The sequence below is a fragment of the Eucalyptus grandis genome, chromosome 8 (genome assembly GCF_016545825.1).
Source record: "Eucalyptus grandis isolate ANBG69807.140 chromosome 8, ASM1654582v1, whole genome shotgun sequence".
NCBI lineage: Eukaryota > Viridiplantae > Streptophyta > Magnoliopsida > Myrtales > Myrtaceae > Eucalyptus > Eucalyptus grandis.
Window position 1 is genome coordinate 3,926,136 of NC_052619.1, and position 60,948 is coordinate 3,987,083.

Consider the following 60,948-nt stretch of genomic DNA (forward strand, 5'->3'; position numbering starts at 1 on the left):
TCAAATAAGGACTTAAAGTGAATCTATTTTCTCAAATAAGGACCAAAAGTGAACTTTGTGTTAAATAAGGATCCGAAGTGGATCAATTGTTTCAAATAAGAACCCGAAGTGAATTTTATATCAAATAAAGACTCAAAGTGATCAAGTTAATCTCTATTGAGGATGTTAGCTCGCCAACAAACATTTTCTGAAGATTAAAATAGGGGCAATTTTATTAGAAATTTGTGATTGGAAAAAATGAAAAATTCTAAATTAATTAAGTTTAGGTTATTCATTTAGATGTTTATGTTTTCTTCTTTCTTCTCCCCCGTTGCTCCTCAACCAAATCGCTGCCCGGTCATCATCATGACTCGATTCTCGTCGCTCCTCGCCTTGCTCAACCAACGGAGAATTTGCATCTCCGCAAACAAAGAAAGAAGAATTCAATTTTGTTTTTGTTTTTGAATCGTGCCTCAACTGGCAGAGAATTTGGGTCTTCGACTTTGCGAATGATAGGTACAAGGAATGGGGAGAACTTCGGTCTTTGACTTTGTAGATGATGGGTATAAGGAACGTGGGAGACCATAGAAAATCTAGGGTTTTTCTGTTTATGTTTTAGGATTTGTTAATTTTCTCTAGATTTTTTTGGACAAAATTGCCCAAACTCTAGTCATCGGAAATGTCACATGTTTGATAGCTGGCAAATATTTGGCTGACTAGCAAGCTTAGGTCCTTATTCGGAATTGATTCAATCACTTTGGTTCATTATTTAAGATAATGGGTCCACTTTAGGTCTTTATTTGACACAAAGTTTATTTCGGATCCTTATTGAGAAAATTGGTCCACTTCGGATCTTTATTTAAATTTTTCCCTAAAAAGTCAATAGAAGGTCAGGGATGGAGTTTTTGAGTTCAAATTTTTCAAAACCTTTAATATTCCTTTGGATCAAATCAACATGTCTAATCTCAGGCTAAATCCCCACATTTACGTAAGGGAGAGTGTTACAATATTTAAACAGTAAATTACATTTTCCTCTATCAATTAACAAATTATCTGTAAAATGTGATATGTGTGCATTTGAAAACGAAATGGACCGCGTTCATGAACTCCCAGCTTTTTCATAGCTCTGTTTACTACACCAGCCGAACCTACATCGGAGGGTTTGGTAGAACGAATCTTTCTAGCTGCCACTTCAAGCAGAGGAGCACCCCAAACGCAATCGCCTTTCTTGCCTCATAAATTCATTCTCAAATAAGACTGTCCGACGCGATCTTGCGTGATCTTTGTACCCCAGAAAAAGGCAAAAGACGGGGGACGGAATCTTTGGCCACAGTCGCAGGATTCAAGTGGACGCAACCACTGGACTGCTTTTGCAGTCTACAAAAAGCTTTCGCGAAGAAGAACGAAGACAAAGCACACGGCTGTCTCTAGTGATTCTCCAATCGAAACTCCTCGTACTCTTTTGCCATAATACAACATACTGAGGTTTTCTTGGAAACCTCAAGACTCGAATGGATTATTCTCAAAATCAATCTCAATCTCATGGCCACATAGTTATGCTACCTTTCATGGCACATGGCCATCTCATCCCCTTCCTCGCCCTAGCCCGCCGCATCCGCCACCTAACCCCCTTCGTCGTCACTCTTGCCACTACTCCTCTGAACCTCCGGTACCTCCGCTCCACCATGTCCCCGGACAACGACGACTCCAGAATCCACCTCTATGAGCTCCCATTCTGCAGCTCCGACCATGGCTTGCCCCCCGACACCGAGAACACCGAGAACTTGCCACCTGATCGGATTCCGGCGCTTTGCCATTCATCTGTGTCCCTCACTGCTCCTGTAGAGCGCCTCATCTCCGACATAACCACCGAAGATGGCCGGCCACCTCTTTGCGTGATCTCGGACGTGTTCTTCGGGTGGTCCGTGGACGCCGTCAGGAGGCTTGGGACGAAGAGCATCACCTTCACCGCAGGCGGCGCATATGGCACTCTGGCCTACAACTCCCTCTGGCTTCACCTCCCACACCGCTCGACTGATGTTGAGGAGTTCTCGGTGCCTGGATTTCCCGAACGGTGTCGGTTCCACCGCTCTCAGCTCCACCGGTTCATTCGAGAGGCAGACCCTACGGATGAGTGGTCCAAGTTCTTCCAGGTTCAGCTAAAGCTCTCTTTGGCCTCAGATGGTTGGTTTTGCAATTCAGTTGAGGAAATTGAGCCTCTTGGGTTTGATCTCTTGAGGAAGTACTTGAAGCTCCCTGTTTGGGCCATTGGTCCTTTAGTCCCTTCTCACATGCTTCAAAACTCATCACCGGTCTCCCCCAAATCAAGAATAAATTCCCTCCAAAAGCATACAGGAAAAGTTCCTGGAGTGTCCCTAGAGAAATGCCTGGACTTCCTCAATTCACATAGGCCAAACTCTGTTTTGTACATTTCCTTTGGTTCACAAAACACTATAAGTCCTAGCCGGATGATGCAACTAGCCATTGGATTGGAATCCAGTGGAAAGCCTTTCATTTGGGTCATTAGGCCGCCGCTTGGTTTCAACATTAAAGGTGAGTTCCGATCCGAGTGGTTGCCGCCGGGATTCAAAGACCGAGTGACCAGGAGCAAGCAGGGATTGCTAGTGTGGAATTGGGCACCTCAACTGGATATCCTCTCGCACGACTCAACAGGGGCATTCCTAAGCCACTGCGGGTGGAACTCGGTCATGGAGAGCTTGAGCCAAGGGGTACCCATCCTAGGGTGGCCAATGGCGGCCGAGCAGGCGTACAACGCCAAGATGATGGTCGAGGAGATGGGGTTGTGTGTGGAGCTTACGCGCGGGGTCGAGAGCCAGATCGATGCCGAGGAAGTGAAGCGGATGATAGAATTGGTGATGGAAGAGGAGGGAAAAGGAGGGGAGATGAGGAAGAGGGCTAATGCAGTGATGGGACAGATGAGGGAAGCGGTGAAAGAAGGGGGTGATGATGAGAAGGGGTCTAGTGTCAAGGCCATGGATGAATTCGTGAGGACCATTTTGGGTGACTCCATGAACGGTTCATCCTCATCCCCCTGAGTCGATCATCGCTAAAAAAGAATCGTCAAATCTTGAGATAAAGCCACAAATTCCAGTCACTTGGCACATGTTAACCACTTGGATAGATTCCACGGGTCACAGTCATGTCCTCAAGCGATAAACAGAAGAATTGGGATTATGCTCCTTGTTCTTGAGTACACTGCTTTTTATTCAGGTACAATGTAGCTTTCTATACTTAATGTGTTTGACAATATTTACGAAATTTTGAGATGTGACAATTTCAATATTTCTTGTCATCAAAATTCATATCTAAAACGGCTGTCGGAGGTTCAAAAATAGTGTCGGCGAAGAAAAGATGCTAGGCCGAAGGATTTTCCCATGTTGTCATCAGATCTGATAGACGCAACGGATTTCTATTCACATATCCACCATCAAATACATACGGACTGCGACACCCACCTAAAATGCTAAAGCTTTTAATGCTCAACTGCTACTCATTTTCTGAACCTAATTCAGAGCAAACATAGTGATCCAAAATGAAATACGCATCAATATACGAATATTTAACCAATCTGTCCAAAACTAATCTGAGGATATTATGTCAAATGCAACAATTGAGAAAAAAGGACACCATATATGCCATGAATTCTGTGCGATACTAACTCAAGTGGCACAACTTCTTTACTATCAATTGAGTGTTAAAAAAAAAAAATTCGATCATAGTACCTTCAGCGATTTTTTTTACCGAAAAATCTAATGTGATAATATTTTTAAACAAACTTCTAACATGGCTTGCCAACAATGTGAATTCAACAAAATTAGTGCTAGATGACGTCGTTTGGACCATATGTTTACATCAAATTAATGTATTGGCAAATTTAACTATGCTCTTCAAAATTAGTCCTAAAGCTTTTGCTTCGTCTTGCGCAAAAAATGCAACTAGAGTTCCGTTAACTCAATGAACTTTCCTTGAATGGAAAGTCTAGGTTACATTTTTATATGGCTCGACGCCATGTTTAAAAAGGATCGAGAGTTTTCTCTTCTTTTTTTTAAAGAAAAAGATTAAAAATCATAGAGATAGGGTGGCACTGAAGGGAGGGTTGGCCAGCCCTCGCGGTCGCAAGAGTCGGCCAACCCTCGCTCACCTCACAAACCAAGATGAGTGTACTAAATCAAAAGGTGAGAAAAACAATTCTCATAGACATAGGCTTAACATGTCTATTCTTTCTACAAAGGTAAAGATTCGACTTATCAATGTTGAATTAGATGCTGTAAGAAGATAATTTTATATCAACATCCATCCATAGGCCTTTGATAGGAGAAAATTATCCACAAAAAATCCTAAACTCATTGCACTTGTAATAATTCAATTATAAATCTTTCAACTGTGCCAATTTTTTCTTTTATCAAAAAAGGTTCCATTTATTACCAAAATGATACATGAAATAATTCATAGGAAATCTCAAAAGACACCATTACAAGATAAGCCCTTATAGCTCCAAAAAAAAAAAACCATAAACCATAAATGAAGGTATATCATTAAAGCATTATTAATAGAGATAATCACATGTTTGTCCTTTAAGAATAGAATTATGACTGCATCCAAACAAAAGGATTGACGTTAGATCACTAAATCACATATCATCATCAGTGATAAGCGTACGTGAGATCTCCATCTATAGTTACAGCTCCGCCTTTTAACGGTGTGCACCTAAGTTTGGCATCCCCAACGCTATCATTGTACAAAGACAACATAAACATCTTAAACAAGTTCAAATCTAACACCTGATAAGGTGATCCTTCAGCAAGTGCAGGATGCCTAAACTTGCAACAAAAACACGTTGAACAAGCACAAATCTAAAACCATAGTAGTTGTGAACGCCATTTAGACCGGACGTAGAGTAATTATTCATTAAAACTCATAAATCTAAAGAGAAAAGCTCCCAAATCTAAGTGGGGAGAGCAAAGCTCCCAAATCTAAATTTAGATCGGGAGAGTAAGGAAATAAAAGGAAAAGCAAACTGGGAAAGGGAGGGAGAGATCCAGGTCAAATCCCTCCCTCCCACCAAAAGTTAATAAAAAAATATTGATGTAAATGTCGGTCATACTACATAACATGGTCAATCACACCATGTACAAGTTTTACAAATTTTTATTTTCTTTTTATTTTTCCTTCTTCCTACACTAATTGCCGAGCCTCGGCAACAATTGGCAACTAGCCATGGGCAAGCTCGAGCTTTGCCAACAAACCTAGCCGATGTGAGGCTGGTGAGGCTCGAGCTCACCCAATCCCCTCGGCAACCCTTACTTGTGGCCAGTCATCAAGGCCCGGCAATTGGTGGAGGAAGAAGGACAATGAAAAAAAAAGAATTAAAAAATTAGTTTTCAAATTGTTCATGTCAATATCGGTCATGCCACATAAGACGGTCAGCATTCACCTTAGTAATTTTCGATCAAAATTGGCCGAAAAGACTAAATTGGCAAATAGTCAAAAAGTTTAGGATTCAATTGATACAATTGAAATGATTTTTACTGAATTGGTATAAGCACAATAAGTCCAGCACATTTCATGAGTTAATTTTCCTGGCTTTTATGGTAGATCAAACTTTATAAAACATTGTTTTCTATGATCTATCTCAGAGAATATTTCGTCTCAAATTATAAATACTTGAATGTGCTTGTTTTCTTCCCTTTTTGTAGGTTAATTGCAGTAGATAAATTTCCTTTCTCCTTTTATGTGGTTGGGATTTTTCCAATAAATACATACTCTTTTACACAAGTAGTATTTATTAAGTGATAGTGCATAGAGACCATATATCATAATTTTTCTTTATCGAAAGAAAATTGTATTCATTGCTCAAAATGATATATAAGAAGTACATAGACTTTCATGGCAAAGCAAACTGAAGCAAAGCGGAGACCAAAATATTATAAAACAAAGCCAAATCTAGAAAACTAGGATGATCAACAAAGCATCATTAGGGTTAAGCACACATTCATTCCATAAGAACGGACCTGTCGAGCAAGGTAATTGGTGACCAATCACTAAATCCTGTATCATCATTATTAATGAGCACACATCGAAAATTCATCCTCCAATAACTTTGATGCTGCTAGTTGGTGGTGCGTGCTTAGGTTTAGCTTTCTCTACACTATCGCCATACGGAGATAACCAAAATAGGTTGAATAAACACATATCAATCTTTCGGAAGAGCAAATCTTCGTAGTTCAATGAGATGCTAGAGCTCTTGTGATCACCATTGAAACTAAAAGCAGATGACCTGCACACAAATAGAGCACGGGGATATTGAATCCCCGAAGGCATTATTAAACTTCCAAATCTAAATCGGGAAAGAAGAACTCTTAGGCCTTGAACAAGATTAGAAGAGTTCCAATGCTCGAATTTAGAACTATATCGAGAGAAGAGAGCAATCTGATATTGATTGGGAGAGAAGAAAAAAAGAAGAAAAGAAGAAAAGAATAAGAAAGTTCAAATAAAAACAACATATGGAAGGGAGGGTGAAACTAGCTCAAAACCTCTCCATGGCTGAAGGTTGAAGAATACCATGGAAGAGGAGAGAGAGAGAGAGAGAGAGAGAGAGAGAGAGAGAGAGAGAGAGAGACTTTTCGACTTCTAATCTTCCATTGAAGAGTTGTACAACATATTATCATCAAAACCACAAGTTAAAATAGATCTTCTTGTGGAAATGGATCTTTGAATCGCCACTAAATGGTATCAAGTTTGGTAATATCAACACAAACGGTTTGCATATGTGAAAAGAAAAGAGGATCTCCAGACAAGTGTCACGGTCCATGAATCATCTTGTACTCGTGACCTTGTGAGTGGTGCTTGGGGTTACCAAGTGAAGAGTGAGGGGGCAGAGGGGACGAACACAACTAGTTCGTGAGAGTGGTGTCAAAACGATTGGTGCTAGGAGTTCTAGGATAGAATAATTATATCACTTAGGAGCTCTGAAGGCGGGGTAGGCCTCCCGTGCACAAATTGATCGGGAGCTGATGCCGCTCTCTTAATGAGATCATGGCAAGCCGAAACCAATTGTTGAACCTAAATGGATCTGTTGTCTCACTCGATGGACTAGACGCCCGAGCGACACTGGGCTTGGTAGGATCTCGTACGAAGAAGCATTCACCATATTGTTTGTGGAACAACTACAGAAGAAAGGCTGGCCTGGTGAATTCTGCTCGCCAAGTGCCCACGGATCGTTCCAAGGCCAAGGAAACTCTCGGCCCATAACACATGGTATCAGAGCAGGATTCCCTCTAGTAAGTGAGTGAGTAAGAGAATTGGACTCCTCGCTCCAACGTAAGTCGAACTGATAAGTACTAGTGGGACCGGTCCTAGTGGGCGAAAAGTTAATGGCCAAGGCAAAAGATGCTCAAACGAAGTTGTGCTCTTTCTGCTAGGATGACAAGGGTGCTAGGACGAGTCGGTTTCTTGCCGAGTAGATAGTGAGTCAGAGAAGAACTGGATTCTCACTAAATAGGGAAACGTTCCTGGATTGATCGGTGAATTCGAAGAAGAGGTCTACTACCACGTTTTCAACAAAGAAAGAACCTCCATTTGGTTTGCTGGGGTCAAAGAAGCTGAGTAGGCAAAGATGGTGCTGCCAAAAGATACTGTTGGCGAAAAATGCCACACTTGCCAGAAAGCGCAGGTGACCGAGAATGGCCGAGCAGCTAAGATCAAAAGAGGCTACTGATGAAGCAAAACCTGTTTTGTTGGGTGAGCATGACTATTCGATGTGAAATCCCAAAAGTGGCACATCAATGGTTAATGGACGCAAGGAAGTGATAGAGCAAATCACAACAAGGGCGTTGTGAATTGAGTGGGGGAGAATGTCACGGTCTGTAAATCCTCCCATACTCGTGACCTTGTGAGTGGTGTTTGGGGTTATTGGGTGAAGAGTGAGGAGGCAGAAAGGACTAACACAACTGGTCCGTGGGAGTGGCGTCAGAACGGTTGGTGCTAAGAGTTCTAGGATAGAAGGATTATATTACTTGGGAGCTCTAAAGGCAGGGTAGGCCTCCTATGCACAAACTGGTTGGGAGCTAATGCTGCTCTCCTGACGAGGCCATGGTAGGCCGAAACCAGTTGTTGAACCTAACTAGATCTGTTGTCTCACTCAATGGACTAGACACCCGAGCGACGTTGGGCTTGGCAGGATCTCGTACGAAGAAGCATTCACCGTATTGTTCATGGAACAGCTACAGAAGAAAAGCTGGCCTGGCGAATTCCGCTCACCAGGCGCCCATGGGTCATTCCAAGGCCAAGGAAACTCTCGGCCCGTGACACAAGAATGGAAGATGTTAGGAGATGATGAATTCTTGAATTCAAATATTTTTGAGACATTTTATTTGCCCTTGGATCAAATTCTCACACCTAATCTGAACTAAATCACAAACTTAAAAGAATGGAGAATTTTAATTGTGTTGAGATAATAAATCACATCTTCATCCGATAATGAATAGAATCTATAACAAATGATTTGTGGGTATTTCAGACAATATGGGACTGCATTCATCACCCACTAAAAATCTAGCATATCATTTTTTAAACGTAACTTTGTAATTCGTCAAAGGTCATATTGAATTAAGTGTTGGAAAATTAAATCAATAGACCCTTATTGAGACTACGAAGGCTAGAAACACTTGCTCAAGCGATTAAAATATGTCCAAAATCCACTTAAATATCTTAACAAGCTGTTATCAAGTACACTATTGCATCATTGTCCACAAATAAAATTACAACCTAACCTAGAATTCAACACTTACCATCGGACGATGACAATGTTTTTATCTTCAAATGGTCGTCGGCTCTTTCGCAGCTCGATCTACCACACCCGTCAAATCCAGGCGAGACTTCTGGGTAGAAATTGAGTTATCTCGGGCAGCGTGTTCATGTTTATCGCAACCAACCGAAAAGGTAAAGAGCAAGCAGAAGGAGAAGAAGAGCGCCTCAACTGGTTAACTCCAAAACAAAACGGGAAAGGCAGAATCCGCACGCTAGAGCAGTGCACGTGATTTTTTTTCCCTGAAAAAGGGTTAAGTTAGGACCCAACGCTTCATGGTGGACACACATTGGACTTTTGCGGTCATTAAAAAGCTTTCGCAGAAGGAATAAAACCAAGCACAACCACAAAACACCATACTCCCTACCCTTTTTTTTTAATAGGACCAAACTCCCTACCTTGAACCACTGAATCTTCTCTCTTTTAGATAGGGGTGAGCATATCATATTGCCCGAATTAGGAATCGCTTGGATCTAACCGGACCCAATCCGATCCGATTCCCGAAGACATCAGTCCGGTTCCTGATTCTATAAAAATAGAAGTGGTGATTTCGATCCAGTTCCCGATTCTCAAAGCCAGATCAACTCTTTTGTTTAATATATATTTTTTAATTTTTAAAAATAGCAATAAACCCTAAAATTATAATGATTATAGTATTTTTAAATTTTTTAACTTTTTTGGCCAATTGGCTGATTCCCAGTCCTAAGATTGTCCAATCTAGTCCCCGGTCTAAAGAATGAGAATCAATCCTCCCGGTCCAGTTCTCAGTTCCTAAGTGGAATCGGATTGTGTCAGGAATCGATCACCCCAACTTTTTGAGCATATAAGAACAACATACCGAGTAGAGGTTCTCTTGATACCAACCGGACCCAATGGATGATTCGAAATCTCAACCTTGTGGCCACATATCATGGCACATGGCCATCTCATCCCCTTCCTCACCCTTGCCTGCCGCATCCACTGCCATACCCCCTTCGCCGTCACTCTCGGCACCACCCCTCTCAACCTCCGGTACCTCCGCTCCGCCATTCCCCCGACGACGACGACTCTAGAATCCGCCTCCACGAGCTCCTGTTCAGCAGCTCCGACCACGGCTTGCCACCCAACACCGAGAACACCGAGAACTTGCCTCTCAGTCAGAGCAAGATGCTTTTCCACTCATCTGCGTCCTTCGCTGCTCCCGTAGAGCGCCTCATCTCCAACATAACCTCCGAAGAGGGCCAGCCACCTCTTTGCGTGATCTCATACGTGTTCTTCGAGTGGTCCGTGGTCGTCGCTAGGCGGCTTGGGACGAAGAGCATCACCTTCACCACGTGCGGCGCATACGGCACTATGGCCTACGTATCCCTCTGGCTTCACCTCCCGCACCGCTCCACCGATGCTAAGGAGTTCTCAGTGCTTGGGTTTCCTGAACGGTGCAAGTTCCGCCGCTCTGATCGCCACCAGTTCATCCGAGAGGCATGTTAAAGGAACAAGATCATTTTCATCTCACCCTTTTACTATAAAGTCAGTTGGTGACTTCGAGAAAGGAAAAGATAGATCAAGTATGCGAAAGACAGAAACAAGCTGATGATTAACAATGAAAAGCTTGTGATGAAGACTGACATGAGCTGATGCAGAAGACATTGATTGCTAAGCTAGCAGACTAATCAATGGTGAAGAACATGTGATGAAGAAGACACGGATCGCCAAGTTGGCTTAGTTAACAAGTTGTTATTCTATTGTAAACAGTTAGCTAAGTTTGGTAGTTCAGTTTTTTCTGTTACTGGAAAAGTCAGCTTCTCTCATTTGTTATATATAGAGAGAAATAAAACTCTGGAGGGTAATGAGTGTCAAGCTTGACTATGATATGCACATACAATGATACAGAGTAGAGAGAACAGAGGAGGAAGAACAGAGGATTTGTATTGATTGTTGTAGTTGATACTTTGTACAAAAATGAGCTTCTGATATAGAGAAATATAGAACATTTCTTGTACAAATTTTACTTCTTCTGAGTCTATTCTTCATCATCATCATCTAATTCTATTCTTCATCATCATCATCTAATTCTATTCTTCATCATCTGCATCTTCATTTTCTCATGGTATCAAAGCAGGTTCTACTGTATTTGATGAAAAGATTCATTCAGCAGTAGGTCGTTACATCAAGATGGAAGATCTGAGCACCAGCAACTTTCAGTATCACGGTAATCGTATTAGAATTCATAGTATTACTGTTATCTTCTTCTTCAAGCTGAAGGATTGTAACAATGGCGATCAGAACACCAAAGTATCCCTTTCCAATATATGTGAACATCTCGAATTTTGTCACAATCAAACTTGCCGAAGACAACTTCCTGTTGTGGCAAGTTCAAATTCAGAGATTTCTAAAATGTCAAGAGCTTTTTGGTTTTGTTAATGGTGATATCCCTTCACCTCCTTGAATGCTGCAAAGTGAGGTTGAAGGCTGTGAATCTGAACTTGTCAATCCAGATTATACTAACTGGACAAGAATTGATCAATTGATATCGTCTTGGATTAGTGGGGTTGTCACTGAGAATATTTTGAGCTTAATAATTGGATTAGAAACATTGTTTGAAGTATGGCAAACACTTCTAAAACGATTTACACAGAAGTCAATTGCTAGGGAATTTGAACTGAGAGGGAAACTACAATCATGTCAGAAGCATGATCAAACCCTCTCTGTTTATCTCAAAGAATATAAGTCCATATGTGATCAGTTGAATGCAATAGGCAAACCTATGGATGAAATAACCAAAATGTTTGGTGTATTGGAAGGTTTAGGCCCTGAATATGAAAATTTTCGAACCACCATATACTGTTTAAAGCCTCAACCTAATTATGATGAGGTTATTGCACAATTAGAAAGGTTTGAATCAAGGCTGAAGACCTATTCCAGGAATCAATTCAATCCTAATTTGGCCTATTTTGGGCAGAGACAATCTCATATACAACTTAAAAAAAATACTAATGGAGAACACATCTCTCAAACTTCTGGATTTATACCTCAAAGAGGAAGTTACAGAGGAGGCCGAAGCTATGGTCGTGGTAGAACTATTAATCATAGAGGTCGAGGCTTTGGTTATACTGAAAGAAATAAGACTTATAGAACAGATGCTTTAATCCAAGGACAAGGAGATCAACATCTCAGACAGAGAAATACTTTCTCTGCAACTAATCAGGGATTTCGATCCTATGCCACTTATTCTCAAAGGTACCAAAACACCAAAACTTATCCTTCTGTAAACTCTAATAAGAACTTACAGGATGAGAAAGAAACATGCAATATTCGACTGGAATGTCAAATATGTAAACGATATGGACATGATGCTCTTCGTTGCTGGTATCGTTTTGACAACTCTTATCAAGCAGAAAACATTCCAGCAGTATTAACATCAATGCATATTGAAGATTCAACAAGAAGTGAATGGTATCCTGATACTGGTGCTATAGCCCACATTAGTGCCAATCTTGGTATGCTTCATACCCTTTCTAAATATCAAGGATATGATACTATTATGATTGGCAATGGATCATGTTTACCTGTTACATACATTGGTGATACTTGGCTGAATACAAAGGGTAATACATTACCTCTCAATGATGTTCTGATTGTTCTAGAAATAAAGAAGAATCTTCTTTTAGTATCTAAGCTTACAGATGACTATCCTTGCTCGTTTATCTTTGACAAAACTGGTGTTTATGTAAAGGACAACAATACCAAAGTAACAGTGAAGCTTGGAAGGAAAACTAGAGGGCTCTATCAAGTAGATACACAGACCACAGAAGCTTTTTTCACTCAGAGGCAAAGGAATATGGACGAAGACATATGGCACCAGAGATTGGCTCACACAAATTCACAGATAGTGAAACATCTGCAGATACAGAAGTTGATCCACTACAACTCAACATCTAAGAATGTATGCAACAGCTGTCAAATAGCAAAAAGTACAGCTCCATCTTTTTCTTTGTCGGATTCTACATCATTTTCTTGCTCCTCTGCCACTCATTTTCTTAATTCGGAGCAAAAGTAGTGGTCCACCATCCCTCCAAATCTAATCTAGCAATATCTAGGAAATTATGTCGAATGCAGGAAGTGGGGAAAAAAGACACCACAAGTATCATATGCGCTCGCTGAAAAGGAATCGTCCAATCATAAAGACAAAGCTATAAATTCGAGTCACTTGGCACATGTTAACCACTAAGAATAGATTCCATAGGTCACAATCATTTCCTCGAGCGATAAAACAAAAGAATTGGAATTATGCTCCTCCTTCTTGAGTACACGGCCTTATATACAGGTACAATGTGACCTCTACACTTAACGTGTCTAACGATATTTATAAAATTTTGAGGTGCGACGATTTTGTATATCATGTCGTCAAAATTTATATCTAAAATCCCCGTCAGAAGTTCAAAAATAGTGTCGGCGAACAACAAACACTAAACCGAAGGATTTTCATATCTTGTCATCAGACCCGGCAGATGGCATGGATTTGTAATTCACATATCCACCATAAAGTACATTCCGACTACAAGACCCACCTAAAATGCTAGAGCTTTTAATGCTTAACTGCTACTTATTTTTGAAACCTAATTCGAAGCAAACATAGTGATCCAAAATTAAATATGCGTCGATTATATAACCAGACAATAATCTGTCCAAAACTAATTCGAAGGATATTATGTCAAATGCAAGAATTGAGAAAAAGGACACCATATATGCCACGGATTTCATATGATACTCACTCAATGCCACAACTTTCTTTGTCATCATTTGAGTGTCAAAAAAAAAAAAATCAATCACAGTGCCATCAACGATTTTTGGAGCCGGAAAATCTAATGTGATAATATTGTAATACAAACTCCCGACATGGCCAACGATGTGAAGTCAACAAAGTTACTGCCAGATGACGTGGTTTGGCCCATATATTTGCCCCAAATTAATGAATTGGGCCAAAATTAACTATGCTCTTCAAATAACTTCTTAAGATTTTACTTCGTCATTGGAGTCCTAAGACTTGAGGGGTAAAAAAACGCACCTAGAGGATTCCGTCAACTCAATGAGCTTTCCTTGAAAGGAAAGTCTAGGAAGGAAAGTCTAGGTTACATTTTTATATGGCTTGATGCCATTTATAAAAAGCATCAAGGAAAAACAAAAGAAAATATTACAAATTAGAGAGAAAGTGGGGCGCTGAACAATAGGACTAATCGGTTCCTAGTCCAATCCGGTTCCGAAGTGGAACCGAGAATTGGACCGACTAACCGGTCAAGTTCGGTCTCGTGGAATTGGTAAATTTGCTGTTTTTGGTCAAAAATAAAATGAAAACTGAGAGAAATTAGGAGGAATTAGGGTTTGTTTCTTAAGAAATATATAATTAACCGGTCCAATCTAATCAGTCTGATCAGTCCAATTCCCACTTTGGAACCAAGAACCAGATCGTCAGGCCACCAGTTCCAAAAGTGGGAACTAGGAACCGAATTGCCCTCTTTGGGAATCACCCAAAATCGGCCGGTCCGGTCTAGTCCAGTCCAAGCAGTTCCTAGTTCGGGTGGTTCCAGTCCAGGTGGTTCTTGTTGCACACTCTTACTGAACAAGGGTCGGGTAGTCCTCTTGTGGCCATCACGACGGCCAACACTTGCTCGCCTTACAAACCAAGATGAGTGTACTAAATCAAAAGGTAGGTAAAACAATTCTCATGAACATAGACTTAACATGTCTACTCATTCTATAGAGGTAGAGATTCAACTTATTAATGTTGAATTAGATCCTATAAAAAGATAATTTTATATCACCACTCATTTATAAGCTTCCGATGGGAAAAATTATCAAAAAAGTCCTAAATTCATTGCACTTGTACTAATTCAGTCATCAATCTTTCAATTGTGGAGCAAGGGCTAGCTTTTAAACAAGCGAAGAAAGGCCTCACCAAAGACTTCATGCACAAAGGAGGAAGCACATGAGCAATTGAGCTAAGAGGCAACGAATAGGACACAAGGACACCTGGCGTGCCAAAACTTGGCATAAAGGGACACTTAAGTGCCAAAAGTTAGGAAAGTGATATTTAAGTGCCAAAATCGAAGCAAAATGGATTAGTTAGGTGCCAATGGCGAGAAAATCCGGCCAAAATGCTGACGTGGCGATTTTTCGACAAGCCTAATGCAAAATGACGTCATTTTGCATGCTAATGTGGCTAGTTAATGCCAAAATGATGTCGTTTTACTACTGACATAATAAATAATTAATATAAAAATTTTAAATTTTAAATTAAAACCAAATTTAAAAAAAAAAAGAAAAAAAGTAGGGAGGATGAAGATGGACAGAGGCAATGGCTAAGGGCCCGCCATTGTTGGGAAGGTGTGGGGAGGGTTAGCTGAGGTCGCCAAGCCCTAGTCGGGGGCCAGCGACCCCAACTAACCGGCAGCAAGGGCACCCCAACGGGCGGCGGCCCTTAGCCCGGCCGAGTGAGGGCTGGCGACCCTCCCTCACCGCCAGATCGGCCGGGGTCGCCAACCCCAACCCCAAGGCTTAGCGACCTTGGCTAACCCTCCCCCACCTTCCTAGTGACGATGAGGCGAGAGTGGCGGTGAGGGCTAAGCCCTCGGCCGCCGCCTCTATTCATCTTCCTCCTATTTACTTTTTTTTTAATGAGTTTAAATTTAATTTAATTAATTTTCATATTAAAATTCGAATTGTGCCAAAACGACGTCGTTTTTGTGTTTATTTGTTGAGTCAGCCTTCCTAGCGAGCCATGTAAGCGAGAAAAATCAATAAAAAATTGCCACATGAGATTTCCGGCAGAATTTGTCGGATGTGTCACTCAAGTGTTCTATTTTTCAAAAAAAAAAAATAGCACTTAAGTGTAACTTTCCTAATTTTTGGCACTTAACTTTCCTATTGTGCCAAGTTTTGGCACTTTGGGTGTTTTTTTGCCCAACAAATAGTGATGCAAGTCTTCATCAAAGCTCACATGCTAAGGGCTAAAGTTCTTAAACCTTTCCTGCGAAAACCAAAGCATCAAAGGAATAATATAGACGTCCCCCTATCAGATGATTCTAAAAATATGACTTTTCGGCCAATTATATATTATATAAAAGGCCTGTTCACACTCGTCGGGAGAAAGTGTACCCATGTCCTTAGTAATAGGAGTATTGGACCCATATTATTCCCCATCGGTGATCATTTATTACCAAAACGATAATAGGAAATCCAAAAGTCACTATTACAAATCAAGCCCTTAGAGCTCCGAAACAAACCAAAATCCAAAGATGAAGGCATATCATCAGAATATTGTTGGTAGAGATAATCACATTTGTCCTTTAAGAATAGAACTGCAACTGCATCCAAATGAAAGGATCGATAGTTGATCATTGAATCACACATCATCATCATCAGTGATAAGCATAAGTCAAGATCTTCATATGTAGTTACAACTTTGCCTTTCAATAGTGTGCACTTAAGTTCGGCATCCCCAACACCATCATTGTACGGAGACAACATAGACATCTCGAATAAGCTCAAATCTGAAACTTGGTAGAGCGATCTCTTTAGCAAGTGCGAGACACCAAAACTTTTAATAAAAACACATTGAACAAGCATAGACCTGACATAGTAGCAATTATGAGCATCATTGAAACTAGAGGCGGAATAATTATTCATCAAAACTAATAAATCTAGAATTAGATCGCAGAGAAGAGCTCTCAAATCTAAATCTAGATCCAAAGAATAAGGAAGGAAATAAAAGGAAAGCAAATTGGAGAGGGGAGAGAGAGAGATCTAGTTCAAATTCCTCCCTGCAAAAGTTGGTCAGAAATTGTTAATGTAGATGTCGGTTGTCCTATATGGTACAATCAACGTCTACGTGTATAATTTTACAATTTTTTTTAAATTAAATTTTTATTTCTTTTTTCCTTTTCCTTCTTTCGTGCTAATCGTCGAACCTTGGCAACTACCGGCAACCGGCCGCAGACAAGCTTGAGCTCGCCGGTGAACCTAGCTAATGTGAGGCCAATGAGGCTCGAGCTCACCCAATCCCCTCATTGGGCCATGCTTGTGGCCAACCATCGAGGCCCGAACATCGGTGGAGGAAGGTGGAGGAAGAAGGAAAATGAAAATGAAAGAATTAAAAAAAATTATCTAAAAAAAAAAAATTGTCCACATCAATGCCGGCTATGCCATGTAGGATGACTGGCATTTACGTTAGTGATTTCCGATCAAAATTGGCCAAAAAGACTAAATTGAAAAATTGTTAAAAAGTCGATGCCTCAATTTACATAATTGAAATGTTTTTAATTGAATTGGTATAAATACAATAGGTCCAACACATTTCATGGATTAATTTGCCTGGTTTTTATGGTAGTTCAAACTTTATAAAACTTTGTTTTCTATGATCTATCTCCGAGAATATTTGGTCTCAAATTATACATGCTTGAATGGGCCCAATTTCTTTCCTTTTGTGTGTTCATTGCAGTAGAAAAATTTGCTTTCTCCCTTTTATGTGGTTATGATTTTTCCAATAAATACGTACTCTTTTGACAAATAGTATTTATCAAGTGACATGTGCATGGTGACCACATATCATCATTTTTTTTTTTGTCAAAAGTAAATTGTATTCATTGCTCAAAAGGATACATAAGAAGTACATAAACTTTCATGATAAAGCAAATCGAAGTAGAGTAAAGCCCAGAATATTACAAAACAAAGCCAAATCTAGAAAACAATGAAGATCAATAGAGCATCAATAGGGTTAAGCACACATTCATTCCATAACAACGGATTCGTCAAGTAAAATAATCAGTGACCGATCACTTAATCTTGTATCATGATCAGTGATGAGCACACACTGAAAATTCATTTTCTAACAACTTCAATGTTGCTAGTTGGCAAACCATGCCTAGGTTCAACTTCCCATACACCATTGCCATACAAAGATAACTAGAATAGGTTTAATAAACACAGATATATCTTTTACAAGAGCAAATCTTTGTAGGTCAGCAAGACGCCACAGCTCGTATGATCATCATAGAAATTGGAAGTGGATGACCAGTACATAAACAAACCCAAAGGATATTGAATCCTTGAAAGCATTATTAAACTCTCATATTTAATTAGAAAAGAAGAACTCCTCAATCTAGAACAAGATTAGAAGAGTTTAAACTCTCATATCTAGAACTAAACCAAGAGAAGAGAGCTCTCTGATATTCTTGAGAAAGAAGGAAAAATAAATAAATAAATAAATAAAATGAACAAGAAACTTCAAATAAAATCAAGAACAAATGGAAAGGAGGGTGAAATTAGCTCAAAACCTCTCCGTGGCTAAAGGTTGAAGGGGACAATGGAGAGAGAAGAGAGAGGAGAGAAAAAGACTTTTCAGCTTCCAATCTTTCAATTTAAAAGTCGTACTGCATATAATCATTCAAACCATAAGTTTTCGATAAAATAGGTCTCCTTGTGGAGATAGATCCTTGAATCGCCACTAAATGGTATGAAGTTTAGTCATATCAACACAAATGGTTTGCATATATGAAAGAGAAAAGAGGATCTCCGAGCAAGGATGGAAGACATTAGGAGAGGATGCAATTCTTGTATTCAAATATTTTTCAGACATTTTATTTACCCTCAGATCAAATTCTTACGCTTAAATTGAGTCAAATCTCAAACTCTGCACAAGGGAGGATTTTAATATGTTGAGATAGTAAATCATATCTTCATCTAACAATGAATAGAATTTGTACAAAGTGAAATATGAATATTTCAGACAATATGGGACTACTTTCATCACCCACTAAAAATCTAACATGTTAGTTTGTCAAAATAACTCTGTAATTCGTCTAAGGTCAAATTGAATGAAGTAATTAAGTGTTGAAAATTAAACATTTAGGCCTTTGTTTAGGTTAAGAAGGTTAGTAACACCGACTCAAGCGATTAAAAAATGTCCAAAATCCACTTAAACATCTTAACAAGCTGTTATCAAGTACACTATTGCATCGTTGTCGACACTTACCATCGGACAATGTCAATCCTTTTGTCTTCAAATGGTCGTTGGCTCTTTCGCAGCTCCATCTACTCCACCCGTCAAATCCAGGCGAGACTTCCGGCTAGATATTGAGTTATTTCGGGCGGCGTGTTCATGTTTATATCACAACCGCCGAAAAGATAAAAGAGCAAGCAGAAGAGCACCTCGTCTGGTTAACTCCAAAACAAAGGCAGAATCCACACGCAAAGGGCAGCGCAATGGCCTGTTATGCTACAGTTCATCCGTGAGCAAACGTGTCCGTCGCACGTGATATTTTGTACCCAGAAACAGGGAAAACTTAGGACAGAGTGCTTTGGCCATGGTGGTGGTGTGGCTCAAGTGGACGCCCCACATTGGTCTTTTGCAGTCTTTATAAAAGCTTTTGCAGAAGGAACAAAACCAAGCGCAACCACAAAATACCAAACAAACTCCCTATCTTAAACCGCTCAAGATTTGCCCTTTTTGAGCATATAACAACGACATACTGAGTAGAGGTTCTCTGGAACAAACCGGACCCAATGGATGATTCGAAATCTCAATCCCATGGCCACATAGTGATGCTCCCTTTCATGGCACATGGCCATCTCATCCCCTTCCTCGCCCTCGCCCGCCGCATCCGCCGCCAAACCCCCTTCGCCGTCACTCTCGCCGCCACCCCTCTCAACCTCTGGTACCTCCGCTCCACCATGTCCCCTGACGACGACGACTCCGGAATCCGATTCCACGAGCTCCCATTCCGCAGCTCCGACCACGGCTTGCCCCCCGACACCGAGAACACTGAGAACTTGCCGCTCAGTCAGATCGGCATGCTTTTCCGCTCGTCTGTGTCCCTTGCTACCCCCGTAGAGCGCCTCATCTCCGACATAACGGCCGAAGAGGGCAGGCCACCGCTTTGCGTGATCTCGGATGTGCTCTTCGGGTGGTCTGTGGACATCGCCAGGAGGCTTGGGACGAAGAGCATCACCTTCACCACGGGCGGCGCATACGGCACTCTGGCCTACGTCTCCATCTGGGTTCACCTCCCACACCGCTCGACTGATACTGAGGAGTTCTCGGTGCCTGGATTCCCCGAACGGTGCCGGTTCCACCGCTCTCAGCTCCACCGATTCATTCGAGAGGTGGAGCCTACGGATGAGTGGTCCAAGTTCTTCCAGGTTCAGATCAAGCTCACTTTAGCCTCGGATGGTTGGTTATGCAACTCGGTAGAGGAAATTGAGCCTCTTGGGTTCGATCTCTCGAGGAAGTACTTGAAGCTTCCTGTTTGGGCCATTGGTCCACTAATCCCCTCTCGCATGCTCCGAAAATCATCACCAATCTCTCCCTAACTCTAGATCAAAATCCCTCCAAAAGCATACGGGAAAAGCTTTTGGAGTGTCCCCAGAGAAATGCCTAGACTTCCTCAGTTCACATAGTCCAAACTCTGTTTTGTACATTTCCTTTGGTTCACAAAACACTATAAGTCCTAGCCAGATGATGCAGTTAGCCATTGGTTTGGAATCAAGTGGCAAGCCTTTCCTTTGGGTCATTAGGCCGCCCCTCGGTTTTGATACCAAGGGTGAGTTCCGACCCGAGTGGTTGCCACTGGGTTTCGAGGACCGAGTGACCGGGAGCAACCAAGGATTGCTAGTGCGGAATTGGGCACCACAATTAGATATCCTCTCGCACGGCTCGACGGGAGCATTCCTAAGCCACTGCGGATGGAACTCGATCATGGAGAGCCTGAGCCAGGGGGTGCCCATCTTGGGGTGGCCGATGGCAGCCGAGCAGGCGCACAACGCCAAGATGATGGTGGAGGAGATGGGGGTGTGCATCGAGCTTGCGTGCGGGGTCGAGAGCCGGATCGAAGCCGAGGAAGTGAAGCGGGTGATCGAAATGGTGATGGAAGGGGAAGGAGAAGGAGGGGAGATGAGGAAGAGGGCCAATGCAGTGATGGGACAAATGAGGGAAGCTGTGAAGGAAGGCAGTGATGATGACAAGGGGTCTAGCCTCAAGGCCTTGGATGATTTCGTGAGGACCATCCTAGGTGATTCTACAAATCGTACATTCTCATTCCTTTAAGTCAAGCATGGCTCGAAAAGTGTCGGCAAATTTTATGACAGCTAGAAATTCGATGAACTCCACAAATGTTAATCGACTCAAATAGTTTCGTGGGTCGTGGCTATGTCCTCAAGCAATTGAACCGTTCTTTCTGTTTAATGCAGCACTTTTTATTTGCGTACAATCTAACTTCTATGCTTATAGTATTGTCTTGAAAGATTCTGCCTGTGTTAATTAAGAAAACATTATGTGCGTCCAATCCCTGCATCATGTGTCTGATGATATTCACGAAGTTTTGAGATGGGACAATTTCAAATGTCGTCCTTGTCTGAGGATTTCAAAGGGAGCGTATGCGAACATGAAACCCTAGGCAAAAACCTTCTTGTCTTGTCTTTCACAATTTTGTCACGTAACAAACTCGGACTGCAAACAAAGAATGATTGGCTAGGCAAGGGCTGGCGAGGGCATTGTGGCCCTCGTCGGCCACAAGGGAGGGTCTCACCCTTGGCAGATTTGGCGAGGGGCACGATGCCCTCACCAGCCCTCACGTGTGGCCAATCGCCAGCAATGGCCGATATTAGCCACAATCCAAAGAAAGGAGAAAAAAGGAAAAATAAGAAAAATTAAAATATATATATAAAAATACAAAAGTATTAATAACAAATCATATTAAAATGTCTATGTCAACACCCACGATACTACATAGGATCACCAACATCCACGTTACTGATTGCCAATCTAAATTGTCAGATAAACTTAATTAGTATTAATGTAAATATATTTATGATTAAATCGATCCAATTAAAATATTTAAAATTTAGATATCAATGCAATAAGTTTATGACTTTTTTTTTATACTTTTCCCTTGCAACTTTTGATGGGCGGCTGCCACTCGGCTGCCACTCATTTTCTCAAAAAATAATTCGGAGTGGACAGGCCCGACATAATAATAGTCCTTAAGATTACATCTACTTTGATCCAGAAAATTATGTCAAATGCAATGAAATCCACGAAATTTTATATTATCAATTGGCGCCACATCAGAAAAGGACAGGAAACTTTAGAAAAAGAAAAGACTAAAAGTCAGGGAGATTAATATTTCAAAATCACAACCCACGCATAGGGCCGTTCAAAGTGCAATGAACTATTCCACCAAAAAAAAAAAAGCCCACAGGACTTTATTTCCTACGTCTTTTTTCAAACTTCATTTTGCCTTCCATCATGAATGTTTGAACGTGCCTGCTTCCTTTCTTGTGTATATTCATAGCAGTAGAGAAATTGTTTTGCTAATGATACGTCTGCGTGGTGATTGTATATCTCCACTTAAATGCATAAAAGAAAGAAGCACGCATCTCTAGCGTACCAGTCATGACAGCAAGAAGCTCTATTTTTCTCATTCGTTTGTATAAAAGGAAAAAAAAAAAAATCATAAACGCTTGATTCCTGCACGATATACTTTTGATGAGAAGAGTTACACAAATTCCAATAAATTTTTCTCGAGGGCTAAGGTATCTTGAAATGAACCCAATCGGGACATAAGTCGGGTCGATAAAATAGGCCAAGAAATGGATCTTTCCATCGCCAACTGAATGGTATAATCACGAATTAATTGTATCAATATTGATGCTTCATCTGTTAAAGAGAATAGAGGATCCAGTGAAGAGGATGGCGGACACCATGACAGGAAAATGGAGTTTTTTTTTTTTTTTTTGGTAAAGAACAGGAAAATGGAGTTTTGTACACCCAGAAGTTGCTAAAACACATTTATGTTGAGGTTTTCTCAGAAACAACAAATTAACAGGATGCAAAATGGATGATTTTTAATCTCAATTCTAATGCCATGGCCACCTAGAGTTTTTTTTTATAATCATTCTATCTCGGGAACAATTTCTACTCAAAAATAATTTTTGAAAATACTATTCCCTTGTTAAGGTTCTGAGCATTTGAAGGCATTTGATAATTGTTTAAAATTTCAATTTTCGAAATAGAAATGCATTTTGGTATGACTATCATTTTTATTTTTTTTGAAATTAAGATTTTCTTTGAATATTTTAATAATTTTATTACACTTTTTTTCTTTTTCTTATCCTTTTTCTCTATTTTTCTTTTTCTTTCTCTTCTTCTTCCTCTACTTCCTCACCCAGCCACCAGTGGGGGTCAACCTCACCCAACTATTAGCAAGGTTGACCTCGCCAAGGTCACCAGACCTCGTCTAGCTAGTCGTCAACCATTGCCATGGCCAGCGACTGACCAACTTGAGAAAGAAGAAGAGAAAGAAAGAAAAAGAGAAAAAAAAAATGGTTTGGGCTCAATTCTGAAGTCATTCTCAGGAATAAAAATGCAACTTTTTTTAACTTCTTAATTATGTTTCAAATCCTTTCTCGAGAACAAATTTATTCTCGAGAACATAAATGTTATCAAATAGATTTTGTTCTTTTTTTTTTAATTTAGGGGAACAAAAGAATATAATTAGATACTACTTGGCACGTTACCAAACAGGCCCCTAGTGATATTACCTTTTAGGGCCCATGGCCTCCTCATCCCCTTCCTTGCCCCTACCAGCCAAATCCGCTGTCCAAACCCCCTCACCACCTCCCCACTCAACCTCACAGATCAAAGAATAGGTTGTAACACCAGATATTATGTATTCCTCAGGGAAACCCTATACCTCAAACTAGTTCCTTTTACCTAGCTAAAGCCCTAATATCTTGTTACTGTACAAGACTTCAAATTGGGAGGGTGATCCTCCTGGTAAACTAACCGTACCCTAAACCGACATAGGTGAACAAGCCTTCTTTTCGAGGAGAATAAGGGATTGGTATATAGAATATCTGCGTGCTGAAATTTGGCTTTTGTTTCGTCTTTTCATTTAATTAGCCTAAAAGTTCAAGAGTAGGACCGAACCGCTCCCCCTTTCAAATTGGTTCCTGGTCCTAGTCAGAGACCGCTGTGTTCACGCCAGCGATCCAATCCTTTTCCTTAATCCCCTATATCTTCGAGTTAGGCTCTCGATTAGCCTCTTCTATTTAATAACACAAATTGCCTTCAGACCAAGGGCGAACAGTCCTCGTTTACGGCATGGACTCATTCTTAAAACCAGCATTCTTAAGATTAAAGAATCGAGCGGAAAAGGGGGAAAAACTCCTCGTTCTTGGTTCTCCTATAGCTGATTTGATCTATTGATGAGACAACTATACATTCTTGATCCGTTAGAAAGAAAAGAAATCGATATGTATATGATGGAGTCTACATCATACGTAGAGCGCCCAAACGCTTCTTTGGCCAGCTTAGTGCTCTTATCCGCCTAAACTCCACCATGTCTCCTGACGCCAAGGACTCCGATATCCGCCTCAATAAGCTTCCATTCCGCAGCTCTGACCACAGCTTACCCCCTAACACCGAGAGCACCGAGAACTTGCCGCTCGATCAGATGGTGACATTGTTCCATTCGCCCATGTCTCTCGCCACTCCTATCGAGCACCTCCTCTCTGACATAACCGCCGAAGAGGGCTGGCCGGCTCTTTGCGTAATCTCCGACGTGTTCTTTGGACGGTCCACGGACATCGCCACTGCTTCAGGTTCCGATCAGGCTCTCTTCGGCCTCAGATAATTGGTTGTGCAATCAGTTGAGGAAATTGAGCCTCTCCGGTTGGGCCTCCTAAGGAAGCACACGAAGTTTCCTGTTTGGGCCATTGGCCCATTAATCCCTCCTTACATGCTACAGGAATCATCAGTAGAAATTCAAGACCAAAGTCAACCCAGAAGCATGCAAGAAAAGCTCTAGGAGTGCTCCGAGAGAACTGCCAAGATGATGGTCGAGGAGATGGGGATGTGCGTGGAGCTTACGTGTGGGATCGAGAACTGGATCGAAGCCTAGGAAGCAAAGCGGGTGATAAAAATGGTGATGGAGAAGGAGGGAATGGGAGGGGAGATGAAGAAGAGGGCCAATGCACTGATGAGACAAATGAGGGAAGCTGTGAAAGAGGGCAGTGATGATGAGAAGGGGTCTAGCGTCAAGGCCATGGATGAATTCGTGAGGACCATTTTAGGTGACTCCATAAATGGTTCATCCTCGTCCCTCTGAGTAAATCATCGCTGAAAAGGAATCGTCAACGTCAAATCATAAAGACAAAGCAACAAATCCGAGTCACTTGGCACATGTTAACCACTAAGAACGGATTCCACAGGTCACAATCACGTCCTCAAGCGATAAAACAGAAGAATTGGGATTATGCTCTTCCTTCTCGAGTGCATTGCCTTTTATGCAGGTATAATGTGATCTCTTTACATAATGTGTCTGACAATATTTACGAAATTTTTAGGTGCAATGATGTCGAATGTCATGTTGTCAACATTCGTATCTAAGGGTGTGTTTGTTTCACGAAAAAGGAAACGTTTTCGGAAAATGTTTTCCCGGAATCCATTTTCCAGGAAAATGGTTAGTTTTCCTTTGTTTGGTAATACGTGACTGAAAGTATTTTTTTGGTATTTGGAACGCGTTTGAAAAATGATTGAATGACATTTGACCTAACAATTGTCAATAGTGTGCCTCTTACTTCCAAATTAATTTATTGAGTCCATATTACTTAATAAATGGATTTTTCTCGATCAGTTTAGTAAATCTAGAATTTAAATGAAAAGAAGACCTGAATTCATGCACATTTTATTTTTATTTTTATTTTTCTGAAAATGGAAGTGATTTCCAATTACAAGAGCAAGTCAAAACGAAAGGGAGGGGGTGAATGAGAAGGAGAGAGGGGAAGAGGAGTTAGGGTTTATGTTCACAGCCAAATAAAGAAAAGAGAAAACAAGAAAAAAGAAAAGAATAGATATAATAATAACAAATTCAAAATTTTTAATTAGAATTATTTTTAATAATAAATTTTTTATTATGCAAGGACCTTAAAACATTTTGGAAAACGTTTTCCGGTTTTTTCAAAGAGGAAATCGTTTTCCCGAATTTAAGCTTTGAAAGGAAAACATTTTCCGTTGACTAATTTTCCTAAATGAACCAAACGCTGGAAAATAAGGAAAACGTTTTCCCTAAGACTGCCTCATAAGCTTCAAAATAGTGTGTGCGAACAAAAAACACCAAGTCTAAGGGTTTTCCTCTCTTGTCGTCGGATCCGGTAGATGGAATGGATTTGTATTCACATATCCACCATCACACACATTCACCATCACACACATTCGGACTACAACATCCACCTAAAATGCTAAAGCATTTAATGCTCAACTGCTACTCATTTTCTGAAACCTAATTCGGAGCAAAACTTAGTGGTCCAAAATTGTATCCGCATCAAAATACGGTTAACCAGACAATCTGTCCGAAACTAATCCAAAGGATATTTTGTCAAATGCAAGAATTGGAAAAACAAAAAAGATGACACAATACGTGTCATGAATTTTGTACAATACTCATTCAAGCGTTACAACTTTCTTTGCCATCATTTGAGTCTAAAAAAAAAAAAAATCAATCAAAGCCATCAACATTTTTGTGATCGAAAAATTTGAGGTGATAATATTTTAATATAAATTAGTCAAATCTAGGTTATATTTGTATACGGCTTGACACCATATTTAAAAGGGATTAAGAATTTTAAAAAAAAAAAGAAGAAGGAAAGATTAAAAATCATAGAGAGAGGGAGGGAAGGTGGCACTAGGCGAGGGTTGGCCACCCCTCTTGTGGTCGTCACAAGGGTCAGCTAACCCACGCTCGCCTCACAAACCAAGATGAAGGTACTAAATCAAAAGGCGATAAAAAAAAATTCTCACAAGTATAGGCTTAACATGTCTACTATTTCTACAAAGGTAAAGATATCCTGTAAGACGATAATTTTATACCACTGTCCGTGAATAGGTTTTCGATGAAGGAAAATTATTTTAAAAAAAAAAATCTTAAATTCATTGCACTTGTGTCACTTCGATTATAATTTTTTTAATTGTATCATTTTTGTCTTTTGTCAAAAGAAAGTTCTATTTATTTACCAAAATGATACATGAAATGATCCATAAGAAATCTCAAAGGACAGCATTACAAGGTAAGTCCTTAGAGCTCCAAAACAAAGCAAAAACTAGAAATGAAGGTATATCATCAAAGTATTGTTGGGGGAGTGAATCACACATATGTCCTTCATTAATAGAACTTTGACTACATCCAAAGCTAATCACTAGATCACACATCATCATCAATGGTGAGCATGTGTGCAGGATCTCCATATATAGTTACAGCTTTGCCTTTTAGCAGTGTGCGCTTAAGTTTGGCATCCCCCAACAGCATCTCCGTACAAAGAGGAGATAAACATCTTGAACAAGCTCAAATCTAACACCTAATAGAGCAACCCCTTTTAGCAAGTGCGAGATGCCAAAACTTTTAACAAAAACACGTTAAACTAGCGTAGATCTAACATCATAGCAGTTGCGAACACCATTAAAACTGGAGGCGACATACTTATTCATTAAAACTCATAAATCTAGAAGTAGATCAAAGAGAAAAGCTCCCAACTTTAAGATTGGGAGAGCAAAGCTCCTAGATTTAAATCTAGATTGAGAGGATAAGGAACGAAATAAGAGGAAATAAAGGAAAAGCAAATTAGGGAGGGGAGAGAGAGATCTAGGTCAAATCCCTCCCTCCAGAAGTTGGTTAGAAACTGTTGATGTGAATTACTATCATCCTACATGATACGGTCAACAACAATGTGCACAATTTTTATAATTATTTTAAAATTTCAATTTTTTTTCTTTTTCCTTAATCCTGTGCCGATCGCCAAGCCTTGGCAATAATCAACAACTGGCCACAAGCAAGCTCTAGCATTGCCAGCGAACCCAACTGATGTAAGACTAGTGAGGCTCAAGCTCGACCAATCCCCTCGTTGGTGCTTGCTTGTGGCCGGTCGTTAAGGCCTAGTAATCGTTGGAGGAAGAAGGAAAATATATAAATAAATAAAGGGAATATTTCAAAATTTCAATTTTTTTTTAAATTGTTCAAATTAGTGCCATCGTGCTACAAAAAGGGCCAACATCCACGTTAGTAATTTTCGATAAAAATTAGCTGAAAAAAATTAAATTGACAAATTGTCAAAACATTTATGGCTCAATTGACACAATTAAAATATTTCTGACTAAATTGGCAGCACAATAGATCCAACACATTTCATGGGCTAATTTGCCTGACTTTTATGGTAGTTCAAACTTTATAAAACTTTGTTTTCTATGATCTATCTAAAAGATTATTTCGTCTCAAATTATAAATGCTTGAATGTGCCAGCTTTATTTCCTTTTGTATGTGCATTGTAGTAGATAAATTCCCTTTCTCCTTTTTATGTGGTTAGGATTTTTCCAATAAACACATACTCTTTTACACAAGTAGTATTTATCAAGTGACGTGCACGGTGACCATATATCATCATTTTTTTGTTAAAAAAATTATATTAGTTGCTCAAATAGATACATGAGAAATATATAGACTTTCATGGCAAAACAAATTGAAGCAAAGTAGAGGCCATAATATTACAAAATAAAGCCAAATCCAACAAAAAAAAATGATCACTTAACTATCAATAGGGTTAAGCACATATTTATTTTGTAAGAATGAATCTATCAAGTAAAATAATCAACGATTGATCATTGAATCTTGTTTCATCGTCAGTAATGAGTACACAACCAAAATTCCTTCACCAACAACTTCGACATAACTAGGTGGCAGTGTGTGTCTAAGGTCGACTTCCTGTACACATCACTATATGGACACAACCATAACAAGTTGAATAAACATAGATTTATCTTTTCAAAGAGCAAATCTATGTTGTTCAATGAGATGCTAGAGATCCTATGATCATCATTGAAATTGGAAGTGGAGGACCTGTACACAAATAGAGCACAAGGTATCGAATCCCCAAAAGCATCATTAAACTTTTAGATCGAAATCACAATAGAAGAACTCCTAAGTTTAGAACGAGATTAGAACTCAAACTCCCAAATCTAGAATTAAATCATAAGAATAGAGCTCTCTAATATTGATTGGGAGAGAAGAAAAAAGAAGAAAAGAACAAGAAAGTTCAAATAAAATCAACAACGAATGGAGGGGAGAAAGAAACTAGCTCAAAACTCCCCATGGTTGAAGCTTGAAGAAGACCATGGAGAGAGAAGATAGAGGACGAAAAAAAAAACTTTTCGGCTTTTGATCTTTTAGTTGAAAAGTCCTACTGCATATCGTCATTTGAACCATAAGTTGTTGATAAAATAGGTCCCCTTGTTAAAATGGATGTTTGGATCGCCACTAAAAGGTATCGAGATTGGTAATATCAACACAAATGGTTTGCATATGCAAAGGAGAAAAGAGGACCTCTAGGCAAGGATGGAAGACGTTAGGAGAGCATGGAATTGTTGAATTCAAATATTATTGAGACATTTTATTTGCCCTCGGATCAAATTCTCATGCCTAATCCGAGCCAAATCTCAAACTCTGCACAAGGGAGAATTTTAATGTGTTGAGATAGTAATTCACATCTTCATCTCACAATGAACAGAATCTACACAAAGTGAAATGTGAGTATTTCAGACAAGATGGGACTGTATTCATCACCTACTAAAAATTTAACAAGTCATTTTTTTAAGAGTAACTTTATAATTCGTCATAGGTCATTTAAATTAAGTGTTGAAAATTAAATCATTAGACCCTTATTGAGATTAAGAAGGTTAGTAACACTAGCTCAAGCGATAAAAATATGTCAAAAATCCACTTCAATATCTTAACAAGCTGTTGTCAAGTACACTATTGCATTGTTGTCGACACTTAAAACTACAGCCTAGTCTAAACACTTCCCATCGGACAATGACAATCTTTTTATTTTCAAATGGTCGTCGGGTCTTTCGCAGCTCCATCTACTCCACCCGTCAAATCCAGGCGAGACTTCCGGGAAGAGAGTGAGTTATTTCTCGGGCGGCGTGTTCAGGTTTATCACAACCGCCGAAAAGATAAAGAGCAAGCAGAAGAGCACGGCAGCGCAATGGCCTGTTCTGCCACAGTTCATCCGCAAGTAAACGGGTCCTATGTGATGTCGCACGTGATATTTTGTACCCTGAAAAGTTAGGACAGAGTGCCTTGACCATAGTGGCGTGGCTCAGTGGACGCCACACAATGGACTCTTGCAGTCCTACATAAAAGCTTTCGCAGGAGGAGCAATACCAAGCACAACCACAAAATACCAAACAAACTCCCTATCTTGAACCGCTCGATGTTTTCCCTTTCTGAGCATATAACAGCGACATACTGAGAGGAGGTTCTCTTGGAACCAACCGGACCCAATGGATGATTTGAAATCTCAATCTCATGGCCACATAGTGATGCTACCTTTCATGGCACATGGCCATCTCATCCCCTTCCTCGCCCTCGCCCACCGCATCCGCCGCCAAACCCCCTTTGCTGTCACTCTCGCCGCCACCACTCTCAACCTCCGGTACATCCGCTCCACCACGTCCCCTGACGATGATGACTCCGGAATCCGCCTCCACGAGCTCCCATTCCGCAGCTCCGACCATGGCTTGCCACCCGACACCGAGAACACTGAGAACTTGCCACTCAGTCAGATGGGGACACTTTTCCACGCGTCTATTTCCCTCGCTGCTCCGGTAGAGCGCCTCATCTCCAACATAACTGCCGAAGAGGGCCGGCCACCTCTTTGCGTGATCTCGGATGTGTTCTTCGGTTGGTCCGTGGACGTCGCCAGGAGGCTTGGGACGAAGAGCATCGCCTTCACCACGGGCGGCGCATATGGCACTCTGGCCTACCTCTCCGTCTGGCTTCACCTCCCGCACAGCTCAACTGATGCTGAGGAGTTCTCGGTGCCCGGATTTCCTGAACGGTGCCGGTTCCACCGCTCTCAGCTCCACCGGTTCATCCGCGAGGCGGACACTACCGACCAGTGGTCCAAGTTCTTTCAGGTTCAGCTCAAGCTCTTTCTGGCCTCGGATGGTTGGTTGTGCAACTCAGTTGAGGAAATTGAGCCTCTTGGGTTCGATCTCTTGAGGAAGTACTTGAAGCTCCCTGTTTGGGCCATTGGTCCACTAGTCCCTCCTCACATGCTCCAAAAATCATCACCAATCTCTCCTAACTCTAGATCAAAATCCCTCCAAAAACATACAGGAAAAGTTTTTGGGGTGTCCCCAGAGAAATGCCTAGACTTCCTCGGTTCACATAGTCCAAACTCTGTTTTGTATATTTCCTTTGGTTCACAAAACACTATAAGTCCTAGCCAGATGATGCAGTTGGCCATTGGTTTAGAATCAAGTGGCAAGCCTTTTCTTTGGGTCATTAGGCCACCACTCGGTTTCGATATTAAGGGCGAGTTCCAACCCGAGTGGCTGCCCCCGGGGTTCGAGGACCGAGTGACCAGGAGCAAGCAGGGCTTGCTAGTGCGAAATTGGGCACCGCAATTAGATATCCTCTCGCACAGCTCGACGGGAGCATTCCTAAGCCACTGCGGGTGGAACTCGACCGTGGAGAGCTTAAGCCAGGGGATGCCCATCATGGGGTGGCCGATGGCGGGCGAGCAGGCCTACAACGCCAAGATGATGGTGGAGGAGATGGGGGTGTGCGTCGAGCTTACGCGCGGGGTCGAGAGCCAGATCGAAGCCGAGGACGTGAAGCGGGTGATCGAAACGGTGATGGAAGAGGAAGGAAAAGGAGGGGAGATGCGGAAGAGGGCCACTGCAGTGATGGCACAGATGAGGCAAGCTGTGAAGGAAGGCAGTGATGATGACAAGGGTTCTAGCCTCAAGGCCATGGATGAATTCGTGAGGACCATTCTAGGCGATTCCACAAATGGTACATTTTCATTCCTTCAGGTCAATCATCGCTCGTGAAGGGTCGGTAAATTATACGAAAAAACTAGAAATTCGTTTCACTGGGCACATGTTAATCGAGTCAAATAGTTTCGTGGGTCACGGTTATGTCCTCAAGCAATGGAACCGAAGGATTAGGACTTTGCACTTTTTTTCAAGCAGCACTTTTTATTCGCGTACAATCTAACTTCTATGCTTAACAGTATTGTCTTGGAAGATTCTGCCTGTATTAATTAAGAAAATATTTTGTTCGTCCAATCCTTACCTTATGTGTCTGATGATATTTATGAAGTTTTGAGGTGCGACAACTTCAAATGTCGTCCTTGTTCGGGGATTTTTTTTTTTTTTTTTTTTTTTTTTTTTGGTCAGATTGTTCGGGGATTTCATATGCAGCGTTTGCGAACATGAAACCCTAAGCAAAAACCTCATCGTGTTGTCATTCACAATTCGCCACCGAACACATCCAGACCGCGACAACCACCTAAATTGCTGCGGCTTTTAAGGCTCATCTACCTCTCATTTACCCAAGACATAATACGGATGGGACACTAGCGACCTGACATAATTATAGTCCCGAAAATTACGTTTACTTTGGTCCGGGAAATTATATCAAATGCAAGAATTATCTCACGTTTAATATCAAATGAAATTTTCCCCAAAAACCAAATCGCTAAAGATTAATTTTTCCATCACTGCCCTTACGCAGATCTGTACTCTTTAGAATCCAAATCGTGGAAACTGCAATATATGTTCCACCATTTTAGCGAATGTGATCAAATTGTGTGCCTTTTTACGATGAAGATGCCGAATTTGGATAGACAATTTCTGAACTCATAAAATACTTTGTGAATCTCATATGCCAAGGAAGATGCAGGGCCAGTTCACATTATTGAATGATCCAAACCGGTAATTATCTGCAATCGGTGAAAGTACAATAGTGGGTCAATCACATTAACATGAATCCAAAAACTTGCGTCATTTATGCGTACGAATTCTAAAACTTTTATGGAGGTTCATTTGAGTTATAAAGCTTGCACAGAAAATTCACGTAGAGAACTATTAAATTAATGTTTGGAGTTTGAATTCAAATATTGATTTATTAAATCGAATTTGTTAAGAAAGATTTTCCAAGTGGATTATAAATCGGATGAGAAATTTTCTCCTTATTAGACTTTCTTTTGGATGTGCAAAAGAAAGCAAAGGAAGAAAGAAGTTGATCTGCCACTACAAGACAAAATAGGAAATATAACATAAATGATAAAGTAGGGGTTTCACTTTTATGAAGCCAAATTCGTATTGAAGAGCACATGGTGAGTCTAGGTCAAATTGTTGACTCTGGGCATCCACGTTTAATGGCAAAACTTTGGGATTTCTTGTTCTGGGAGTGTGGAACCGCGGAAACCTAAAAGTGCCACATGACGAAGAAAAAGGCGGAAGTCGCAAGTCTAGGAGAAGCGTCACGCCACACGAAGCCTTGAATAAGAATGCGATTTGTACATATACGGATCAAAGATGAACGTTGGAGTTCTTGATTTTAGCGTACGTAAAACATTTTGTTTGAGCTTGAATGCTCGATAATTTTGTGCTGTGAATTTACGTCCAAGTAAATTATCTATTTATAAACACTTTTGAGTTTGGACTTTAATTTAGATGTGGGAAATACCTGAACGTGTAAGCGATTGTAAATTTTGATTCTCTTATTATAATGATTATTTGCTACCGATACTTGGATGCCGGCAGTAAATAATCACTATAATCAGATAATCAAAGTTTACAATCGATCACACGTTCAAATGTTGTCCATACCTAAATTTAAGCCCAAACTCAAAAGTGTTTATAAATAGATAATTTACTTTGATGTAAACTCACGGCACAAAATTATCAGGCATTCAAACTCAAACAAAATGTTCTACGTACGCCAAAATCAAGAACTTCAGCGTTCGTCTTTGATCCACGTATCTACAGATCGCATTCTTATTCAAGGCTTCGTGCGGCATGACGCTTCTCCTAGACTTGCAGCTTCCGCCTTTTTCTTCGTCACGTGGCACTTTTAGGTTTCCGCGGTTCCACACTCCCAGAACAAGAAATCCCAAAGTTTTGCCATTAAACATGGATGCCCAGAGTCAACAATTTGACCTAGACTCACCATGTGCTCTTCAATACGAATTTGGCTTCATAAAAGTGAAACCCCTACTTTATCATTTATGTTATATTTCCTATTTTGTCTTGTAGTGGCAGATCAACTTCTTTCTTTCCTTTGCTTTCTTTTGCACATCCAAAAGAAAGTCTAATAAGGAGAAAATTTCTCATCCGATTTATAATCCACTTGGAAAATCTTTCTTAACAAATTCGATTTAATAAATCAATATTCGAATTCAAATTCCAAACATTAATTTAATAGTTCTCTATGTGAATTTTCTATGCAAGCTTTATAACTCAAATGAACCTATATAAAAGTTTTAGAATTCGTATGCATAAATGACACAAGTTTTTGGATTCATGTTATTGTGATTGACCCACTATTGTACTTTCACCGAATGCAAATTGAATGGTTCACAATCTCAATTCCAATGTCATGGCCACCCAGTGATGCTGCCTTTATGGCCCATGGCCACCTCATCCCCTTCCTCACCCCCACCGGCCGAATCCGCCGTCAAATCCCCCTTGCCACCACCCCACTCAACCTCCACTACCTAAGCTCCACCATGTCCCCAGACGCCAAGGACTCCGGTATCTGCCTCAACGAGCTTCCATTCTGCAGCTCCGACCGAGAGCACCGAGAACTTGCCGCCTGATCAGATGGTGACACACCGTTCCATTCGTCCATGTCTCTCGCCATTCCCGTCGAGCACCTCCTTTCCGCATAACCGCCGAAGAGGGCTGCCCGTCTCTTTGCATAATCCCTGACGAGCTCTTTGGATAGTCCACGGACATCGCCACTGGTCCAGCTTCATTCACGTTCAGACCAACCTCTCTTCGGCCTCAGATGATTGGTTGTGCAATCAGTTGAGGAAATTGAGCCTCTCGGGCTTGGCCTCTTGAGGAAGTACTTGAAGCTTCCTGTTTGGGCCATTGGCCCATTAATCCTTCCTTACGTGGTTCAGATGTCATCATCAGTCCCTACAAATCCGAGACCAAAGTCAATCCAGGTGCATAGTGTCCCGAGAGAACTGCCTAGACTTCCTCATCTCCCATGGTCCAAACTCTGTCTTGTACGTTTCCTTTGGTTCTCAGAGCACTATGAGTCCAATCCAGATTATGCAATTAGCCATTGGATTGGAATCGACTGGCAAGTATTTCATTTAGGTCATTATGCGGCCACTCGCTTTCAATATTAAGGGCGCGTTCCTTCCAGAGTGCTTGCCGCCGGGGTTTGTGGCCCAAGTGGCTAGGAACAAACAGAGCTTGCTAGTGCGGAATTGGGCCCTGCAATTGGAGATCCTCTCGAACAGCTTGACATGGGCGTTTCTGAGCCACTGCAGGTTGGAACTCGACCATGGAGAGCCTGACCAAGGGAGTACCGATTGTAGGATGGTCGATGGCGGCCGAGCAGGCATACAATGTGAAGCTGATGGTTAAGGAGATGGGGGTGCGAGTGGAGCTAAAGTGCGGAGCCGAGAGCAGCATCGACGCCGAGGAAGTGAAACGGGTAGTCCATCTGGTGATGATAAAGGAGGGCAAAGGAAGGGAGATGAAGAGGAAGGCCCATGAGGGGATGGAACAAATGAGGGAAGCTGGGACAGAAGTTGGTGATAATTAGAAGGGGTCCAGCGTGAGGGCCATGGATGAGTTTGTGGGGACCATTTCAGATGACTCCATGAACGTCGTGTCATTATATTGGAAGACAAGATAAAAGATTTAGGTCACCTAACGCGGAATGATTGACTCGAATGAATAGGACATCCGTGTTTTCACACTATCTAAAAAAATTCCATGAACTATTTGTAAGAAAGAAGCCAACATGACCATGACAAGTTTGGTGATTGCATTTGACTTTTTGGACCTTTGAGTGTGGAAATTTTTACCTAGCAGAGGAGTAAATATTATGTCGACCTAATAAATATACCAAATTCAATATGAAACATCATATTTGGAGAAACCGATGTAGGATCTGGAACCTACCATTTTCAATAGTTTAAATTCAGACTAATTCCTCATAAGTGATTCGATGGCAGGAAGTGAGTCATGGACCTTTTAATTTGCCATAGAAGGGAAGAATTAGGATTTTGCTCTTGTTGTTGAATAAATTAGCATTATGGTATTTTTCACGAATACTGTGTACTTTTCTTGGTTTGCTAGGCAAATAACACTATAGAATAAACACGTGGTCTAGTAGTTATACATAATTTATGGAACACAAAAGCAGGCAAGACAAGCAGCCGAGAAGGCTCTACAGTGTGGGACGTCACAGGCTTTACAGTGTGCTTTTGATTCACATGATGTCCAATCTCTATAGTGTATGCTTAATAATCCCATCTTGAAAGATTCCACTATAAAATTAAGCATATATTAAACGAAAATATTGTATTATACGTCTGACATATTTTTCATGTGTCCGGTAATTATTCACGGAATTTTTCAGGTGCATCATGAGATTACAACGTCATAATATCTCATATCTCAAATTGAGAATGGACATAGTGTAGGCCACAATGAAACTCAACAAAAAACGGGATCCACTTTTTTGGGGCAAAAAAAAAAACAATAACAAAAATATTTTGAGCGGAACATTTTTTCAGTGTCATGAGATTACTATGTTGTAGTTAATCATATCTCAAATTGTAAATGGTTGGATAAGTAACGCTTTAAAGATTTTAATTCTTTTAAATAGCAAATAGCAAATATAGTGGACGGATGTCGAACGTTATCGGTACATGGTCACTTATTATAATAGCCTAAGTCGTTAAAGAGCAACACGGATCATAGCTCAGTCTTACTACACTATAATCTCACTCAGAGACCGGTAGGATCGTGAAAGCCCGAAACATGCGAGCTCTATACATAAAGGCGAAAGAAATATAGAAATACATAGGTTTGTTAAGCCACTACTAACAGACGTGAGATAAAATTAGAGTAAATTATCCAAGCAAGGTGATTCATGGCACCTAAGGATATATAGAATCAAATTTATTTCATGCTCGGTGTAATGGTTATAGTCAATAATCATTTTGTATGGGAAAATTTACCCAATCAATCATGAATCAATTGTATAGATATTAATTCAGTCTTTAATAAAATTTTCATTTTTTCTCAATTTAATCCTAAATTTTTACGTAAAATTTTAATGTAGTCATTTCGATCAATTTTCACTAAAAATCACTAACATGGCAGTTTAGTCATTGCCAGCTACTTTACATGGCACACTGCCAAGTCCACAATTTCCAATGATAATTGGTCAAAAGGGTCAATTAGAATTTCTTGAAAAGTTTTAGGACTAAATCGTTATAATTAAAAAAAATTCAAAGCTGAATTGACATTTATACAATAGATTTGTAATTGATCAAATAATTCCCCCCATTTTGCTACCAAGACCTGGCCTCGTTTAGTAACCATTTTATTACTTTTTTATGTTCTTTTGTTCCTTGAAACAAAAAAAAGAACAAAAATCTAAGCTTTTGGGATTTTACTATATGAATTATTTAATGCTGTTTTCTTTTAGAGATAATGCTAGGTCATGAAAGCTTGACAACTCGAACCTTCTTCCCTTAAGATTCTATTGGAAACATCCTTTAAGATCATCTATAATTATGTTTTAATTAAAAGTTAGATGGCTCTGGACAAGTCCTTTGCATTACCATTTGTCTTGTGTTTACAAGAGTCGAATAAGCCTGTGGTCTTGGATTTTCGATGTCATTTATTTGAAGGTTTGATAAGTCTGTGCAAATAAGCAGACCAACTTTAGGATCATCTCCATCCTTAGTTGTTCCATCATTGCCCATTATACCAAGCAACGTTTGCTCTTTTTCTTGTAGTTAAAAAGCTCAAAAGTTCTATGTAATTGTTAATTGTAATGCCTAAAGATTTACTATCAGTTAACCCAAAAAAAAAAAGATTTATTATCACTATTATAAGTTATCAACCAATGGGGCTTTCTGCTACCATTTCCAACCATTCACCTTTGACTAACTATCACGTTGGATTTTCTGAGGCCATCTTAGAATATCTTGATCATTTAAATCCTTACAAAAGTTCAGTTTTATCCAAACATGAATTGTTGAATATCCACTAACATTTTTATAATTAAATGAAAAGAATTGGGAATATAAATTTTTAAGGTCATACCAAACATATTTCTATTTTTTTGCTATTCTAGGAATAAAAAATCTTTACAATTATAGAAATTACTCCTGAGAGCAGAAATATTACCAAACGCATCATTAATCTAACAAATAATGTCAATCATATATAACTATAAAAAAAAAAACAATGCGACTTCCATTTATCCCACTAAGAAACTAGGTTTCTTATTTAGTTTTTACGGACGTTGTAATTGATTATGTCTACTAAGTTGTTCATAAAATCAATATATCTATTTATTTATTTATTTTTTGTTAGTAAGATTAGAGGAGAAACTCTTCCGTAGACTCGGGTCCATGGACTCAAAGCAATCATGGTCGTCGGCATGTGGAACTCATGTGCTCAACGGTAATGATAGACTAAGTATATGTAGATCCGGATAATAAAAAGAAAAGCAACTTTCTGGATAAGAGAGTCATCCACATGGCATCCAATATTGAGTGATGAAAATAATGGCAAATAAGGGTGAGCATTGATCCGATTCTAACTCGAACCAGATCGAATCAACCAATTTTAGGCAGTTCATAGTTCCCAAAATTTGGAACCAATGATTCTTCATTAAATTCCAGGTTGCAATCGCACCGGACTGATCCCAAAATTTGGAACCAATGATTCTTCATTAAATTCCAGGTTGCAATCGCACCGGACTGATATACTTTCTTTTTTATAATTCTTTTTCTCTTAAAGAGTAAAAAATGCTTGGGTTACCTTCCACTTTGACCTTAAGAAGAAATAGAGTAATGACTACAAATTTGTTTGTCCATATACATATGCATCTTATTATTATTTAACATATGATGCCATATGATAGAGTAATGACTACAAAATCCAATTGAAAATTAGTCGATCATCAATAAGCGCAAAACCCCAATCATGTAAACATTTATCTAACAAAAAATCGAAAATAATGCTCTTTCTTTTACTTTTAATGTTGGAAAGCTCCCGCTTGTAGCTCTTTAACCAAGAAGATGCATATGAAAGGTATAAACAAAAATTGATAAGCAAAAGAACAAAATGGAAGGTGAAACCATTTGAATTCATCAAAACATAATACAGGTACAATTGCTTTAGCAGATGGTGGAAGCAACATCGCCAAATGCAAGCGAAAGGCAACGTGAAGTTTTTGGAGTTCAAGATGCCGGGAATAGAAGAAACCAAAAAACAAAAAAAAAAAGAAAAAAAGAATTACCAATTCCAAGATCAACCTAAAATCAAATCAAACTAATTGGTCTAGTTCGATCTCTTTCCAAGATTGGGTGAGTCAGTTCTCATTTCCACAAAAGAGAAACTAACATGTTCGGTCCAATTCCAAGATAAAAACCGACCTATCTTGAAACCGATCACCCCTAAAGACGAAATCTGAGTTGGTTAATTTACACTGCCTCCAAAATTAGGACCGAGATTTGGGATGCCAATAGTAATTTGCCTTACAAGGTGTAGGGCATGAGGTGGGAATGAGGACTTGTGTTTTCACCCTGAGAGGGTCACGGAACGAAAAAGAATTGGCAGGCAGCTTAAAATGGCTTGTGTTTTCCTCCATGTAAAATTGATTTGAGGCATTTGAGTGGCGAGTTATTTATAAGAACGTCATCCATGTGCAAATCGTGATTATTTATGCGTATATTGTCGATGCTTGTAATTCACTACCAAAAGAGTTGTAGGAGTTCCTCTAATCAGGGATGGAGAAAATTACGATTTCTTTTAAAATTAGTTAGAAAGACGTCTTTATTAATACATTGAGCAAAAAAAACACGAGGGTGTCCTTGCAATTCCCGCGACTAGAATCCAGAAAACGAAATGCGTGACCTTAGTGGATGTAGATGAGCCCTAAACCTAAGCCTAGTTTCTCCAAAGTCTAGTCACGATGATTACTTTGTCTTAATCTCTTCGCTACAGCTAACGAAAGAGGTCTATATAGGAATCCCTTCCGTCACAAGACGGTTCGATCAATGTTTCAAGAATCCAAGAAACACCAAACGTAGCCATTCACCTTACATCAAGTCTACACGCGAGTGGAAAAATAACAAACAACGTGTGGACAAAGCAAAATAACTCCTTTCGGCAACAAGGATCAACGATGATAATTGACTCCTCTTGTGACCGCAAGTATGCATGGCCCGTGACACCACAGTGCAAGTGGTGATCTACTTAGGGACAATATATGTTCACGGGCAATCCCCAAACGATCCCTGGTCGATTCTCTATATAAAGCAGACGAAACATCACTCCTCTCGTGGCCAAGAACTGAGCATAGCCCTCATATTAGAGAAGACTCTCTCCTGTCATTCGAGCGCGTCCGTCAGTCACTTAGACCACCACAAGAAGATGGAGGCAACCAACAAGAAGGCGGTGATTCTCTTGGGATTGATGGTCGCGATCGCTTGCTGCGCCAATGCTCAGACCATATGCAACATGTCCTATTCGGAGTTGATGGCTTGCAAGCCGGCCGCGACGCCGCCAAACCCGCCACCCCCCACGAGCGCATGCTGCACGGGGCTCTCGCACGCCAACTTGAAGTGCTTCTGCCAGTACAAGAACTCGCCGATCCTGCCCTCGGTCGGGGTCAACCCGAAGCTCGCGATGCAGCTCCCCAGCAAGTGCCAGATCCCTAATGCCCCCACATGCTGATGACATTGCACTGTGCCGGTGTCGGTGGGGTTGGAGAGAAACTACTAGCCCTATGCTTGAGAATAATGCAAATCGTGTACTATGCTTTTTCATTGAGTGCTTATTTCCTGTGTGCTTTGTTTAATTAATACACCCTTTTGTGAGCTGTTGCTCACTCAATGATACCAGCTTACAATAATCCAAATGATATTAGTAGTCAAGCGTGTATGACTCTCTCTCTCTCTCTCTCTCTCTCTCTTCATCGGCGAAAATTAAAGCTGATGATAGGACGTCAAATGTCATATACACTTTAGCGTCGTTGTCCAATTGAACTTTCGAGCTCTGACATTGCCCCACTATTTGGCAAATTATTTGGTTAAATAAATATTGCCCAATAAAATGAATTACATGCAAACTTCCACTTATCCAATCAAAACTCAAATGAAGTTGAATGATTTGTTATAATTCAAATTCAAAAGAGATCGATTGATTTGACACGACTCCAACTTTAATGAGAAATTGGATATCCACCGTAGATGCTCTCATCACCTCAACAAACAGGGCATGACGAGGGCATCATCATCATTAGATGGGAAAACATCGTTAAAATAGCTAATGAAATTTCTCTCGAGTCCAAGATATGACTCTCAAAAATTCCTAATAATAATCAAGGAAATTCTAACGATCTTACTTCATCAAATCTCATCAATCGAGTTCTGTCGGAGTAAGACTCGAAATCCCAAGAAAATCAAAGCTTGGATTCTAAGCCTATGATTCGAGATCAACTGCATATATACTTGAGCTAATTCTCTTTTCAATTGTATAGATCGACTCGAGGGTTGTATCTTAATCTTCATAATAGTATGCAATTAGAGATTTCACCCATCTTTTTCATGAAATTCGATATAATTTTCAACCCTTTATTTCTTGTCTATTTGAACTTCGATATTTGATTGGTACAAACGCATGTACCCTTGAAATGGTAAAATTTGGTTTGGTCATTGTCAGGCAATTCCGTGCAGTTACTTCCACACTAAGAAGAAGACAGAAAACTAAGGCATCATGCCAGGTTGACCATAGCCAGTAAAGATAACCATTTGGGATTTTACCTAACATCACTTTCGTTTCATCCCTTTCCGTTAAATCAAAGTTACATACTGCGTACGCAAGATGGAAAAGGACCTCCCATAATGCAGTAGCATCTTCGCACAGTGTCTTTCGACTAGGGATATTGAGCCGACAAGTCAGTGAAATTACTTTCATATGAAAGATTGAAATGGACCTCCCACAATGCGGTAGCATCTTGTAGTTTGATGCGGTAGCATCTCGTAGTTTGTCCAGATTCACAAGAGACTTATCTAACTATTTACATTTTTAGACAGATTTTCATCAAGTGATTTTCTACAATTTTGTATTACCACCTTGGTTCAAGTGAGCTCTCACCAAGGACTTAGAGCTTCAACTCATAGACATTATTCGACAAAATGATGAGCTTGACATGGCTCTCAACTCTGCCAAGACTACTTTTACAGGTAGAGGGGCAGATAACAAATTCCAACACACAATTGCATCGCAGAATCAACGGAAACAAGATTAGCTCACAAAATGACACGTTTGCTTGTGTGAACCACCTTCCTATATCTTTCGAAATACAAGAATTCCTTCAGGCTGCATTATCGGCCATATGTTTCCATGACCAGTAGACAAGAAAAGGAGAAAAATGTGGCATGATTAGCACGTCAGGTGTAATGACATTCCAGTATCAATGAAGACTGAAAACCAACAGAGTGACTAACTAATGAAGCTCACGGACGCTTTGGTTGGTGACGAGTACCAGCGTGGAAACCTTCGGTATAAGCAGTATTCTTGAACATAATCTGCAAAACCATTAGCACAGAGAATGAGAAATACTATGCTGAAAACTGACAGAAGGAAACACAACAATTAAGATTATCAAAGTAGGTTGCCGGGGTACAGATTATCTGCTTTACTACATCTTGACTAAGGTACATCATGTGCAGAGACGCTTACAGCGAGGTTTTTCAACTCGGAGCTCAGACGCTTTCTGAGGGTATCCGAAACCACTGCTCCCAATTGTTCTCCATGTTGCCTAACAGTGTCGTCCCGAATCTGTGGTATTTACGCGCTATTAATAAAGGAAAGTTCTGATTTCTTGGTTAACATACTGACCAATGAGCAAAGGCACAACAGACTGATTACCTCTGAAAGCAATATAGCTGACGTCTTATCTAGAATTTCTTCCACAAACTGCCCTGCATCAGTGAAGGAAATGGATGGAAGCACTCCTGTTGAAGATTTATCCTTGACCTTTTCAGCCACAGCAGGCGTCTTAACAGCCTTGGCTACATCATTTTAAGATGATGATTTTAGTACATGATAAGAATGATCAAAGAGCCATGCATAGATCAGAGAAGAATTCAACCACCGTCCCAGGAAACCAAAAGGCGGCATTCCGTAGTTTGCAAAAACAAGGTTAAGCACTCTTTCCGATCAAGAAAATGTGAATGAACCAAGCATGCAAACTCAACTAATGCACACATGCCCCCATCTCCTCTCCATGAGAAATAATGTGAGCTTCAGGAATTTGTTGGAGCAGTGTTACTCTAGGTTGGACCAATTTCTGCCTATGTTAACATGATATGACAAGGAAACAGGAGCATATCATCCTATAGTTGAAAATACAAAGTAGCTGACAAGACCACAGAATCTGAATTGACAACATTCATAGAGCAAAAACGATTATCTATGATCCATCATTTTACACGCCCAGGGAATGATGTCCAAATTCTGGCACTATTTGCCAATCCACATGTTCCAAATCCAGAAAAAGTTAATCCAACTTCATCCAAGTCTGACTGCTTACTGCTTAGGCACGAAAAAAGGAAAGGGAAAGGAGGTGATAAGAGCCTACAGAATGTGACTTTTAGATTTCCACTAAGGGAAGATCTGATGCTAACTCTACAGAACATGGCTTTTAGTTTTCTGCTAAGGGAAGATCTGATGCTAACTCTACCGAACATGGCTTTTAGTTTTCCACATGGGAAGATCTGATGCTAACTCTACAGAACATGGCTTTTAGTTTTCCGCTAAGGGAAGATATAATGCTAACTCTTAAACATGTAAATCCATCTGCCAGTAGTCTGCATAATGAAAACCTTTCAATTTACCAGTGTTGCAGCAATGTCACCCAAGCTTTCAAATAATCAAAGAAAGCAAGAGCCCAATAGGGCCAATATCAATTCAACAGAAAGATGGATTGCAGATCATGTACAATGCTTGAGAAAAACATGAGAATTAGCTAAATATACTTTATGACAGTTGTACTTGACTGAATTTACTTCAGAAACTATGCCAACTCTTCAATTTAAAAGGCAAAAATAAAGAAGCAAAAGCACTCAAACTATGAATAGAACAACTGATTGATGAATCCTGATCTATATAGGACAAAGTACACAATTGCCACCAGTAGGCCACATCCATCTAGGCAATTGCACGATAAAAATGCACATCTGCTGCAAATTATGCTCGTAACCATGTTTAGAATACATTCTCAATTTCAAATGCTTCCATAAAGACATGCACAAAATGCTACAGCTATTGAATTTGACCTCAATGAATGCAAAACCAATACAAAATACCATAATTGCACTCCTCATTTTTGCCGCAAGACAAGATTTTACCTTTAACTGCCTTCGGCTTAACATCTGTTGCAGCATGATTCTCATTGGAATGTTCTGATGGAGGTGCTCCTTCAGCAAATTCTGGCAAGACGATGGAGTCAGACGGAACAAGAGCAGCCAAATCGGGTGGCTGATCCTTCCCTACTTTAGGGTTAGCCTGAAAGGAACACAGTTTTCTTCTTTAAATAATCTAATAATGAGAAACCATTGGTTTAATCAATAAGCAAGCGGAACTCAAAGTACCTCCAGATCGACATATGAGGGATCTCTTCCGATTGATTTCAGGAACTTGTCGAGACTGAGGGTATTAAGAGCTGGAAACACAAAGTCACGTGTTAAATATTAATTCAGTCTTCACTTTATCAAGAAATGCACAAAACTACTATGGCATCGGGTAGAATGCAACTGGAAGTGGCCCAATTAGTGAACAAAATGTTAATCGTCTTACACAATTCAGAGATGTCTGCTCCTATATTATACAAGTATCTTCAACTTATCAGGAAGAGTAACCAAGAAACCCAAAAGGAAAGCCAAATATAAGCAAGAAGACACGAAGTGGATGCTGGCTAGAGAAGAAAAGGTTTAACTTTGTTGAGTATGCTGGATAATTGAAATCAAAGGGCTAGACAATGCCAGAGTAATTATGGATGGTAAGACTTGCTTACATATTGATGTGTCATTTGACAGCGGATGAAAGAGGCATCCCTGTTGGGACTTAAATCCCTGATCAAGCAGCAACGAGACATGTCTTCAACAGAAAAGACAAATGTAAGATTGCATAACGTGATATAAATGATATATGAAGAAATACTAATGACTACTATATGGGATTGATATGGAGATTTGAACATCAATAAAAGCCTTTACAAAAGGTACATCAGGGACAAATAAACTCAAGGAAATTGTTAAAGTTACCATTTTTTTTCACCAGGTCTCAACCCATTAGTGTTCAAAGAAAAAAATTTCATTATGTGCCTGTTCAAACTCTTCATTGGATCTATATGCTTATGCCAGCAGGACATGAAATATATTCATCTTGTTGTTGATTCTATTTGTTCCATTATGTGGAAGGATCTTAAATAATCTGTTAGATTTCCAAAACATAAGAGTAAATTACATTTCCAAAATCAAGGTGTAAAATCAATATGTACATGTTTGTATGTCCAATTGTGCAAATGCACATGCACAGATGTATCATCAACATGTGTGCACGTGGGCGTCTATGCACCTGTGTGTGTTTCCAATTTTGATTATTTTCAGCAATATCCCAATGAAAAAGGGATGCTTTCTCTAATTCAGGACCCCTTGTTGGGTGAACGAGCTTTGTCCTACATGGCATAGGAATATCACTCCTTGCTCAATGGCAATTGCAAATATTGTAGGATCTTCGAGAGTAAGGAAATAGAAAATACTAGAGGCTGCATGTTTACTCAATAGCATAAATAAAGAGCATTTAGAGGCTCCATTTGTAAAGCCTGAGAGATAGAAACTAAAAAACCCTAACTTCCTTTTTTCTAAGACCAGATACTAGCTTCTGTTCATGGAATTGGAACATGATTTTTTCTGTTAAACATTTGAATCTGCAGTTGAAACCAGTACATGGTTCTTCTGTTTAGCATTTGAATGGGTTTGGTATGACGATGGAGCTACTGTGAGATTTTTGTACCATGGTTCTTCAATTCCTCATGCTAGAGCCTAGAAGAAACTGTAAGGTTGGTGATTGCTTTGAGAATGGGGAATTGAACGATTGGTTTCGGTACTACAACTATTAATCAGTCCTAGATTGTTGAGGACATGTCTGATAAGATGCCCTTCTGCAATTTCCAAAGGAATGCTGTTCATTTAATAGATATATGCAGAAAAGTTTGCATTCCAACAACTGTTTCGCCACCCCAAAAAATCGACAAAAAGGGAACGCACAGAAATACGATTGTCAAGATATGAATTAAGCAAGAATAGATTAATACCTTGCCGATTCATTTACTAAGGCAAAAGGAGTCACACAACCAAGAGGCACCTAGAGGACACCATAAAAAGGCAGAAGATCAGAGAATGTAATACCCACATACTAAAATCAACCATCAAATTTTTATGAGGATTGAGATTTTTCCAAAAGAAAAGAAAAAGAATGTCGAGTGCTTCCTTTGATTCGAGAAACCAAAATAAGCAGACCACTAAGAGTACATACACCTCACAAGAGTCATAACTTATCTTTCATCAGAAGAAGTAAAACTGGCATATGGAACTTAACATGGACACAGATTCATTGTCCCAAAATACTTACCAATCATCGTAAGTGCAAAGAAACAAATAAAAGAAATAAAAGGTGCTTCATGAAATCACTTTAAGATAAAAAGAATGAAAGATAGTATGGGAGGAAATGGAAGTATATAACTAAACCTTAGAGGGAGGAGAAGAACTTCAAATCAATATATATATATACCAACCTGAAGTATCTCACCTAATGCTTCTTCTGGTGCCATTCTCAAACCTCCTTTCCCCAGACCAAGCCGTTGTGACAGAACTGATCAAACACAAAAATTCCTTCTTAAACATAGAAGTCCAAAAAAGAAGAGTTTATGGTTATATAGTTATTGCCATTCAAATTTACAAATTCATTAAACTGTATAATAGGTTGTATACCTTTCAGATCTACTTTAGTATCTGCAAGAGCAGAGACAATGTAGAACCTTTGTTTCTTGTCCTGCAAACATAAGTGAGAGCAAATTATTGGCCTGATTAATATGGCAATACCCGCTTAGTGACAACACCCTTCAAACAAGCAAAAGATTACTACTGAGGGCCTATCTCTTACAACATATTCAATATTTCTTTAATTCATTGTACCCACATTGCTTTAATGAAGAGCATTCAATTAGCTAAATATGGACAATGAAGCAAGAAAGAGGTAGATAGATATGCCATATGTTTCATCCCTTAGTCCTAGTTTCCATAGGGGTAGCGATAAACTTTCAAGAAGCAACTTGGCATAACTAGATTCCAAAATTTAATCAAAAGCCTAGTCCTAAATCATCAAAATTTTCATGCCATGTTGCAAACAAAGCGAAGGTGATTCAGGTCAAAATGCAAGATTTACCACAACACAAATGTATGCTATAGAAGTACAAGTCACCAGAAAACAATCATGGATCTTATTCCCAACACCAAATCTTCAAATTCACCGAATGCCCGGAGTCATCGGCCGTACCTTCAAGAACAAGTTCTTACTGAGGGAAGCACCCACATTTCCAACATGTTTCGCCTGATCAAACCAAACAAAAAACCCAGTAAGACAAACTCTCCCCAGAACCGAAAAGACAAAAAGAGGCGAACGACGACATGGGACGCGACCCAATTTGCTCGGCCCCCGCATACCTGAGCCTCCACAGTCAAAACGACCGGATGTTCGTACTTCGAGAACTCAATCCGAAGCTCCTGCAAGAACCCAAAAAAAAAAAAAAAAAAAAAAAAAAAAGAACATCCGGATTAACGGTCGGGATTAACAGAACAAGGCGGTACACTTCAAGTCGGCCGTAGATTACGCTACTACATTAGCTAGTCTGCAATGCAGGATCGCTACGCATACGATTCAAAACAGATGAAGATTGAACACCAAGAGTAAGAGGGCGAGAGAAAAGGAAGCGAATTTCTCGAAGCTCGCGATCGCGTGTGCATCGATGATCGTCGGCGGCGAGTGAGCCGGCCACAGAACCGGCCGAGAACGGCGGGTCGAGTGCGGAGATTGGGACGGGTCTCGAGCGGGCGGGGGATTATTTACCTGTAGACGAGCGAGCAGCTGGTCCTTCGTGTACCCCATGGCTGACGTCACCCTCGCCCTCTCGCCCTCTCTCTCTCGATCGATCGATCGATCGACGGATATCGATGGAGAACTTGCAGGTCGCGGCGGCGCGGGAGGGAGGAAGAACGCGAGAGCGGCGAGGGTGGGAGATAGGTTACAGACAACGATGGACGCGGGACGACGACGTATGGCAGGCCTCGGGTGCCCCGTTTTGTCTTTTATTATCATTGGATATTCGCGTAAATCTAAAACTTGTCAAAAAAATGCAATTAAATGTCTAAATTTATAAAAAGTATAATCATATTTTAAAACTCATCAAGTTGGTGCAATTAAGTCATTTCATTAATTTCATTTAACTTGATTAACAAAAAATGCTAACAATTCTTCTTCTTTTTTGTTCTCGTCGTTACCGGTTTCTTCTTCTTCTTCCTCCTTCTCTTAATAAATTTATATTCTATTAATAAAAAATTTGTATTGAAAATTATATTTTGATCAAAATGACATCATTTAGCCACACCATCATTTTATAGAAAAGAGAAAATATTCAAAAAATCAAGTCAGCATTTTCTATCAACCAGGTTGACGAAATAACTTGATTATATTAATTTGATAAGTTTTAAAATTTGATTACATTTTTTATTAAGTTTTAGGAATCAATTGCATTTTTATAAATAATTTTAAGACTTTTAGTGCACATATCCATATTATAATTTTTAGTACTCTAGTGGTTTTCACATTTTCTATATAACAAGTAACTTCGGCTAAATTATCATTTTCAGCTAACAAAATAATATGTATGACGTTGTTTTAGGTTCTCATTAGACTATGATTAACAATTAATTACTAAAACAACTAGCGATGTAATATTTACGATAAGGAAAAGTAGAATAAAATCTCAAAGTGATGTGAAAATGATACCTTTTATCTAAAATACAAAAAAAAAAATATAGTTATTTATTGAGTTGATTTCACTTAAATTTTAATAAATAAAAATATATATCTCAGGACTAATCAAAATAATTTAAGGTGAAAAAAAAAACCTTAAGTTAATAAATGGACACACAAATGGATTGAGAAAAAAAAATACAATAGATAAGTTTTCTACTACAAAAGGATAGCTCAAGGAATAAAACAAATGAAAGTAAAAAAAAATCTATAAAATAAATAAGGATTAAAAGCATGCAAAAGGTGGACAAATAAAAGAATTAATAAGAAAGGAGAGAAATTGAAAAAAAAAATATCGCAACTTTGTTTATATGAAAAGGTTAAAGCTATCTAACCAATCAATAACTGACAATCCACGAATCATGATGATAGGATTTTCTCATTAATATATTTGAAGATTTTAATAAGAATTTCGTATTATCTTTTATATGTTAAATAAATTGGAGATCTAGTCAAGTGGGCAATGGGCAATAAAATAAATTCTTAAAGCGAGTTTAAGGTAAGACAATCCATCCTCTCCTTGAAAAAAATCAATTTGTTACCTTAAAAGATGTCTTTTCTAGATATGAATTGGATATGATTCATAGAGGATTAGGACGGAGGATAGAATTTAAAATTCAAGAAGTGCAAAGTACTAATTTATGGTAACTTCACATTTTCCTATAACCATATTTCTTAGTAAGTTATTTAAGATGGATAATATTGGCCACAAATCAAAGATATGGCTGGAAAAGTTTTTCTCAAAATAAATATAACCCTTTTATGATACTAACAATTATTAACTTTCTTTCAAATTGTATGAAAATATTGTTCTCTATGGTCTCAAGAAATTGGTAAAACAGGAAATCCATTTGTTACCCTAAAAGATGTCCTTTTGGACATAAATTGGATATGAATCACACGGGATAAGGACAAATGATAGAATTTGAAACTTAATAAATGGAATATACTCATATATGGTAGCTTCATATTTTCTTACAACCTTATTTCTCGATAAATTATTTAATATGGATCATATCACCCACAAATTAGAAATGGCTGAAAGAGTTTCTCAAATCAGAGTGTATTAAAATATTACCCATTATGATAATAACAATCATTAACTTTCTTTCAAATTGGGCGTGAGTATTGCCTTTTATGGTATTAACAATTATTATCCTTCCTTGAGATTGGATGAGATTATTTCCCTTTATGGAATTAATACTTATCAACTTCCCTTGCATAATCATAAAAAGGGGATATCAACTACCTTTATGGTATTAACAATTATTAACTTTCTTGAGATTATGTGAGAATACTTCCCTTTATGGAATTAACAATTATCAACTTCCCTTCCATAATCATGAAAAGGGGGAAATCTATGGTATCTTCCTATTTCCATAAAGATTATCTTATAAAAAATGCCATTTTAAAATACGTTGGGTTAATTGAAAAAGTAAAAATAAGTGCTTGGACCAATAGAATGAAAGGAAGCATTCGGGCGATGAAACGTAGAATAGCAAGAATGAGAGACATATATCTATTTTAGAAATTTTTGTGGAACATAAACATCTATTTTACATGAGTAATATATAAAAGGTTTTAACACTCTCACACATAGATTAGACAATATATAATATGAAAGACAAATAGGAATCTAAAAATATTTAACTCGAAATAAATTATTCTAATATCATGTGAAAATTTTATGAGACCGCAACCAACAGTTCCAAAACTCAAATCATTAAATTTAACCTTGATCTTAAAAAAAAAAAAAGTTTGGGTTAACGCCTTTGTTCTCTCAAAGTGAACAAAACCACATATTTGTATTGCATTTTTACTCTTACTAAGATAGTGGGCATAATAATTTATGCATTATTTGATGGATCAAAGACAAATGACAATACAAGAAACAGGCCATGGTCTAGTCATTCTTGCGTCGGATAGGATAAAGACGGAATATGATTATAAATATTCGGACATTACAGGAAGACACTCCGAACCACTCACCATTTTCTTAGGTTGCGGATTGGGGTCACGGTGGTTGCACGACCATGACCCTAGTGGCGCAACTAGCAACGGAGAGAGGGAACGTGTGAGGATGGGCGCCATGCTCGCCACGCGCATTTCTCTCTCCCCAATGCCTTTGCTCTAGTCCAATCGAGTCGTCCCCTCTAACCCTATGTTGCCACTGTCGCTGGCGATTGTGTGACTACTGTGACGTTGGTGACGGGCGACTGGCAATAAGAGAGGAACATTCGTTGATGGTGCCATGCTCGTCACACGCATGTCTCTCTCCTTAGTGCCGTTGCTTGGATTGAGTCGAGCCGCCACTCGCTCAAACCTCGCAGCCGTCACCTCATCACAACTATCGCCGTCGCCCACCGTCGGCCTTTTTCTGGCATACAGGTCTATAATTTCCGTCACCTCTACTTCATGCCTCGGACCACATCGATTTTGAGTGACATACATTTATTTTTATGTGAAAAGATCATACCCAACATAATCATTTTCTTACTATCTAAATTTCTCCGAATGATATTTTAAAACATGACAAAAGAAAAGCTCCCCCCAATTCGCTTTAAAACCCCAACCCCAAATCGTATTTCTCAATTCTTCCCTTCACTCGCATAGGATTGATACACTCTCGTAGAGAGAGAGAGAGAGAGAGAGAGAGAGAGAGAGAGAAAGGGAGTGAAGAGAGTTCGCATTTACAGATTCGAGAGAGAGGAAAACCCACTTCGATTTTGTGGGGACTTTGGTTTTCTGGGAAGTTGCTGTCGCTCTTCCATTGCTTTTTCGACGAGACAATCGGAATCTACGGAAGAGGACACCAACGTTGACGTGCACACGGCGACCCCCGTTTGCTACGTCTCGCTTAACGGACGTCTACTCGGCCACGACGCCCTATCTGTTCGTCAGGGGATCGTCCGCGCTCATGTCAAAAAAGAATGAGGTCAGCACGCTTCCCCCCATCGCCAATCGATCGGATGGCCCTGAAGTTGAGATCGACGAAGATGGCGACGCTCACGGTTATCCCGAGTGTCCCTGTGTAGTTAACCTGCCGCTTGTCCACTTGTACTCTCGGCGCTCTAAGCGGCCCGTTCGCGATGCGGATAAGCCCCCATTGCTTGACATGTTGATCGCTCGCGCGGAAGCCGCATCGAGACTGCCTAGGAAGACAGAATCTCGTGACGAAATCTTCTCCGGAGCCGAAGGTCAAGGACAAAATGAGCCACAGACCAATTTGTCTCTGTCCTTTCGTACTTGAGCTTCAACAGTCAAAACGATGGGGGATGCTCATACTGTGAGAACTCGATCTGAAGCTCCTTCAAGAACGAAGACATCTGGATTAATGGCTGGGATTGTTGTAACTATGGGTTAATGGCTCAATAAAAGTGGAGCAAAACTAATATGTTTTCTTCAGTTCATGTCTTTAAGTTTTCTGCATCAGTTTCTTTGCTTTTAATTGATATGTCCGTTCATGTGCTTTCATTCTTGAGTTCATGTCCTTTCATTCATGAATCTTCGGTTCATGTCCTTTCAAACTCTATAAATTAAAACCATTACTCTTCAAAGAAAGAAAAGAGAGGAAGAGTATGCAATAATTTCTCTAAGTGTGTCAATTTGAGGAAAAATTCGATTGAGTCCCATTTGCGTAGTGTTTATACAAATAGGTTCGAAGTATTGTATTTTGGGAGCATAGTTTGTAAATCTATAAAGAACCGTAGTAGGAACGACTAAAGTATAGGCCAAGTGCCAAAACTTGGCACGGAAGGATATTTAAAGTGCAAAAATCGGAGCAAAATTAATCATTTAAGGGCTAATACGGATCCGATAAAAAAAAAAGTGCTAATACGGCCAAAATCCGGTCAAATTGCTGACGTGTCAATTTTCCAATGATGTGAGTGCAAAGCAACATCATTTTGCACGCTGACGTGGCTAAAAAATGCAAAAACGACATCATTTTGTCTCTACATGGTAAATAATTAATATAAAAATCAATTAAATTAAATTTAAAGCTAAATCTATTAAAAATATTTTAAAATTAAAATTAAAAAAACTTAAAATTAAAAACTTAAAAAAGAGGGGGCGAAGGGAGGCGGTTGAGGCGAGCCCCCTCGCCGCCCATCGGGAATGGCCGGCGACAAAGGGGAGGATCGGCCGGTGTCACCAACCCTTGGCCGACCGACGGCGAGGGCTCACGAGCCCTCAGCCCAAATCGCCGACCCGGCCGACCCGTGGCGGGCCGCAAGCCTTCGCCGGATCTAGGGCAAAGGCCGCAACCCTCACCCTAGATTTGGGCGAGGGCTTGCGGGCCCTCGCCGCTAGTTGTCCAGCGTTGCCAACCCTTCTCGGCAACGGCGGGGGGGGCGCCGAGGGCCTACCGGCCCTTGCCCAAATTCAGCAAAGGCTCATAGGTCCTTGCCACTAGTCGGCCAAGGGCCGCGACCCCGCCGACCCTCCCCCTCCGTCGCTTGCCCTTCCCCAGCGGCGGTGAGGCTTATCCCTCTGTTTGCCTCCCTTTTTTTTTTTTTAAGTATTTTATTTTATAAAATATTTTATATAAATTTAATTTTTAATTTAATTTAATTAATTTTTATATTAATTATTTACACATCATAGACAAAAACGATGTCGTTTTGCATTTTTAGCCACGTCGACAAGGAATAACGCCGTTTTGCACTCACTTCACCGAAAATTGCCATGTCGGTAATTTAGCCGAATTTGCACTTAAGTGATCAATTTTGCTTCGATTTTGGCACTTAAGTGTTTCTTTCGAAACTTTTGGTACTTAAGTATTCCTCCGTGCCAAGTTTTGGCACTTGGGCTGTACTTTAGTCTAGCAAGAACTAATGCCTTAAGGAGATTTAACAATTGGTGCTTCACCTCTTATTTAATTTTATTATAATTTTATAGTGATTTCGTAAGGCACAAATGGATTTATATCAAATTCAATCATCTTTAGTTGTTAAGAAAATTTATTCAATATATTTGTTCATTGACTTGGTCATTATTAAATTTATTATCGATTTCTCGGAGTTATTATTTCAGTTTAATTTAATCGGTTATAACAAATAGTATTGCGTTGCATTTTAAACAATTATAAGGCAATTATCCCTTGAATGTTTGTTGGGTTTATCACGATAGTTGTTGTTAGAGAGACTTAGATCTCGAGGCCTCATTTTGTGGTGGCAAATGGAGGCCTTTGGGCCGAGTCCATATATGATGGTTCGGGTACAAGTCACATGGTTGATATATCTAGGACTCATATTCAGAAGAGTACATATCAAATGGCATATAATTCTATTGGCTTAATAGATTTATGGCGTGTTTGGTAACGATTATTTTCGAGAACAATTTTTTATCAGTAATTTTTTTTTTTAATTCTATTCTCGGGAACAATTTATGAGTAAAAGAACATGCTTGATAACTATCCAAAATTTATATTCCTAAGATAGAAATGTGTTTGGTAATATTCTTATTTTTTTTTTATACTTTTATTATATTTTTCTCTTCTTCCCCCTCTTTTTTGTAGCCGGTTGTCGGCCACGATGGCTAGCAAGGTTTGGCAAGCTTGCCGAAGGCTCGCTAGGCCAGAGCGAGGTCCTTGCGAGCTCGCCTATACCAAGCGAGCCTCGGCCTTGCCAAATCTAGGCAAGACCAAGCCTCACCGGTGGCCAAGTGAGACTTGACCTCACCCAAGCGGCGCAAGGTCGGTCTCGCCAAGCCACCAATGAGACTTGACCTCGCCCTGGCTTGGTGAGGCCGAGCCTTGCCCAGCCACGATAAGACTCGGGTCGACGATCCTCACCATGGCTCGGTGTCACCAAGAGCCAATGACACTCCGGAGAGGTCGCCACCCCTTGTTTAGCTAGTAGTTGACCATGGCCAAGGCTAGCGACTAGCCAAAAGGAAGAAGAACAAAAGGAAAGAGAAGAGAAAAGAAGAAAAAGAAAAATAAAATTGCTTCTAAGAATTGTTCTAGAAACAAGAAGCAACTTTTTCCGCTTCTTCCAAATCTATTCCCAAGAACAAAAAAATTGATTTTTGTTCCGAGAACGAAAAATTTACCAAAGGAATTTCTGTTCTTTTTTTTTTGCTCATAGGAACAAAAGAACAAAATCAATTATTCTCGAGGGTGTTGCCAAATAGGCCCTTGGCTTACTTTGATAGCGCACCACCTCTAGCTACACCACATGAGAAATTGGAAAAACTCACCGATGTGGACATTAAATGGTGTTAGCAAAAGATGTTCTCCTATCTGACCATGCCAAATCTAGTCAAGTACTTATAAGAGGTGTGTCCGGTAATTAGTTCAAATGATCAAGATGACCCGACACTAAGGGCCTTGGAAGCATAGGGACTTCTTATGCTGAACTATGTCCTTAAGTATTTAATAAATTCGCTATATAACATTTATGGAAACATTGGAATTGCTAAATAGTTATGGGAAAAGACCAACAAAAGGAATGGTCCTAGAAATTCTAAGGGACATGTTTTGTGTGCAATAAGCCTGGCCACTAGGCAAAGGATTGTAAAAAGCACCCGAACAAAGGCAGGCGAAGCAACTAAATGTGGTAGAGCACAAAGATGATAAGAGATTGACTGCTATGGTGGTATATGAGCTATCCTTGGTGCCAAACACTAACGATTGATGGTTGGACACAAGTGTCACAAATCATATTTGTGTGGATAAATATATGTTCTTATCTTACAAAATGGCGGAGGAAGAGGAGAAGCTCTATATGGTTAACTCCGCATTAGCAAAAATTGTCGGGACAGGAAAGTGATCCTGAAGTTTAGCTCTAGCAAGGATATCATCTTGCTAAATTTTTTGCATCTACTAAAGATTTTGAAGAACATAATTTCTAGCTCCATATTTGTCAAGGAGGGTTTCAAATTTGTATTTGAGTCCAACAAGTTTGTACTTTCCAAGAGAATGTATGTGGGGAAAGAGTATTTGTATAATAACTTGTTCAAAGCCAATATTGCTATTATTGATGTAAACTCAAAACTTTTGTATCCAAAGATTATTAATAAAGAGAAATCTTTAGTTTATTCTGTTGTATCTCCTTATCTATTGCATGGTAGATTAGGATATGTAAATTGCAATACAATAAAAAGGATGGCAAACTTGGGGTTAATTCCAAGGTTTAAGTTGGATACCCATTATAAGTGTGAGGCTTGTGTTGAGAATAAGTTTGTTAATAAATCATTCAAATAAAAATCAAGACTCTAAAAGGGATGAATAACATCATACTCTTCAGTTCAGGTTTACCTTAAAACTTATAGGAGGAGGTAGTTCTATTTTACTTGTGTGTCACCGTCCTCTCTCATGCATAGATTAGACTTTGGCCAAAAATTGATACATAATAATATATAACGCGAGAGACAAATATGGATCTAGAAATGTTATTGCTTGGTAACGACGGTCACGCTCACAATATTCACAGGCATCCCTTGAAAGGTGAGGTGCTGCTTGTTCAGGTGTACACTTGGAGTACTTTGAGAAGTCGATCTGAAGCTCCTACTAGAGCAAAAAAGCATCTGGATAAATGGTTGAGATTGACAGAGAAAAGAGGTACACTTCAAGTGCACAGCACATTACGTTACGATAGCTAGTCTCCAGTGAAGGATCATTACGAATACAATTCAAAACAGATGAAGATCAAACACTAAAGAAGAAGAGAGCACGATTCAAAAGTCCCTCGTTTTCTTCGGTACGGTAGCTATATCAGTTTAATTCAAAAGAAAAGGAGCAAATTTCTTGAAGCTTAGTTCGCGTCTACATCGAAGCTCAGCGACTGAACCAGACATAGAAACCTCCGTGAACGGCGAGTTGAATACGAAGATTCGAATGCTTCTCCAGCGGGGATATTTGCAAACGACCAAGCGACTGGTCCTTCGTGTAGCCCATGGTTGCCTTGCCATTACCCTCGTCTCTCTCTCTCTCTCTCTCGATCGATCGATCGAGCACTTAAAGGTCGCAGAGCATGAGAACATCGAGAGGGGGATAGGTTCCAGAGAACGATGAACACAAAACGGCGCCATAATGTGGTTTCGTCTTTTATTGGTAACATTAGTTCTCTAGTTGTTTTTACATTTTCTATGTAACAAGCAACTTTGGCTAAATTAGCATTTATTTTTTGCTACCAAAATAACATAAATGATGTCATTTTCTCCTTAGATCGCGATTGATGATTGATTAGGAGAACAATAGGCAATGTAACATTTTAACATCGAAGCAGTGACCTTTGCTTCTAAGGCATCATAATTTGATTATTCCTATTTCACTTTAAACAAGTTTTTCAAGGATTAGCTTGAAAATAAAGGTAAAGTGAAAAATAAAATTTAAGTCTTGTAAAGGGACGCGTAAATGGATTGATAAGGAAAAGTAGAATAATATCACAAAATGACATCAAGATGATTCCTTTTATTTAAGGTACAATAAACATTTATCGATTTGATTATACTGGAATTTTACTAAAAGTATGTGTAAGGATTAATTTAAATAAACTAAGGTAAAAAAAATAAACCTTAAGTTAATAAATGGACACATAAATGGATTGAAAATAAAAAATATAATAGCTAAGTTTTCTACTACAAAAGGATAACTAACTTTTGGCGAATGCCGACGATAGGATTTTTCTCTCTACATATCGCATTAATGTATTTAAAGATGTTAATAAGAATTTCATATTATCTTATATATGTAAAGTAAAATAAATTGGATATCTAGTCAAGTGGGCATACTTGGGCAATAAAATAAATTCATAAGGTGAGTTTAAGGTAAGACAATCCATATCCTCCTTGAAAAGGTTGCTTCCTCGCTCCCTCATTCAATCTCCAACATTAGAAAAATTGGTAAAAGAGGAATTCCATTGTTTACCTTAAAAGATGTCTTTTTGGATGTAAATCACACAGGATAAGAATGGAGGATAGAATTTGAAACTCAAAAAGTAGAATATATTCATTTATGGTAGTTTTATACTTTTTCACAACTCTATTTCTTATTAAGTTATTTAATAAAATTATATAGGATAAGAATGGAGGATAGAATATAAAACTCAAAAAGAGGAATGTATTAACTTATAGTAGTTTCATATTTTTATAGTCCTATTTTTTGGTAAGTTAGTTAATATGGATAATATGACCCACAAATTGAATATATGACTAGAAAGACTATCCTCAAATAAGATTGTATGAGAATAACCCTTTATGGTGCTAATAATTATTAACTTTCTTTCAAATTGTAGGAGAATATCGCCATTTATGATAGCATTGTATTTTCCTACAATCATATTTCTTGTAAGTTATTTAATATAATCACATAGGATAAAAACGGAGGCTAGAATTTGAAATCAAGAAGTGGAATGTACTTACTTAGAATAGCTTCATATTTTTCTAGCAACCCTATTTTTGGATAAGTTATTTAATATGGATATATCACCCACAAATCGAAAATATGGCTAGATAGAGTTTCTTCATTTTAGATTGCATGAAAATATTACCCTTTATGGTGCTAACAATTATTAACTTTCTTTTGGATTGTATAAGAGTATTGCCCTTTATGGTAGTTTTCTATTTTCCTACAACCCTATTTTTTGGTAAGTTATTTAATATAATTACATAGGACAAAAATGGAAAATAAAATTTGAAACTTAAGTAGTGGAATATACTCATTTGTGGTAGTTTCATATTTTCCTACAACCCTATTTATTAGTAACTTATTTAATATGGACAATATCATCCACAAATTGGAAATATGGCTAAAAAGGGTTTCCTCAAATCAATTTGTATGAAAATATTACCCTTTACGGTGCTAACAATTATTAACTTTCTTTTGGATTGTATGAGAGCATTGCCCTTTGTAATGGCTTTGTATTTTCCTACAACCTTATGTCTTTGTAAGTTATTAAATATAATCACAAACGGGGGATATAATTTGAACCTCAATAAGTGGAATGTACTCATTTATGGTAGGTTTGTTTCTTCTTACATCCCTATATTTTGGATAAGTTATTTAATATAATCACTCAGGATAAGAACAAAGGATAAACATTTGAAACTCAAAAGTGGAATGTACTCATTTATGGTAGCTTCTATTTTCCTACAACCTTATTTCTAGTAGGTTTTTTAATATAGTCACAGAGGATAAGAACAAAGGATAGAACATAAAACTCAAAAGTGCAATATACTCATTTAGGGTAGTTTTGTATGCTCTTACAACCCTATTTCTTGGTAAGTTATTTAATATAATCACCTGAGGATAAGAATGAAGGATATAATTTGAAACTCAAGAAGTGGAATTCCCTCATTTATGGTAGCTTTGTATTTTCCTACAACCCTATTTCTCGGTAAGTTATTTAATATGGATAATATCACCCACAAATTAGTAATATGGCTAGAAATTAGATTGTATGAAAAATATTACCCTTTACGGTACTAACAATTAGCTTTCTTTTGGTATGAGAGTATTGCCCTTTATGGTATTGACAATTATTAATTTTTCTTGAGATTGTTTGCGATTATTTCCCTTCATGAAATTAACATTAATCAACTTCCCCTACATAATCATCAAAAGTGTGATTATCTTCCTATTGCCATAAAAGACTGGAATTAACAATCATCAACTTCCCTTACATAATATCAAAAGAGGGATTATCTTAGTATTGCCATAAAAGATTGTCTTGTAAAAAATGCCAATTTTGAGTATGCCGGGTAATAGAAAAAATAAAAATAAGTGCTCAGTTCACGCTAAATTTAGCTCAAAATTGGAATGTACTCATTTTATGGTAGTTTTGTATGTCCTTACAATCATATTTCTTGGTAAGTTATTCAATATAATCACCGAGGATAAGATTGAGGGATGATATTTGAAATTCAAGAAATGGAATTCCCTCATTTATGGTAGCTTTGTATTTTCCCACAGCCCTATTTCTCGGTAAGTTATTTAATATGGATAATATCACCCACAAATTAGTAATATGGCTATCAATTAGATTGCATGAAAAATATTACCCTTTATGGTACTAACAATTAGCTTTCTTTTGATATGAGAGTATTGCCCTTTATAGTATTGACAATTATTAACTTTTCTTGATATTGTTTGCGATCATTTCCCTTCATGGAATTAACAATCATCAACTTCCCTTACATAATCATCGAAAGTGTGATTATCTTCCTATTGCCATAAAAGACTGGAATTAATAATCATCAACTTCCCTTACATAATCATCAAAAGGGGGATTATCTTCATATTGCCATAAAAGACCGTCTTGTAAAAAATGCCAATTTTGAGTATGCCGGGCAATAGAAAAAAAAAAGTGCTCAGTTCACGCTAAATTTAGCTCAAAATTGGAATGTACTCATTTATGGTAGTTTTGTATGTCCTTACAATCCTATTTCTTGGTAAGTTATTCAATATAATCACCGAGGATAAGAATGAAGGATGAAATTTGAAATTCAAGAAGTGAAATTTACTCATTTATGGTAGCTTCACATTTTCCTACAACCCTATTCCTCAGTAAGTTATTTAATATGGACAATATCACTCAAATTAGTAATATGGCTATAAATCATATTGTATGAAAAATATTACTCTTTACAATACTAACAATTATTAGCTTTCTTTCGATATGGGAATATTTCCCTTTATGGTATTAACAATTATTAACTTTTCTTGAGATCGTTTGAGATTATTTCCCTTTATGGAATTAACAATCATCAACTTCCCTTGCATAATCATCAAAAGGGGGATTATCTTCCTATTGCCATAAAAAACTGTCTTGTAAAAAAAATGCCATTTTTGAATATGCCGGGCTATAGAAAAAATAAAAATAAGTGCTTGGTTTATGCTAAATTTGGCTCAAAAGTGGAATGTACTCATTTATGGTAGTTTTGTATGTTCTTA

General features: G+C 39.1%; 5 protein-coding genes across 5 annotated transcripts; 4 read left to right on the top strand and 1 right to left on the bottom strand.

The window, feature by feature from the left end:
* The first annotated feature begins 1,325 nt into the window (after positions 1-1,325).
* LOC104456294 (UDP-glycosyltransferase 92A1) lies at positions 1,326-3,282 on the top strand. Its single transcript, XM_010071058.3, has one exon. It carries the CDS (start codon positions 1,491-1,493, stop codon positions 3,033-3,035), a length of 1,545 nt encoding a protein of 514 aa, XP_010069360.2. The 5' UTR covers positions 1,326-1,490; the 3' UTR covers positions 3,036-3,282.
* Positions 3,283-18,975: 15,693 nt separating this feature from the next.
* Positions 18,976-21,078, top strand: LOC104456292 (crocetin glucosyltransferase 3). The gene is given in 2 exon segments (XM_010071057.3): positions 18,976-20,143; positions 20,145-21,078. Coding segments are annotated over 2 exon segments (1,539 nt in total). The 5' UTR covers positions 18,976-19,342; the 3' UTR covers positions 20,883-21,078.
* An 8,964-nt stretch (positions 21,079-30,042) lies between these two features.
* On the top strand, positions 30,043-31,957 carry LOC104456291 (UDP-glycosyltransferase 92A1). The gene has a single exon (XM_010071056.3). The coding sequence runs from the start codon at positions 30,168-30,170 to the stop codon at positions 31,722-31,724; it is 1,557 nt and encodes a 518-aa protein (XP_010069358.2). The 5' UTR covers positions 30,043-30,167; the 3' UTR covers positions 31,725-31,957.
* Positions 31,958-40,097: 8,140 nt separating this feature from the next.
* Positions 40,098-40,828, top strand: LOC104456295 (putative lipid-transfer protein DIR1). Its single transcript, XM_010071059.3, has one exon. The coding sequence runs from the start codon at positions 40,113-40,115 to the stop codon at positions 40,626-40,628; it is 516 nt and encodes a 171-aa protein (XP_010069361.2). The 5' UTR covers positions 40,098-40,112; the 3' UTR covers positions 40,629-40,828.
* Positions 40,829-42,152: 1,324 nt separating this feature from the next.
* LOC104456296 (prolyl-tRNA synthetase associated domain-containing protein 1) lies at positions 42,153-48,284 on the bottom strand. The gene is made up of 13 exons (XM_039300966.1): positions 48,180-48,284; positions 48,087-48,135; positions 47,684-47,743; positions 47,517-47,570; positions 46,952-47,012; positions 46,756-46,832; positions 46,276-46,325; positions 44,974-45,056; positions 44,552-44,622; positions 44,309-44,465; positions 42,828-42,970; positions 42,639-42,737; positions 42,153-42,484 (listed from the first exon to the last, which is right to left on the bottom strand). Exons 2-13 carry the CDS (start codon positions 48,123-48,125, stop codon positions 42,413-42,415), a joined length of 966 nt encoding a protein of 321 aa, XP_039156900.1. The 5' UTR covers positions 48,126-48,135; positions 48,180-48,284; the 3' UTR covers positions 42,153-42,412.
* Between the last annotated feature and the right edge of the window lie 12,664 nt (positions 48,285-60,948).

What these genes read in the sequence shown, in the direction of transcription:
- LOC104456294 (XM_010071058.3), top strand. Translation starts at nt 1,491, where the DNA reads ATGGATTATTCTCAAAATCAATCTCAATCTCATGGCCACATAGTTATG.
- LOC104456291 (XM_010071056.3), top strand. Translation starts at nt 30,168, where the DNA reads ATGGATGATTTGAAATCTCAATCTCATGGCCACATAGTGATGCTACCT.
- LOC104456295 (XM_010071059.3), top strand. Translation starts at nt 40,113, where the DNA reads ATGGCCCGTGACACCACAGTGCAAGTGGTGATCTACTTAGGGACAATA.
- LOC104456296 (XM_039300966.1), bottom strand. Translation starts at nt 48,125, where the DNA reads ATGGGGTACACGAAGGACCAGCTGCTCGCTCGTCTACAG. An exon ending in CATTAGGTGAGATACTTCAG is followed by an intron (nt 46,326 to 46,755) that starts GTTGGTATATAT and finishes GGTGTCCTCTAG; the next exon opens with GTGCCTCTTGGTTGTGTGAC. An exon ending in GTCAAATGACACATCAATAT is followed by an intron (nt 44,623 to 44,973) that starts GTAAGCAAGTCT and finishes TTGTGTTTCCAG; the next exon opens with CTCTTAATACCCTCAGTCTC.